The 67,613-nt window shown below is 46.4% G+C and overlaps 4 protein-coding genes and 1 long non-coding RNA gene across 11 annotated transcripts; 2 read left to right on the top strand and 3 right to left on the bottom strand.

Moving 5' to 3' along the window:
- The first annotated feature begins 7,059 nt into the window (after positions 1 to 7,059).
- Positions 7,060 to 12,248, top strand: LOC136504707 (uncharacterized). Of its 3 annotated transcripts, none has more exons than XM_066499679.1 (10): positions 7,060 to 8,384; positions 8,474 to 8,554; positions 8,651 to 8,719; positions 8,838 to 8,915; positions 9,027 to 9,191; positions 9,846 to 9,953; positions 10,043 to 10,111; positions 10,195 to 10,257; positions 10,342 to 10,460; positions 11,477 to 12,248. In XM_066499679.1, the coding sequence occupies exons 1-10, from the start codon at positions 8,307 to 8,309 to the stop codon at positions 11,952 to 11,954; spliced, it is 1,308 nt and encodes a 435-aa protein (XP_066355776.1). In that variant the 5' UTR covers positions 7,060 to 8,306; the 3' UTR covers positions 11,955 to 12,248. The 3 variants fall into 3 exon arrangements, with proteins under 3 accessions (XP_066355776.1, XP_066355774.1, XP_066355775.1); XM_066499677.1 differs by having other exon boundaries at positions 7,071 to 8,384; positions 11,471 to 12,248; XM_066499678.1 differs by having other exon boundaries at positions 7,073 to 8,384; positions 8,474 to 8,558; positions 8,655 to 8,719; positions 11,471 to 12,248.
- A 5,627-nt stretch (positions 12,249 to 17,875) lies between these two features.
- LOC136505331 (uncharacterized) lies at positions 17,876 to 19,723 on the top strand. Its single transcript, XM_066500481.1, has one exon. The coding sequence runs from the start codon at positions 18,419 to 18,421 to the stop codon at positions 19,448 to 19,450; it is 1,032 nt and encodes a 343-aa protein (XP_066356578.1). The 5' UTR covers positions 17,876 to 18,418; the 3' UTR covers positions 19,451 to 19,723.
- Positions 19,724 to 29,542: 9,819 nt separating this feature from the next.
- On the bottom strand, positions 29,543 to 32,781 carry LOC136505851 (uncharacterized). 2 transcript variants are annotated; one of them, XR_010771336.1, is made up of 4 exons: positions 32,232 to 32,781; positions 31,175 to 31,343; positions 30,590 to 30,700; positions 29,543 to 29,852 (listed from the first exon to the last, which is right to left on the bottom strand). It is a non-coding gene; the product is annotated as an uncharacterized lncRNA (long non-coding RNA). The 2 variants fall into 2 exon arrangements; XR_010771335.1 differs by having other exon boundaries at positions 29,543 to 30,700.
- Positions 32,782 to 37,717: 4,936 nt separating this feature from the next.
- LOC136504799 (transcriptional corepressor LEUNIG-like) lies at positions 37,718 to 40,797 on the bottom strand. 4 transcript variants are annotated; one of them, XM_066499804.1, is made up of 5 exons: positions 40,387 to 40,797; positions 39,395 to 39,488; positions 38,929 to 39,045; positions 38,483 to 38,678; positions 37,718 to 38,072 (listed from the first exon to the last, which is right to left on the bottom strand). In XM_066499804.1, exons 1-4 carry the CDS (start codon positions 40,437 to 40,439, stop codon positions 38,613 to 38,615), a joined length of 330 nt encoding a protein of 109 aa, XP_066355901.1. In that variant the 5' UTR covers positions 40,440 to 40,797; the 3' UTR covers positions 37,718 to 38,072; positions 38,483 to 38,612. The 4 variants fall into 4 exon arrangements, 1 of the variants encoding a protein (XP_066355901.1); XR_010770991.1 differs by lacking the exon at positions 39,395 to 39,488; XR_010770992.1 differs by having other exon boundaries at positions 37,748 to 37,849; positions 37,939 to 38,072; positions 38,929 to 40,797.
- A 10,476-nt stretch (positions 40,798 to 51,273) lies between these two features.
- LOC136503716 (uncharacterized) lies at positions 51,274 to 52,789 on the bottom strand. The gene is made up of 3 exons (XM_066498709.1): positions 52,604 to 52,789; positions 52,207 to 52,515; positions 51,274 to 51,801 (listed from the first exon to the last, which is right to left on the bottom strand). The coding sequence occupies exons 1-3, from the start codon at positions 52,787 to 52,789 to the stop codon at positions 51,274 to 51,276; spliced, it is 1,023 nt and encodes a 340-aa protein (XP_066354806.1).
- Positions 52,790 to 67,613: the final 14,824 nt, after the last annotated feature.

The following is a 67,613-nucleotide window of genomic DNA, read 5'->3' as shown; positions in this document are numbered from 1 at the left end:
GAATGAAATGCAAACTGAGACACGATATTTGTTTTACCGAAGTTCGGACTCGTTCGAGTCCTACTCTTCGTTGAGGGGGCTGCGGGCGACCCAGCGAAGGTCAGCCCTAGAGGGTACCACGAAAGTCACTCTAGCTGGAGTCTTTTTCAACTACTTTTTCTCCTTCCACTAGATGATTCCGAGGTGACGGAATTGACCGTTACAAACTTTCCGAGGCACACCACAATCTCTCGAGTGCTCTCCGACGACGCCTAACCGTCTAGGACCGAAGAGTCCAAGAGTAACAAATGCGAATCACGAGATTGACAATATGCATAAGTGCTCAAGTGGTTGGATTGCTCTCTTTTTTAATTTTACTCAACCCACAATTTGATTTGGCAAATTTGATCAATCACTCACTAAGAGAGGGTTGGGAGAGTTGGCAAGGCTCAAAAACATATGTGTATCAGCAGAATCAGCAGCCTCCAAAGGTGGAGGCTTGGGGGTATTTATAGCCTCCTTAGAAAAACTAGCCGTTTTATAGCCTGTTGCCGTATGACTTACGCTGCCTCAACGGTAACTAAGTTACAGTGACAATGTGAGGTGCCGGAACTCTCGATGAGTACCGGAACTCCTGACCGTCGGAACTCCCGACCGTCGGAACTCCCGACCCTCAAGGCTTTTGAAAACTAGCCGTTGGCCTCTGGTCATGCAGGTATGACCAGGACAGTGAACCCTCCAAGACAGTTAAAGTGCGAGACGTCGGAACCCTCGACCCTTGTTGGAACTCCCGACCATCGGAACTCCCGACGAACCAACCCCAGAACAATAATGTTACCACTGCTGGGTAAATACCGGACACGTCCGGTATTGTCAGACCAGCAAAAATAAAGTTAGCTCTTTTGACGCTCAAATACTCAAAACTCACATGGGTTGGCTTGAGCACTTATGAAACATTATCTATCAACATGATGCATCCCTCTTAATAGTACGGCATACCTATTAAACTCAAGATAAAAGGAAAAATAAATTTATACCACTTGAGTTGATCTATTTTGAATTAATGCCGACTCTTTCAATCTTCACCAAATAAGGGTGTCAACATGTTGACATTGATCTTTACACTTGAGCATAGCCATCTTGAGCACGTGACTTGATTCCATTCATCAAATATGAATAACTCCAAAATGTATCAAGTCACTTCCATCAAACACTCCAATAATGATTGGATCCTCCACATAAACGTGGTCATCATAGCTTAATTAGTACCTCAACTAAATGCAAGTACTTCCTTCTTCACCCTAGCTAGGTTCTTCGGCCGCCAAGCCGTCGCTTGCCCTTCACCCTTGCTTAGTACCTCGAAGCCTTTCCTTGCTATTTTCACCATCTCAAGCCATCAAGTCACATCTTGTGTTGAATCATCCATTCATGTATTGTTATATTTTTTATTTCAATTTAGCAAGCTTCAAATATGAAACCAATCCATATGCAATCCCTTATGTCTCATTAATTAGTTCTTACAAGCTTGTTTTCTCATAGAACATGGAAATCCCACAATAAATAATCATTTGCATGAATTCTATTTGTATTGTTATCTTGTGCTTGAACTAGATTGTTTACACAACAACACATCATTTTAGCTTTCATTAAGTACCTGTGAGATAACCTATTACCTGTCCACACTTAGCAAACGGATTAGTCCTTTAATCACGTTGTCATTCAATCATCCAAAACCCACTAAAAGGCTAGATGCACTTTCAAGGAGCCCTCGGGGCGGCGACGGATGTGAGTGGAGGAAGACCTAGCACCGCGCCGCCGCGCCACCTCTGCATGGGGGCCCGTAGGCCATGACGCTGGGGCTGCCGCGCCGCCACGCAGGACCACCGCGCCTGGGTCCTCCTGTGCCGCTAAGAGAAGAGGGAGGGAGGAGAGCGGAGACAAGAGAGAGAGGGAGCCGCCGCCGAGAGAGGAGGGAGAGGGAGAGTGAAAGGTCCTAATATGGCTAGAGGGGGGTGAATAGCCTATTTAAAAATCTACAAATCAACTAGAGCAATTTGATTAGTATGATAAATAGCGTAATGCAAACTTGCTCTAGCTCTACAAGGGTTGCAAGCCACCTATCCAACAATTCTAATTGTAATGATTACTTAGGCACACAAACTTGCTATTCTCAAGAGCTCAACTAGATGAATGTAAACAACAAGGCAAGCTCTCAATTCTAATTACTCTAAAGAACTTGTATCAACTAGTTTGCAAGAATGTAATCAAGTAAGTAGGGTGATTATACCGCCGTGTAGGAGATGAACCAATCACAAGATGAAGATCAAACCAATCACCGGGAGAATGCAAATGACAAGAGACAATCGATTTTCTCCCGAGGTTCACGTGCTTGCCAACACGCTACGTCCCCGTTGTGTCGACCAACACTTGGTGGTTCGGCGGCTAAGAGGTGTTTCACAAACCTCGTTCACACGATAGGACACCACAAGAACCGACCCACAAGTGAGGTAGCTCAATGACACGAGCAATTTACTAGAGTTACCTTTTGGCACTCCGCCGGGGAAGGTACAACTCCCCTCACAATCACCGAAGGCGACCACGAACAATCACCAACTCGTGCCGATCCTTCACCGTTGCTCCAACCGTCTAGGTGGTGGCAACCACCAAGAGAAACAAGCGAAATCCGCAGCGCAACACGAATACCAAGTGCCTCTAGATGCAATCACTCAAGCAATGCACTTGGATTCTCTCCCAATCTCACAATGATGATGGATCAATGATGGAGATGAGTGGGAGGGCTTTGGCTAAGCTCACAAGGTTGCTATGTCAATGAAAATGTGCAAGAGTACTCCCTTGAGCCGGCCATGGGGCTATAAATAGAGCCCCAATCAAATAGAGCCGTTATACCCCTTCACTGGGCAAAACGCGCTCTGACCGGACGCTCTGGTCATACTGACCGGACTCTAGACCCAGCGTTCGGTCAACCGATGTAAGCCACGTGTCATCCTGCGTTCAACAGGAGTCGTCTGATCTTAACGGTCATGACATGACCGGACGCGTCAGTTACAAAGTGACCGGACGCTGGATCTCAGCGTCCGGTCGTTTCCAGTAAGCTCCCCGAGGCGTATTTTTTGGACCGGACATGTCCGGTCCACCTTGACCGGACACAGACCAGCGTCCGGTGCAATACCCTAGTCACTGTGTCGCCATGTCAGTTTGACCGGACGTAGAAACCAGCGTCCGGTGCTTTCAGACTCAGTGTCCGGTCAGTTGACCGACGCCAGCGTCTTCGCGATCAACTCGTTTTCACTTCTAACTTCTTCACCCTTGATCCAATGTGCCAACCACAAGAATTTACATCCGGCGCAATAGAAAATAGGCATTCCATTTTCCTGAAAGCGCCGAGAGGGACCCAAACCCATCTCAACCCTGCAAACACCACCTCCTTTGTAGATGTGCCAACACCACCAAGTGTATCACCTTGTGCACATATGTTAGCATATTTTCACAAACATTTTCAAGGGTGTTAGCACTCCACTAGATCCTAAATGCATATACAATGAGTTAGAGCATCTAGTGGCACTTTAATAACCGCATTCCGATACGAGTTTCACCTCTCTTAATAGTACGGCTATCAATCCTAAATGTGATCACACTCTCTAAGTGTCTTGATCACCAAAATAAAATATCTCCTACATTTTATACCTTTGCCTTGAGCCTTTTGTTTTTCTCTTTCTTCTTTTCCAAGTTTAAGCATTTGACCATCACCATTGTCATGATCTTCGCCATTGCTTCATCACTTGGAGTAGTGCTACCTATCTCATAATCATCTTGATAAACTAGGTTAGCACTTAGGGTTTCATCAATTAACCAAAACCAAACTAGAGCTTTCAGAGAGGCGGATGCGGATGCGCGAGAAGGAGTTAGGGTTTGGATTTTTTTTTCTCATGAAAGAATGTAGCCGCTATATATACAACGGGTATTTCTAGGGGCGGCTTGTGATTTAGCTGCCCCTACAAATGGACACAGCAGGGGCGACTGGTAATACGAGCCGCCCCTACAAATCGACTCGATTTGTAGGGCCGCCCCTACTGTGCCATTTGTAGAGGCGGTTGTTGTGCTGGAGTCCGAGTACGTCACTGTAGGGGCGGCTCCAATGCTAGCCGCCCCTAAAAAGAAAAAGCCCCGTTGCTATAAACTGTTTTTCACGTAGTGACCGCACCATCATACCTGGTCAACTCCAGCACTGTCCGCGATTATAGAGATAAAAAATGTTCAAATAAAAATATCATTAGTGGATGGCTTAAAAACTCTTTAGCGACCATTAATAATTATAATGCGTTATTTTAAATGTTACCTTGTAATGGTACCATTTAGTATCTTCGGAACATACTAAACAACAATAGATCTATAAATTTTTTCCATAGTTATTTCTAGGGTTAGGCTCAACTAACAACTGATTGCGGAAAAATGATATAGTATTGTCCATGAGCTAAAATAATATTTAGTTATTGATATGAAAAAAATAACCAATTATTTATATTTGAGGATATTCGTATCCATATTTATATGTATATTAATTTTAAAACGTGGATAAAAATGCGTGTGCTATCCGATGACACTAAGGACAATCCATCTCGAATCACAGATGGTCCTAGAATTAACTAGGTGCGACATATCTTGGTGATCGACATAGGACGAGGGACGAAAGTTGAGCCAAAAAGAAAAGTTTAAGCACTAAAATACACTTTGATAGTTCATGGATGAAACTGAGCTCAAAATACAAACTTAACTTTACAGACTAAAACAGTCACTTCGATAATTTCAAGATAAAACTAAGCTTAGAAGAAAAAATTGAGAACTAACATAATCATTTTAAAAGTTTAGAACGAAATTGAGTCCCGAACGTACGGTAGTTATTAAGGACGAAAATGGATGATACGCCGTAGAAGCACCTAAAAATTAAGCCTCACTCGATCAAGGCCACTAAACACGAGCACACAACAAACAAGCTGGCCGAAGAAGTCTTCAACCGCACACAACAACAAAATGGATCCAGACTAGGTCTCCCCTATCACGGTGCAAACCATGGTGTCGAACCCTAACCTGGCCGCCAGGGGAGGGGGAGTCGGAGGGGATGAACCACAGCTGGCCGAAGAAGTCTTCAACCGCACCACCCTCCTCAAGCCCCGCGAGATCTGCGCCATTGTTCGTCTTCCCCGCTCCCGCAGATCGCGCCACCTGCCTGGATCCCGTGATGCTGCGTGTCTGCGCTATATCTAATGAAACACTGTCTGGAAGGATGATGATTGGTTAGCCAAGCCAAAGGAATACTTGCATGCTTGCCTTTTCTGATCTGCATCACAAACTGTATTCCATGCCCACTAGTAATTAACTACATGGAATCATCGGCCTTTATTATCATTTGTTTATCTGGATGACCTTTGTTCTCTAGAGACCTGTGAGAAGCTGTGTTGAAAACACATAATGCTGCAGAGGTAATGTAGTTCCAAAGTTTAGCCTGAGTTTTTTTTCTCGAACACAGGAGAACTGCGTATCATTATATTAAGAAGAATAAAAAGGGGGAAAGAAACCCCATACAACACCACACACTCACGCCTTGGACTCTAAGAGAAAACTAATCGCCTTGAGAACAGTTTACAATGACCCCTGACCTACAAAAACAATCATTCGGGCAGCAGGCCAGTCAGGTAAGATATACCCCTGGCACCTGCAGTCCCCCAGAACCTCAACTCATCGGAAGCAAGAGTTAAAACTCTATTTAGATTTGGTGAAACTCCATCGAATGCACAGTGATTTCTATGATTCCAGAGTGTCCAAGCTCCTAAAATGACAATAGAGTTCAAGCCTTCTCTTGCCAGTCCACCACCAGCCCTGCTAGCTCTGTCCCACCAGGCCCCAAAGGATGTTTCACCTGTCTGGGGCGAGATGCTTCGCATGCCAACCTTCTGCAGCTGGCCAAACCAAAAATCTCGTGCAAAAACAGTCTACCAGAAGGTGATTTATAGTCTCAGCATCTTGGTCACAAAGAAGGCAACGAGAGGGATGGTCAAGACCCCGCCTTGCTAGCCTATCTGCTGTCCAGCATCTATTGTGTGCGACAAGCCACATGAAGAAGCGACATTTGGCCAGTGCCCAAGTCTTCCAGATCCCCTCCCAAGAGAATAGTCTCACTGATCCCTAGAATAAACCCCTATATGCCAATTTTGCTGTATACTGTCCACTTGAGCTGAGTTTCCAAATATGAGAATCTTCCACACCAGACTGTAGTTCCACATTAGACAGAGTGTCGCAGAGCTCAAGGAATTCAACATTAGACAAAGTGCACCTTGCAGATCCAAGATCCAAGTCTTGTTTGTGAGGCCTTCCAGGACAGTGCGTTTATTTGCTCATCTCTTAGGAATGAGAGCAAACAAATGTGGGGCAATATCAGCAATACATCGATCATGAAGCCATCTATCCGTCCAAAAAAGTGACTAGCTCCATCACCATCTAGCCTGAGTTTTTAGCAACAGCAAAACCCAAAATCCATATGTACGACATTTAGAAACACGGATGGGGAAATCAACATATATCTCATTAGTCATCTACTTCCATGTGATGTAGAAAGTTTCCTTGCAGTTCCTCTTTCTCTCTCTCAGACCAAGAGTCAAATAAGAGCTTACATTAAATTAATGGCTGCAATGAAGTTTAACAGTTCAGTTATGAAGACCTGAAGGTTACCGATGATTGAAGCACCACTGTTACTTGGCAGCTTCTTCTGTTGCTTGTGTTGGCATCTGTTATTATTTGGCATTCTTTTTTTTCCCCTAAAAAGCGCAGGAGAACTGCGCTTCATTATATTTAGAAGAAATTATTTGGCATTCTTTGACTTGCCTATATATTTCTTTAATTCAAGTAAAAGTAGACTATATAACACTACCCCCCCCCCCCCCCCCCCCCCCTTCTTTTTTCTTCTTGAACAGACAGGAGAGCCGCATATCATTTCATTAAGAAGAAAGGTCTGAAACAGGAAGAAATACCAAACAACACTCACACAGTCAAACACCCGCAACACTCTAGAAAACTAGGGCATACTGAAAGTAAAGACCAAAAGCCAAAAGCAACATGACCAGAACTACCACACTATTGCCTGAGCCCCTCCCAAAGGCCTTCCAAGAAGCTCCAGGAGATCCTTTGCTCCGGCTGAGCACCAAAGGATGCACTCATAAGTGACTGCTTGCAACACCGTTGTAATGCTTGGAGTAGAGCCATTAAAAACACAGTCGCCCTGTACTTCCAGATTTCCCAAGCCACCAATATTGCCAGTGAATTGAACCCCTTTTTTTGTCCATTGTTACCTCTTTAACTGCCAGTGCCTGGTACCACCAGCTTTAGAATCTATGAGTTGATGGTTGGGGTGCAATGGAGGCCAATCCAATTTTCTGCAATCTGCAAAATGATGAACCAGATTTGCCAGGCGAAAACACATGAAACCAATAGGTGTTGTATGGTCTCCTCTTGATTACAGAAGGGGCAAGTAGCCGGGTGGGGAGTCCTCTTTTAGTGAGCCGGTCCGCCATTCAAGAACAGTTCTTTAATGCAAGCCAAATGAAGAACTTGCAGCGAAGAGGAGCCCAATATTTCCAAATTCGTTTCCAAGGAGCAAAGCGGATGGAACCAAGGAAAAAGGCATTGCAGGCCGACTTTGCTAGAGTAAGAACCATTCCTAGTAAGCCTCCAAACAATGCTGATTGGCATCATTCTGCTGCAGCGAGAAACCTTCCATCAAGTCCCATAAGAGATATTCTGTAAGAACCTGGACAGAGAGAGCTTCTCTTATGTCAGCTACCCAACGACGGGGCAACCAGGGTTTTGGCGACCGTACGTCGCTTGATGATCCTCTTAGGAATTTCCTAGTTGATCGTTTTTCAGTTTATTCCCAAATCTAGCTGTGTTCTGTGGCTGTGAAATTATATCTCCCATGCTGATACTTGATTCCCTTCTCTTGGCTTCATTACTACACCACAGTAATTTGGATCTGCCATTATGTTACTCTGCAAATCTTATTTGATATCAATCACAGCTGCCACATACAAAATACAAGTATGTTATCTAGATAAGATCTTGATTCATCAGTCATCACTGATCTGAGTTTTCGCCACTGAGATGCGTGGAAAAGACAGATATCTAATAACATCTTGGTGAAGATGTTCTTAGGTCCTTTGCTTTCTGCTCAAGCCAGCTTCCTTTAATTTCATTCCTCCTGAAACTATCAATCACAGGCTGCAGCACGTGTAATCCGTATCGGTTCAAGAACAGATTTTATGCTTGGCGATATTTTGCATCCTGCGATAAATTGGGCTGATAAAGAGTCTCATGTGGATCCTGATGAAATGGCCAAGGTAATGTAGAAAAAGGGTTTTCCTCGATATAAATATAGTTATCTTCTGTTAGAACTTTTGATCGTGATTTCTGTTCTGTGTACTCTCAGATTAAGTCTGCTTTTGTTGGGAAGCTGCCAGAAGATGTTAACGAGGAGTACTTGAGAAAGCTTTTTGAACAGTTCGGTGAGGTTGGTGCACCAAGATGTCTGTCACATTTTTTGCAATTTCGACTAACCAATATTACATGCAATGTTGAACAACTATGACGGATGTGCAACCAGCAGGTAGTACGGGTTGCTATCTCAAGAAGAGGACAAGGCCCAGTTGGTTTTGTTCACTTCGCCAATCGTTCAGTAAGTGTTTATCATAATTCTGAAGAGTATGTTTTCGGGCACTTAATGTGCTTGGATATTTTTTAAACAGCTGTATTGGATTGATTGCTATAAAAAAACTATATATTATCAATTACAGGAGCTTGAAAATGCTATAGAAGAAATGGATGGTAAAATGGTGAGAGGACCTAATCGAGGACCGTCTTTCAGGATCCAGGCATGAATAACAATGTTATCTGTTTGGGATTATCACTAGCTTCTTGCTGCTTGTTTGATCTTTCTACTTTGGATTTGACAAATTAATCTCATGTTTTTTTTTTCTCAATAGGTGTCAGTTGCTCGACCTGTGGCAGACAATGACAAGAAGCGATCTCGTGAAGAAGTGAGAACTAGAAGATCAAATGTATCAGGAGATAGGCAAGATTATTCTCATGGAAGATATGGACATGATTCACTTGATCGTCAAGTGAAAGCTCCAAGATTATCTAATTATGTATGTATGATAATCAACATGTTGTCTTTTCTTTTTCTTCCTTTTAATGTTAAAAACTAACAACTGAGTTTTGACTTTTGAGTAAAGATAGAACTTCCTATAATTAAATCTGAAATGACCTGAGCTACTAAGTCTTGAAATGTTCATCTTAGCTAGCCAGTGACTCAGTAGAGCTTTGGTTCACTTGTTATTTGTCACCTTCATTTTGTGGATGCTATAGTTGTTTTAGAAGTGAACTGCGCATCAGTCTGCTACCTCTAGGTGGTCTTATGATCTATTTGTCTTCTCTGTACAAATATAATATGAAGACATCAGATTCTGTATGATAGTTTGCTGCTCAACTCTGGCTTTGAAGGCTAGAAGTGCAATTATTTTACTGGAAGCTCTCCTGTTGGGTAGGTTAAATAGGCTAGAAGCACAGCCATTTCCAGTTTTTGTAGCTTGAGTTCTTGCTTATTTATGATATAACAAAACTGAGCATCAGATATCCCAGCATTGACCGTCTGAATTAGCAGTTTTCTAGTATTTGAATACATGTTTTTTTGGTAAGCATGCTTAGTTGAATGGAATAAATTTCATATTGCAGTAAGGAGAAAGGATGGTGTGTTTGTTCATGTTTGTGACAATGTTTTCTGTGTGTCTCTCTCTTATTAGGCGGCTGATGCCTCTGACCCCTATGAATCAGCTGTTAATTCATTACCTTCAGCTGTCAAGGAAGTCTTGCTTCGAATTCTACGTCTAGGAATTGGTACTCGATATGATGTAAGTGATTTGTACAGGGAGGTCTCCATTTTCCCTTTTAATGTATGAACCATGAAGCATGATGTTCTTTTCCATCTTCCTTTCTTCAGATTGACATCCATTGTGTAAAAAGCCTCAATGAGCTTCCTGAGTCATCTGATCTTGCTGTCCTTAATCAGGTATTCAGTTGTTTTACATAAATGATTTTTGAGCCCTTACCTGAACCATGTTATCATTAATCCTCACCAAGAAGCACATGCAGTTTTTGATATCGGGTGGAGATAAACGCAATAAAGGAGATTATTTTGCATCATTGATTGCTAAGGTACTACCTCACTCAATATCATCCACCTTTCCTTTTTGCTCTTTTCTCCTTTTCTTTCCTTGAATGTCTTGTTTTGACTTGCAGCACCAGGCTGAGGCCTTTGGCTTAACACATACATTGCACGGTACTACTTATTTGCCAAGAAATCCAGAAATACATAGCAAGCGATACCCAGATGAAGATTATGATTTTGTGACACCCGGGTAGGTTTGCACTCACTCCTCTCATAGTTTCTAAGGCGGTAAGGCGAGGTGTGGCGCTCCACCCCCTTCCAGACGCCTAGGCGAATTAGGCGCGCGGCGAGGCGACGCTATACACATACTGCTGTTCACAATCAGAGCCTCAGAGGCACATATAACAATGACACAGATCAATAAATTAACCTCTCTTATGCAGCAAAGTTCAGACGTCAGAGAGACAAACAGTCAAGCATATATTAATTATTCACAGCAATTAGGCAACCACATCAGAAGAGCACACCTGTGAGCTATCCATTCCAACTATCAAATTGTAACACATAAATAGGAGAAACGAGCAGAGCAGAGAAAGCAAAGTAGAGCACAGGAAGGAGCAGAGCATGGGAACGAGGCGGAGGAAGAGCAGAGGAAGAAGGGGGAGCAAGAGGAGAGCCGCAGAGCAGCAGAGGAAAGAGGAGGGGAGGACTAACTGCCAATCGCGCGCTCGCAGAGCAGAGTCGCGGTTGGGGACGGGGCCAGAGTCGGTCGCGGGGCTGCTCGCGGGTCGCGGCGGACGGAGCGGGAGTCGGTCGCGGATAGGGCTGGAGTCGCGGACGGGACGGAGTCACGCTCGCGCAGGCGGGTCGCGGACGGGCCGGACTCGCGCAGGGGCAGTCGCCTGCGCTACGCCGGCGCCGCCGCCCTCCTCTCTCTTCCTCTCTCTCCCTCTCTCAACTGACACGATGGGGATTGGGTTGGCGGGAGGTGTAGGCACGCAGCTGCTGCTTTTCCCACGCGAGCGCGCGGCGCTGCTCTTTCCTGCGTGCTTTTCCGTCCAGCGGCGTCCGCCTCAGCGAAATTGACGCCTAGGCAACGCCTTCAGCCGCGAGGGCGCGGCGACCGCGACACCCCGTTTGGAATCCCGCTCGGACGACTAGGCGACGCCTTAAAAACTATGCTCCTCTGCTCTGGCTGGCTTACTGTAAATGGTGCTTGTGGTATTCAAGCTCGGATGGTAATCTCCATTTTCCTTGCAGGAGCAGTAGATACAATTCCTCAGGCCATCATCCTTCAACATATTACGTAGACGATCCACCAGTGTCTCAGTCAAGGATTAGAAGATATGCTGAAGAAAGATCCACCATTGTAAGAAACCCAGAACCACGTCTGCGACATGACGAAATTGACATCAGAATGAACCCAGAACCAAGATTAGCGTTTGAATCAAGACACAACACTGGAAAGCATCTTGATCGAAGATACATACAAGAGCATAGTTCAAATATTGAAAGATCAGCCGAAGAAGCTGTTCTTTCTAGGGAAAGGAGATTCCTGCCTGCTGCAGGGTACAACACGGACTTAGGCTCAGATTTCCGCTCCAGGTCACCCGCTGAATATTCGGCAGAACGCCAACAAGTAAGGTTTGATCCCTTCACAGGTGAACCTTATAAGTTTGATCCCTTCACAGGGGAGCCCATCAGGCCAGATCCAAACCAGCGCCGCTCAGGAAGCTTGTACTGATCAGATTTGTTGAAGCACTATGCCAGATAAGATCATGCTCCTGAAACAAAGCTAGATCTGGATAACACTCTTCTTATCTGCCAAGTGCCTGTGTGTGATGTTGCTTCTGGCCTACAGATCATGTATCCCGAGCACCATGCATGATCCAATAATAGCATGCTTTATTTATATTTGATGAATCATCTTGGCACTGAATTGTCATAAGAACTTTTGTGCCCATGACGCTAGTTATTGTTTGGTAAAACATTCAAGAATACCTTTTTTATAGATCAATTAAAAATTCAACAACGTGAACCGGGGAAAGCCATTTTTTGGTATTTTCTTAAGGTATCAATAAAGTAGGTGTGGCAATGCAGAATTTCAACTGCTACGTATATTGCAAGCGCTATTTTACCGATTTGTCTTTACGTATTGCCAAATGTTTCATTGACTTTATAGAAGTTATTTGTTCACTTTGGATGCTGATCAAGGGACCATATGCCTTTCTCATATATACTCATCTGGAGAATGTCAACCAATATGCTGATTTGGACACATGCCCTAATGATACTACCTTCTCTTCCACTGCTTGAACGTTCACATGCCCTTGCATGATAATGCCACTTCTGCTATGCGTACCAACGAAATTTCGAGAGGAAAGTCTCAGCATCCGCAACCTTTGCGTGCTAAAATTACATACTCTGTTCATCTTAAATTATATGTCATTTTAGTATTGTCCCAAGTCAAACTTCTCAAATTCTGATCAAGTTTAAATGCATCAACTTCTATAATATCAATTTTGTTTAATTAATTTCTCATGTAATATGACTAGATGGTCCATTTGAAGTTGTAGATGTTTGATATACTATTTTTTCTCTAAAAGCTCCGTCAAGGGTAGAGGGATTTGACTTGTATAGAGCTAAAATGAACTATAATTTCAAACAGAGTAAGGGGGTGTTTAAATTCAGGGGCTAAAGTTTAGGGATGTCACATCAGGTGTCACATGTGGATGTCATGTTGAGTATTCGGATAGTAATAAAAAAACAAATTACATAAGTTCTCAGTAATCCATGAGACGAATTTATTAAGTCTAATTAATCTATCATTAGCACATGTTTACTGTAGCACCACATTGTCAAATCATGGACTAATTAGGCTTAAAAAATTCGTTTCGCAAATTAGTCTCAATCTGTGCATTTAGTTTCATAATTAGTCTATATTTAATACTCCATGCATGTGTCCAAATATTCGATGTGACAGGGAACTTTTGCCGGAGGGAAACAAACAGGGCCTAACAAATATATATATTATCCATAATGCTACTTACCAGACGTCCGGGGTGTCGGACGCAGCTCTTCCACTCATCCGCTCTCTATTAAAAAAATCCCCACTGCGCTTATCCTCCACTCATCCATTGGCTCGCTCGCCTCTCACCACCTCCATCGCATGTGTCGCCCGCTCCATCCATGGCCTGCAGCGGCGCCCTCACCCAACCCAGCGCGCGCCTTTCCCTACCCCGACGCGTGGCCATGGCTGCCTCCCTGGCCGGCGGCGGCGTCCTCACCCACCCCGGCAGCTCCTTCCCCCACCCCGGCGGTGCCCCTCGCCCCACCCTGGCGTCCTCCCCACCGGGAGCCCTCAACGCCCGCAGATTCGGCGGCTCTCTCCCCCCGCACGGGCGAGATTCATGGAGCACGAGTGAGATTCTTTAGAGGTGACACGGCGGTGTTGTAGGGAGTCGGCGGCTCTCCCCCACCCGGGCGCTATGCCCTCCCCACCCCCGGCGGCGCCCTCTCTCACCCCAGCGACCGTGCTTCCCCCACCCCGGCGGCCATGGTGCTCACCGCGCCAGGCTCTCTCTCGCCCCCTATGTTGCATATATATGTTTCAAGTGTTTCAGGCGTTTCAGATGTATGTTGCATTTGTTTCATATTGATATTGCAAAAGTAAACCGGGCAATATTGCACATGTTGCATATGTTGCAATTGTTTTCAGAGGCATGTTGCAAGAGTATGTTTCGAGTGTTTCAGATGTTTCAGAGGTATGTTCCGGATGCATGTTGCAATGGTTTTTCAAGTGTTTTCAGGTGTTTCTCTCAAGTGTTTTAGAAGCATGTTTCAAGTGTTTTAAATGTCTTTAGACGTATGTTGCAACTATTTGTATTTGGATGTTTCAAAAGTAGATCGGGTGTTGCATCTCTCCTCCCCCCCTTCTGCTACATTGTCTCTTCCGGCGTTGGCAAGGCATCCATACGAGGCCGCGGTCAGGTTCTTCTGAATCGGAGACGTCGTGCGCCCTTCCCCTTTTTGTCGCTTGGGCAGACACGGGCCCCATGTGGAGCGCGAAACGGAGTGCAACGTGCGGGCGTCCGGACGTGGGCGTCTATCCGGACGTCCGAGCGCTAGCACTTTCGATATATTATTGGTGTTGTGGATGGAATTTTTGATGATTGATGACTTGAATCAAATAAAAAAATCTTTTCAATGAAAAAACACAAGAACGACACATTTTTTTAATTGCATCCATTAAGCAGTAGGAAGTTGATGAATTGCAAGAAATATTGTTGCAAGTCAGATCAGATGCTCCATCATTTGCATTGGATTAAGATTAATGGATACACGCTGGCTTTGCATTATGGTAGGGTAACCCTCTATCATTAACCCACCGCCCAACTTGACAGTATCCTCATCACATACGGACGGACTTCTCAGACCCATTTGTGAAATTGTGAATCATGGCGATTCTCTCTACAGTAACATTCCACAAATTGCTAATCCCATCTCTATCCATATGGCACTAGCTGTTCACGTGCTATTATTCCACATAATTTCATAGCACTGTTCCCTTTGAGATAATCTCATACTCCTAATACTACATAACAGTACAAAGGATGGGCAACCAAAAAAAAGAATTCAGCCTTTATTCATATCAAAATCAACCATCTACCAGGGGAAATTATCCATAACAAAAAAAAAAAGGAAGGCATTTTGTCATGGCATAATTTAGCATGATCCAAACACTAGCCAATGCAAGTTGCCGCAGCACTCATGTACAAAGAAAACAATATAAATTTAAATTCAGCACATCCAGTCGATGCCACCAAGGAGAACATGCCCAAGGAACTTAGCCATGATGATGAGAGGTCACTGCTGCTGATTGAGTCATTGAATGGCCAAAAAAAAAAAAGTGCAAAGAGCTGGAAGAAAGCATCAGCACACTCACCCCCTAATCATCAGGGGAATACTGTACATTACAAGAAAGGCAAGCAGCTGTGGCTGTGCCCAGCAACTACTTACTCCACGCATGGATATATGTTCTGGGGCCCAGAACCCTAATAAAAACGGTTGTTATATATCATATATGCCTTTTTTTTTCTGGGAGAGGAAATGTGTTGGTTATGCTGTCATCAGCAGGGATATTGGACATGTGTGTGTGGGTTGATGCCAACGACCTGATGATCCGTGAGAAGTATGGATCACCAGCAGATGACCGACATTCGAGAGCAATATATACATGTAATGAACTAGCTACAAGATGAAAGAACTTTTTTCCCCCGAAGCATGGGCAATAGGGCTTTGTTAACATATATACTATAATACAGTTACATGATACAGACAGCTAGGTATATGCTAGACAGGACAGAAATTTCACTGCGATATGCATGATGTGCTCATCATATATGTGGTCCTGCTGGCATGCTGTGTGAGATATATGTTGTGGTTGCGTGCATTCCGGGCTCAAAAATTTCCTGAGTTGTTATAGGATAGAGGGGGGCCCCCCTATAGCTCGTGCATTGTCCCCTAATCTCCAATTAAAAGGTCTGCATATAATTGCATGTATACATACATGTCTGTTTGTGGGTGTAGTTTTGGGCATGTGATGAGCCATGCACTGAGATCCGGCCTTATGGTTGGCCTGGGTAGACTAGACCGGTAGTGTGTGCTGTGCTGGTGATGAATTGAAGCACTTGGTCATGGCGGTTGAGATCAATTGGGTTTGGACTTTAGACACAGTCTCTGCTTGCCAGCATTTCTTCTCATCTGTTTTCGCTGTCGGATTGCTTCGACATATTGTAGCAACAATCTGCTAGGTAGGTGCGTGCAATGGAGATCGATCAAACGAACACTGATGGATCAGTAACGATTGAGACAGATCGATCATGTGGTGCACCAAGTGGAGAATCCGCAACAGTATAATATACAGTGCGAGGCTTTGATCGCCGGCCAGAACAAAGAAATGGTTATTCCACAATTTTTAGAAGAGGAGGAAGCAGCTGATTAACAAGTAATAAGCCAGAAAGAAAAAGTTTAGAGGAGACGTTTTTCATTTAATAATAAGCCAAAAAGAAAAAGAAAGGGAAAGTGAGATGAGGACAGCAATGCAAGCATTGGTAGTTTGGAGGGCTTCGTGTTAAGCTTTGCCACCGCCGGATTTTACTGTGCGTGGATGAAAAATACTGTTCACTCTCTCGCAAATTCATCCAGATTCCTCCAAATTCCTTGCAGCGAACGGGCCCCCGTTCGGTGGGAGGAATTTGGAGGAATCTGGATGAATTTGTGGGAGAGTAGACAATGTTTTTCATCCGCGCATAGTAAAATCCGGCTGGTTTTGTGAGCAGCCGAACGAGCCATCAGGAGTAATCCATCCACTGAATGCATGTGTCCAACCACTCTTTTCCTGACCCAACTAATCTGCAATCACCTTCCTACCCAACAAACCAACGCCTTCCTCATTGATAGTACTCCGTACAACTGTAGACGACCTCGCCATCCAGGTCAACGCAACAGTGCAAGTGTACATTGCATTTCATTCCATCTCTTTGAGTCCCAGCTCAACAATCCCTCTGGTCAGACATCTAGTCTATTTCATATTTTCACATAGAGTGAGAGTGAGAGCAGTCAGAGTGACGAAGTGACGCCACCAATGCAAGTCCAAATGCATGCACTGTGCATTTCTTGAACAGCAGTTCTGTCCGTCAGTTAACTGTACAAGCACTTTCGCTTTGAGTGCAGAGGCGGCTGCACAAAACCAAAGTCAAAACCACTGTTTGCCCTTTATTTTAGTTACCAAAAAAAAATTATGAGAGGAATGACGAATGGATTTAGGAGCGTTTGGTGGCTGCTGTGTCCTTTTGCGCTGCGGTTCGTACAATCGTACACGAACAGCTTAGCTAATAGCTGCCCCTAATTGCTGGTGGATCGGGATCGCCCGCGGCCCGCCCTCTTTGGATGATGAACAAGAAACAATCGTTTGGCAACAGACAAGCTAGGAGGCCCCTTAATGGCGACAACTCTCTCGCCGAGCAAAGCTATGGACCTGCCAGTAGTGCAGTCACCCGTGAATTTCTGTCAGATAATGCCAGTGGTGAAATGGACATCGCAGAAATCCTGCGAAGTGCTTGGAGCAATTCTCCTTTACTTAAAAAAAAAAAAGATAAGCCAATCACATATACAGTGCCTGATGACTCTGTCTGAAGCAACTTCCATTCAAAGTGAAGCACACGAGAGACGCAGTGAAAGCAACCCACCTCGCACCCATCCAATTCTGACCCGACCTTCCCGCTGAAGAATGGTCAGACAGAACTAACTGTCAGTCAGCTCTTCAGTGAATTCGGTATGGTACCTGCTCTGCTGCTCTGCTTCCCTTCCACCATTTCCTGCCCGATTCCGTCGCTGTCTGCAACCAGCAGGCGTATATCCTCTCTTCGATCTCTGCATCCTCTGTTGTGTATACATACATACATATATGCAAATATGTATATATATATATATATATATATATATATATATATATATATATATATATATATATATATATATATATATATATATATATATATATATATGATCTGCCTTTGAGTGGGATATGATCCAAGCAACACCTTCGTCGCACCAGCCTCCAGCTCTCTAGCCTGCGCCCAGAACGCCTTGTACCCGACGACACCTACAATGTTTGCAACGTCTCATCGTCGTCTCTTCTGGCCTGCTCACTCGTACACCAATCCATATAATGGTGTTTGGTGCTAGTCTAGTAGATGTTACCGAGACGAGATGAATTTCAGGCAGATTTTTCTATTCATTTCTGCTCCATCCAATCGCTTGCTTCGTCTCCAGTTCTCCTGCTACCTGCCGTGCCACGCCACCTCGGACCTCACTCCTCTCCTCTGCAGCTCTGCTCCTCCATATTAATAAGAGGCCCGCCCTCCAGCCCGGCCACCTCTCGCCGTGCTCGTCTTTACCGGGTCAGTGCCGCCGTCAGTAGCAGAGCAGTAGGTGGTCAGTCAATCATCTGCTCGTCCATTCGATCGAGCTTTCCTGCTCTCGACCGGCCAACCATCCACCGGCGGGCGCACAGCCAAGCAATCCCGCCGCCATAAAGGCGAGCGCGAGTACACACTGTTGCATTGCTGATTGCTCTGTCTCCTCCGCCTCGTCTCGCTTGCTGAGCAAGAAGAAGAAGAAGAAGCAGAGAGGTTGTGTTGCGCCATGAGGAGAGCAGGGCTAGCGCGTGCCGCCGGTCACGGCGCGGCGACGGCGGCGGGGCGGGCGACAAGGGTGATGCGGGCCGCGGTGTCCACGTTCTTCGCGGGGTACCACTGCTTCACCTCCGTGGCGGCGCTGCTGGCGCTGCCGTTCTCGGCGGCGGTGCTGGCGTCCGAGGCGATGATGGTGCCGTCGTCGGGGATCCTGCGCGCGGTGGCGGCGCGGCTCCGCGCCGTGTTCGCCGCCGCGGGGTTCCCGCCTTCCCCCTTCTTCGCGCTGCTCGAGGCCAAGCTGTCGCAGACCGTCTTCACGTTCGCCGCCACGCTCCCGTTCGCGCTCACCTTCCTGCTCCTCGCCAAGGCCTGCGTCGCAGCAATGCTCCGGGACGACGGCGGCGGCGGCGCGTCGCCGTCTCGGCGGCGGCACCAGCACCTGCGGATCTTCGCGCTCCCGCCGTGCGGGGCCGTCGCGCGCGCGTACCCGGCGGTGGTGGCCACGCGCCTGCTCAACGCGTTCCTCATGCTCTCCGCCAACGCCGCGGTGTTCTCGCTGCTGCTGCTGGCGTTCGGCGCCGCCGACCTGCTGGGCCTCACCTCCCACGTCTGGACGCTGGCGCTGTCCGCCGCGGGCGCCATCGTCTACTCGCTGGCCGTCGGCGTGGCCACCGTGGTCTGCAACCTCGCCGTGGTCGTGGCCGCCACGGAGCCCGGGTGCGCGGGCCACGCCGCGGTGCTCAGGGCCTGCGTGGCGATCAGGGGGCGGGTGTCCACGGCGCTGGCGCTGGCGCTGCCCACCAACCTCGGCATGGCGGCGGCCGAGGCGCTGTTCGGGCTCCGCGTCGTCGCGCAGCGGCGGAGGGACGGGAGGCTCGCGCCGGGCGTCGCCGGCGAGGCCTTCTCGATCGCCTATATCCACGCCATCTGCGTCGTGCTGGAGATCATCGTCAGCTGCATGTTGTACAGGAGCTGCAAGAGGAGTGAAGCCGACGAGCTCAGAGAGCTCGAACCAGAGGAGAAGGGCGACCTCCAGGCTTGATCACCTCTCAGCTCTCAACTTCAGCTTCAGTCTGGTGCATGCACAAATGTCTTTCTGTGAAGCAAATCAAGCAATAGGATCAGATCATAGGGTACAGAACTGATCCAGAGAAATATAGTAGTAAGCCGAGATAGATTTCTGCAAAAATGTTTCTTTTTTTATGCAAAGAAAATGGTAAAAATCGAGTTCAAATAAACGGTTATCTTGTACAGAAGGATCTTCAACTGAAATAAGAAAGCAGGGGATTGGAGATTGTTTGGGGTTGTTACAACTTACAGGAAAAATAGGAGAATTATAGACTTAGCAAATTTCATATATTCTGTTCTCTGGGTGACATTGGTAGCTTCAGAAACTTGTGGGCAATGTGAGTGCCACCAGCATCTCAAAGAAGCAATTTCAGTCCATAGCATCTAGACCCAAGCAGCCCCTCAGATCTATTTATTCCATTTCTGATTTTGAACAAAAAAGCATGCTGTCAGGTTGAGATGGCACAGGGTCATAAGATTTTTTTTTATTTTTTATTTTTAAAAATAGTGGTTTCCCCTGCTTTTGTATTTCAAAAACCATAACAGAGTCTTAGGTTCCACGTTTTGGCGCGTCCGCCTTACAAGTTCAGCCTCAAGGCAACCTAACAGGAACGCTCAACAGGTTACTTTCTACAGAAAACTCTTGCTCATGCCGAGCTGAAATCACAGCGCTGGAAGCCATAGCCATATGCTGAGCATCCAATGGAGCCGACCCTGATGACGATCCCTGGTAGATCCACGTTAGTTGAGGTGGCAATGACGCTCTTGCTTCCAGTTGTCTGACCACCTCCTCGACGCGCTCTCCCATCTCTTGTTGCAGCATAGGCAGCCACCTTCTTAACATCCTTGTGATCTTGAGTAGCGCACCTTTCAGACCCCTCCATATAAATCCCTGAAAACAAAGATCAAAAGGTAACCAATGGTTGGACAAACCCTTAGTGTGTAATAAGCCTTTGTAACCTTCAAACCTCTTGCAGCCTAGGCTGGGGGGGGGGGGGGGGGGGGGGGGGGGTAGAACGCTTCTCACGCTTGTAATATTTGTTTGCTAACTCTTCCCTTATCATAAATCAAAGATGGGGGTAACCAGATTTTTCAAAAAAAATGACAGCTGATGAAGCCACCGATTTAGGAGTAGAGTATGAGAGTGAAACAAGTGATGAGGTTACATCCTAGGTCTAGTTAGGGTTGAACGCATACTAGTCGCGCAATTGCGCAGACACCCAACAAACTATATATTAATATAGAAGAATGATTAAACCAAGGTATATGTGCATGACATGTATATACCACCAAATGGTAAGTCTTGGTTTTACTCGATTTCTAAGCTGCTTTGGTAGTTTCAGAGGAGGGACATACACAACAATTTGATTTATAATTTACCAAGAATTCACGACGGGCCTCCAGCCTAAGCTCCTCGGAGGCACTCCAAGTTCAAATCCCCACGTGGACGAATTTCTGTGCTGGGTTAAAAAAAAAAACCCCCTCATTGGTATTGCCAGGTTTGAGGGGGGGGGGGGGGGGGGGGGGGGGGGGGTTGTTAAAAAAAATTGCAACCACAAGAAGTTACACTGTCGTCCACCGCCCAAACTAGCTAGTCGCCCAAAATTGATGTATAAGGGGAGAGAATTCCTTATTTGACACCGGGAAAATGAGTCGTTTCTTTCTTGGCCCTGAAATTTTCTTCGTTCCCTATTGGACACTCACTTCAACTTTCATTCCTAATTTGACACTACCGTCAAATCTGTTAGCTAACGGTGTTAACTGGCTGTTAAAAAGACGTTTTTGCCCCTAGAAAAAAAAACGGCGAAGCAAATTTGAGAGGAAAAAAAAACCTGCGCCTTTTTTTCAGCTGGGCGCATGCATCAGAGGCAGGCGCAGGTTTTTTTTTCCTCTCAAATTTGCTTCGCCGCTTTTTTTTCTAGGGGCAAAAACGTCTTTTTAACAGCCAGTTAACACCGTTAGCTAACGGATTTGACGGTAGTGTCAAATTAGGGATGAAAGTTGAAGTGAGTGTCAAATAGGGAACGAAGAAAATTTCAGGACCAAGAAAGGAACGACTCATTTTCCCAGTGTCAAATAAGGAATTCTCTCTTATAAGGGTGAGCCTAGGAATATCATAGCACAACTTGAACTCTATCCTATAACACAAGTCCAGTTATAACCAATTCGTACATATATTCAACAGAAAACGAATACACATGATAAAATATACACTGTCACTCATCCATTGGTTGGTCAGGAAACTATGTTGTAAGTGAAGGATGATTATCTATCAATAAACCCTTTGTTTTATTAGACAAAGATTTTTTTTCCAGAGTAATATCAGTTCTCAAATAACAGAACTCAGTATTCTCCAATACTTGAAATTGGCAGGTCTTCCAAAATCTTTAGACTTGAGGACAAAGAAGCATGCCAGTGCAGAGAAGGCACGTGGGCCAGAGAAGCTAACTGAGGTTAACTGAATATGGGCCTAACACGCATGCTCCCTCGGCCCAACTTCTCCGGTCCATTAATTAATCTAGAGAATATATAACAGAACTCAGTAATCTCAATTCTCAAATACTTGAAATTGGAATCTTTAAGAGTTGAGGACAAAGAAGAGCATGGCAATGCAGAGAGAAGACTCGTGGGCCAGAGAAGCTAACTGTGTGCTTAACTTAATATGGGCCTAACATGCTCCCTCGGCCCAACTTCTCCGGTCCATCAATAAATCTAGAGAATATATAGCCCGGATGCAAGTTTTTGAATAGTAAAGAGAAAAAGGAAAGGAAACTCTGAGACAGAGAGGAAACGATGCGTTGGATATACCTTCATCTTCATGTGCTTGTATCTCAAGAAATCTTCGGAGAGAGAGGAAACGATGCGTTGGACCTATGGCCCCGTTCGGCTAGTAGAATTTTGACTGAAACTGGCTGAAAAACACTGTTCTGGCTGAATTGATGTGAGAGAAAAACGTTGTCCTGACTGAAAAAAGTAGTCGAACAAGCCGAATATGGGGTAAGCCGAATATGGAGTAAGCCGATATCGTGTTATGGAGGGGTGATGAAATGAGTTGAATTGGCCGGATAGAAAGAGTAGCTCATTATCTTTGGGCCTAAATTGGAAGGACGACAGAACCTTGCTGCGTAATTGAAATTATAGATCGCGAGGAGGGCAGCGATATTATGATTTTGTTTCTCTATTGGACATTTGGAATGTACATATTATAATACTCCTAGAAAAAAAAAGAAATACGTTGTTCTTGGTCACGCCATTGCGACTTTCTGACCATGTTTCAGAGATGCACATATAACACATGTGGTACAATGTACAAATGAACAAGAGGGAACAACTATATACTTCACTGACGCCTGCTAACGGGGCAAAAACCGCCCCAAACCCACCCCGCTCCACAGCATATGAGGCAGCTCTCCAAACCCAACCCGACCCGAAAAATATTAATTAACCTGCCCCAAAATTCTCAGACGACGGCAACAAGTGGCGGAATCAACAACTTTAATTAAGGGGGCCGAACAAACATAATGACACCTCGTATGTGAAAATTATATACATAAGTGTACATCTCAACAAATTTTTCTACGCTTCTACATATGTACTTAGCGTTCATAACAAAAAATCATAATATTTTGATAAAAGTATGAGTCAAAATAGGCAAAATATGCTTTGTATTATAATATTTATAAGACTATAAAAATATGAGTTAAAATAGGCAAAATTTGTATTGTAATATTTCTATGCTTCTATAGTGTATGGAGCCGGAGGTCGGGCGCAGCGCGATGACTGCTGACCCTGCAGGCGCCGGATCCAGTCCACCTCAATCAACGAGGTCAAAGAGAAGGAGCCATGGGACGAGTTGTGCCTTGGTGGCGAGGCTACGGAGGGAGGCGGATGCGGCCTCCAGTAGCCGTGTGAGGGTGTCCGACAGGAGGGGGCAGCACATGGTGGTGGGCTGGCGGCAGATCAGGAGGAGGGGAGCGCCTTGTCGGGGTTGCTAGAGGGCAGATGATCTATGCGAGGTGGCGCCGGCGTGGAGCTAGAGCATGCGGCAAGGTGCAAAAGCATGGTGGCCGCGGGAGGAACAAGATTCGGGACATCCTGCGGCTACAACATCTGCTCAAGAAGTCGAAGAACCTGGCCATGGTGACGTTGCAGGCGCTCGGCAACAAGGGCGTCCAGCGACGGCAGGGAACAGCGTGCCAAGGGGCTTCTTCGCGATGTACGTCGGCACGCAGAGTATAACCCATTCCAACCCGCCCAACCCGTATTTCATGTTAACCCGGCCCGCCCCGCCCCAACCCATGTGATACTAAAACCCTACTCCACCCATCCAAATGAACTCCACAGCAACACCCGACCCATAAAACCCATTCTCGCCCACCCCATGTTAACGCATGTTAACCTTAGTGACTAACGCATCGATACGGGGACAAATACAACAATTACACGAGAGATGCAACATCACACCAGAGTTGTTAAGATAAGGCAAATCCACATAACAGCAACCTTACCTACATACCACATGTTCCCAGTTCCCACTAAGGTTACTGTTTGTTTGGACGGCCCCATCCAATATCTGCGGCCCATTGGAAGTTGGTTGGGCTGCATATTTGAACTAAATAACAAGAGACTCTAGAGGGGATGATCGGAAGACACCGTGTCTGCTCATTTTCATCCTTTGACGTTGCTAAAAAAAAAGCATCCTTTGACTGTCGTCCGAGGCTCAATTTTATTCCTGAAATTTCAAAACAAACATTCAAATCCTCAAAGTCTATTTTTGGTCCCAGTTTCATCCCAGGACCATCAAATTAAAGTGACCATTTCAGTCATTAATCTTTACATTTTAAGCTTACTTTTATTCATGAACTATCAAAGTGTGTTTCAGTATCCTTTTCTTTTCGGCTCAACATTCAACTCTCACCCTACATGGAACACCGCACCATCATACCTGGTCAACTCCAGCACTGTCCGCGATTATAGAGATAAAAAATGTTCAAATAAAAATATCATTAGTGGATGGCTTAAAAACTCTTTAGCGACCATTAATAATTCTAATGCGTTATTTTAAATGTTACCTTGTAATGGTACCATTTAGTATCTTCGGAACATACTAAACAACAATAGATCTATAAATTTTTTCCATAGTTATTTCTAGGGTTAGGCTCAACTAACAACTGATTGCGGAAAAATGATATAGTATTGTCCATGAGCTAAAAATAATATTTAGTTATTGAAATGAAAAAAATAACCAATTATTTATATTTGAGGATATTTGTATCCATATTTATATGTATATTAATTTTAAACATGGATAAAATGTGTGTGCTATCCGATGACACTAAGGACAATAATACCTAATGATGACCATCCATCTCGAATCACAGATGGTCCTAGAATTAACTAGGTGCGACATATCATGGTGATCGACATAGGACGAGGGACGACCGTTGAGCCAAAAAGAAAAGTTTAAGCACTAAAATACACTTTGATAGTTCATGGATGAAACTGAGCTCAAAATACAAACTTAACTTTACAGACTAAAACAGTCACTTCGATAATTTCAAGATAAAACTAAGATTAGAAGAAAAAATTGAGAACTAACATAATCATTTTAAAAGTTTAGAACAAAATTGAGTCCCGAACGTACGATAGTTATTAAGGACGAAAATGAATGCTACGCCGTAGAAGCACCTAAAAATTAAGCCTCACTCGATCAAGGCCACTAAACACGAGCACACAACAAACAAGCATAAGTACTATTTCAGAAACGCAAGGCCACCGAGGGCAAACACCAGGACGAGCGGCAAGAGGGAGACCCACAGCACCGTGTTGCCGGCGGTGTGCCAGCCTCCGTCTCCGTCCACGTCGTCGCGCGGCACCACCCAGAAACCCAACGACGCCTCCGCCAGACCAAAGATCACTACGGCGCTGAGGATGCCGTAGTACAAGCACCCCGGCGCACTGCCGTGCAGGCGGAGGAAGATGCCTGCCGGAGCCTTGAAAATGATGAGCGCGAGCGCGGCGGCGCTCAGGACGACGCCGAAGGAGATCAGCGCCACCGGCAGCCTCGCCGGATTGAGCCTGGCCTCGGCGACCAGCTCCAGCAATGCACCCGGGAACGCCATTTCATTCGCTATTGTTGCGTGGATTATATGTTCCGTGTGTGTGGGTGTGGATGGGGGGGGGGGGGGGGGGGGGGGGGGAGAGAGAGAGAGAGAGAGAGAGAGAGAGTGAGAGATCAGGAGCTAGCCTGGTAGTGGTAGAGCTACGGCTAATGCCTGTATATATAGCAGCGACTGGCCAGTGGGGAAGAACGAGAGGAAAGAAACATTCCGTGTGTCACTCCTGTCATTTCCATGCGTATATAATAAAATATGCAGGCAGGTATGTTCTCTGTCTTTTCATTTTATTTGAGGCATGTAGAGCCATGTGTCACTCCACCTACGATGTCTCAACATAGCAGGTCCCAAGCCCTCATAAAGAAGGAGGATTGTGATAGGCGTGGCGAACCAATGTTAAATCTAGCCATTCTAATAGAGATGAAACCCAAAAGAAAACCGTTAGGGCGTAACCCTCTTAGCGACGTGCCATATCGGAACCCGGGTACGGTGTTAAATGGGCAAGGGCCGGGTCGGCACCCCCTTGGTGATGTGACGTGTCGCGATCTGAGAATGGTGTTAAGTGAGCAAGGATCGGGTCGTCGCTTCCTTAGTGGCGCGCTACATCGGCGCCCGGGTGTAGTGAAAAATGAGCAAAGGTCTTCACATCTAAATCGACGGGTGCGAAGGGTAAGTAAGCTAGTCGAACCAACTATGATCTGTTTAGGTAGTTGGAATGTAGGGTCGCTTACAGGTAAGCTAAGAGAATTAGTTGATACCGTCACTAGAAGGCATGTAAATATATTATACGTTCAAAAGACTAAATGGAAGGGTCAGAAGGCAAAGGAGGTGGACAATACAGGTTTCAAGCTTTGGTACATAGGGACAGTCACGAATAGAAATAGAGTAGGAGTTTTGATTGATAAGAACCTCAAGAATGGTGTGGTGGGAGTGAGAAGGCAATGAGATATGATTATCTTAGTCAAGCTTGTCGTTGGTGTAATGGTCTTGAACGTAATTAGTGCGTATGCCCCCAAGTAGGCCTCGACGAGAGTGCTAAGAGACAGTTCTGGAAAGACTTAGATGGCCTGATTAGAGTTGTACCCAGTAGTGAGAAGCTTTTTATAGGAGGAGATCTTAATGGGCATGTAGGTACTATAAGCGTAGGTTTCGAGACAACTCATGGAGGTTTTGGGTACGGTAGTAGGAATCAGGAGGGGGAGGAAGTTCTGGACTTCGCGGTAGCTTTTGACATGATGATAGCCAACACTTTCTTTAGAAAGAGAGAATCTCATCTAGTGACCTTCAGTAGCGGACAACACTCTAGCCAAATTGACTTTGTCCTCGCAAGAAGAAAGGACAATCAAGCATGCTCGGGTTGCAAGGTGATACCAGGGAAGTGTGTTGTTTCTCAACATAAGCTTTTGGTGATAGACTTTCGTTTTCAGGTGCGTGCCCGTAGGGATAAACAAGCTAAGATTGAAAGAACAAAGCGGTGGAAACTGAAAGGGGAGACGTCAGAGGTATTTAGGGAAAAGGTTATCAAAGAGGGCTCTTGGAAGAAAGAAGAGGACATAAACAACATGTGGGAGAAGATATCAACCAATATTCGGAAGGTGGCCTCAGAGGTGTGTGGAGTAACCAAAGGAAGTAGAGGTGAGGCTAAAGATACTTGGTGGTGGAACGAGAAAGTCCAAAGGGCTATTAAGTAGAAGAAAAAATGCTATAGACTCTTATACCATGACAGGAGTGTGGACAACATAGAGAAGTACAAGGTGGCAAAGAAGACTGCAAAGCGAGCTGTAAGTGTGGCAAAGGGTAGAGCGTATGGGGATCTTTACCAACATTTGAGTACGAAGGAAGGAGAGAAGGACATTTATAGGATGGCTAGGGTTCGTGAGAGAAAGACAAGGGACTTCAACCAAGTTAAGTGTATTAAGAATGAAAGGGAGCATCTCTTGGTGAAGAAGGATAAGATCCGACATCGATGGCAAGAGTATTTTAACAAATTGTTTAATGATGAGAATACAGACACAACCTTTCAGTTGGATGACTCTTTTGGTGACACCAATAGGCGTTTTGTGTGGAGAATCCAACAATCTAAGGTCAGAGAGGCATTGAAAATGATGAAAGGAGGTAAGGCGATGGGACCGGATGGTATCCCAATCGAGGTGTGGAGATGCCTCGGGGACATAGCTATAGTATGGCTAACCAAGCTGTTCAACCATATTTTTCGATCGAACAAGATGCCTGACGAGTGGAGGAGAAGTATATTGGTACCGATTTATAAGAATAAAGGAGATATTCAAAGTTGTACTAATTACCGGGGAATTAAGTTGATGAGCCATACTATAAAGCTATGTGAGAGAGAGTTATCGAGCATCACTTGAGAGCAATAATGCGGGTCTCTATGAACCAATTTGGTTTCATGCCCAGAAGGTCAACCATGGAAGCTATTTTCTTAATAAGACAAGTTATGGAGCGGTATAGGGAGAAGAAGAATGACCTACATATGATTTTTATTGACTTAGAAAAGGCTTATGATAAAATAACAAGGAATGTTATGTGGTGAGCTTTGGACAAACATAAAGTCCCAACGAAGTACGTTGAGCTCATTAAGGATATGTACAACAATGTTGTGACTAGTGTTCGAACAAGTGATAGAGACACGGATGACTTCTAGATTAGGATAGGACTACATCATGGGTCAGCTTTGAGCCCTTATCTGTTTGTCTTAGTGATGGATGAGGTCACAAGGGACATACAAGGGGACATCCCTTGGTGTATGCTTTTCACGGACGATGTAGTGCTAGTTGATGAAAGCCAGACAAGAGTGAATCAGAAACTGGAGTTATGGCAGGAGACTTTGGAGTCCAAAGGTTTAGACTCAGTAGAACTAAAACTGAGTATATGAGATGTGACTTCGACACTACTACTCGAGAGGAGAAAAATAATAGTTTAGAAGGTCAAATAGTGCCTAGGAAGGATACCTTTCGATATTTAGGATCAATGCTATAGAGAGACGTGGATATTGATGAAGATGTTAGCCATAGAATCAAAGCAGGGTGGATGAAATGGCGCCAAGCATCTGGTGTCCTATGTGACAAAAGAGTACCACAGAAGCTAAAAGGCAAGTTTTATAGGATGGCGATTAGACCTGCTATGTTGTATGGTGTAGAATGTTGGCCTACGAAAAGACAATATGTTCAACAGATAAGTGTCACAGAAATACGTATGTTGCGTTGGATTTACGGTCATACAAGAAGGGATCGAGTTCGGAACGATGATATACGTGATATATTAGGGGTAGCACCAATTGAAGAAAAGCTTATCAACATCGATTGAGATGGTTTGGACATGTCCAACGGAGACCTCCAGAGGCACCGGTGCGTAGTGGAATCCTAAGCCAGGATAGTAACGTGAAGAGAGGCAGATGAAGACCGAAGTTGACTTGGGTAGAGGCAATAAAATGAGACTTGAAAGGTGAAATATACCCAAAGACTTAGCCTTAGATAGGAGTGATTGAAAAACAGCTATTCACGTGCCTAAACCTTGATGGCTCCTGCTGGGTTTCAACTCTACCCTACTCCAACTTGTTTGGGACTTAAAGGCTTTATTGTTGTTGTATATTTCTGGACATGATGAATACATGTTTTTAATAAATTGATCTATACTAACAGAGATAATCATGGTCGTTGCATAAAGAGTTAGCTTTGTGGAAGCTTTATGAGTATAATATATGGGCTAGTGCTAGGGTAGTACACTCCGAATCGTTGTGCACTGCCCTTGGAACTCTCCAACCAGCTTCGCATACATCATTAACTAATTAGGATCGAGTAGGACCTAGCCGCCACACAACAGCAAAATTGATCTTCAGTTTTTCACAACTTTCGTCTCTAAAGGCAGATTTACTTCATTCCATTGTCAGTTTAGTACCAAGTAATATCTTGTAATTTAACAGTAAAATTTATTCATGGTTTGGGGAAAATATTATACACGCTATACCACAGCCCATCTTTATCGTCATGGGAAAATTTATGCATGGTGGCACGTGGCCTCTCAAACCTGGTTGGACATTGCGCCACAGCACGTAGAAGAAACAATTTTGCTTCTAGTCATATTTTGCTTCAGTCTTGCAAAGAAATACTAGCATAAACTAAAATTGCTTCAATCATATTCACTTGGCATCTGTATGCTGTACACTGAAGACCTTTCACCAATAATAGTTCCTTCTGAAGCCCAGATCTTCTCCATTGCCTCTTTTGAAGATTTATTAAGAGCCTGACAAGATGATATGTGCGAAATATTTAAGAACCCAGATACTTAACATTTAAGCTATTCATTATAATTTGTTTGGAGGGCAACTCAAAAGCGTAGAGATGCAGACATGATTAAATAAAAGGCATAATTAAAAGCAGATAAGTGTACTACTATTTTCTCAAATATTTGAAGCCTGGATATTTCATCTTATAGAGATGCAGTGCATGTTCCATAACTACAGAAATAACCACTGTTTACTGCATGTTCTAGTGCAAATATGTACCAAGTAATGAGCCAATGAACAACTGGTGCAGGATTTCATTTTTCCACCACGAGCAATTGTCAAGTAGACTAACTATTAACTGAAATACCTTTTCTACTTACCAATTAGGTAAAGGGCGTACCCAGTGCAGAGAGCTCCCGCTCTGTGCGGGGTCTGAGGAAGGATGTCAGTGGCAAGCCTTACCCTCACCTGTGCAATGCGAGGAGACCGCGACTCGAACCCGGGACCTTCCGGTCACAGGCGGTAAAACTCTACCGCTTGCACCAGGCCCGCCCTTCAGGCTTCCCTATGTGTGTGAGGCCATTCCAATTGAGAAGCACAAAACTACTTGGAATAATTGATGCCAGGAATCATAGAATGTTAACCATAATGGCAGCAACTACAACTATAAGCATGGCAGGGCCAGGTTATAAACGCATTGTCAGATTTTATTCAGACAGATAAAGGTTCTGATTTTCAGACATGTAGTGTGTACCTAACCAAGATTGAATTAAACTTGAGGGACGGCTTGCTATTTCAGATGCAGGGTGAACTCAAAGAGACAATAAACCTTGAAACTGAACAAATCAATAGTAGGGCAAAGCTCCTGCAAAAATATATCAATCCCCAATCAGAGCAAATAAAATAGAATGAAACTGAACAAATCGGTGGTGAGCACACAGAAGATTCTAAATAGTATAGCTCCTAAATAGTACAGGCCCCATGGATTATTAAAATAAATTTGAGATGAGATGCAAAAGTGACACAAGATAAAGTAGATGCATGTAACATGCTCAGTTGTAGTGCTGTTCTTGTTTTTTAAAAAAAATCTTACATCGCTGCAGTCCATAGGTCAGGCTCCATGTATATTTATCGTTATAAATTCTACTCCAACACAATTTTAGAAACAAAACTAATCTCTGAGGGGGAATATGGTCTAGGATCTCATGCTCTGAGTACAGCAATAAACCAAAATGACATACCTTAAACTAATAGTCACATCCCAGCACCCACCAGACTGATGTGATTCTTTACTATGCTGTACAGAAAAAGAATAAATAACTACCAATAGATTATTTACCTGTTTTATGAATAGATCTTTGTAGTGGTGAGATCACTATGAATCTCAGGCTCAATATCAACACTGGGTTTTATTACACCATGTTTCGTTTTCTTTTCCTGTGTATGGAGCTTTGGAAGAGGAAGGATCACATCATCAGCATTGGCTCAGTCAAGAGCAGTGACCGTTTCTACAAGAGAAAAAAAATCAAGATTCAGCCCAAGAGTATAGCTCCCACATTTCGTTTGAGACTTATTAATAAAAGTCAAAAGGTATGCATCCATGCTTCGCCCATTTAAGAATTGCACAAATTTAGAGCACAAGCGAGTAGCTGACTTAGCCACTAAAAAAATTAAAGGTGTTATCATCAAAGAGAAGGTGAAGTGAAGAAGCAAGATAAAATTTTCAATATAACTAATGAGCATTCTCACTATACATTGCTATTTCACAGATCGATCATTCTTTGTCATGGCGGTTTGAATATTTGGCAAGAGAACTCCATCTTGAGAAATGCCGAAATTAATATCTTAACCATACCAAACCAAAAGTTAATCAAAAGATGTTTTCACTACAGACCCATAAGCCAGTAGGACATGGGCAGAATTAGGTCCATTCACTCCTTGAAGTTTTGAGACAACTATCGAGAATGCCTTATGAGATTTTTTAAAAATATTTTCGTTGCTGGAAGAAGCAAAGGTCCTCAACTGGCCAGCTGCTGTTGCTAACATATTCCCATGGACGATCTCCACCCGCCGGATCCCGGCACAAATGGCGCTGGCACGGTCGCCGCGCTGCCATTGCTTATTTTTTCTCACAGAAGCATTCAGCAAGCAGAGAAAAATTCATATCTTTTAACACAGCCATCCGACAAACAACAGCTATCACAACACAAGTGATTACAACGAAAGGAATGTACTTCTGAACATCCATCATATTCAGGGCAACTGTATATATTTCAATTCAAACAAGAAAAATACATTGTACAGGTTATTGGACCTGAGTATACTTGTAATTTGAACACTACAATCAATACAAAGGGAATACAAAGAGGGTCTTAATGGTTTAGTGAAAAACTTACATTCAGTACTGTGACAGGCATTCCGTCGAGAATCTGGTGGAAGCACCGGCAGAGGCACGCGTTCCGGCCAGTAGTGGAAGCCGAAGGCTGCGGTGGCGGGGCGAAGTGGCGGAGCACGCCGGCGGCCGGCCGTGTGCAAAACGGCCACATCTTTAGGGGCGCTGCGAGGAGAGTGAGTCAAGCAGGTAGAGGAGCGGCCATAGCGGACGCCGGGCCGGCACGGGCGGATAGTTAGGATGTAGGTCGGTGAAGGCGAGCGCGTCGTCGGGGCGGCCCGAGGCGGCGCTTGGACTCCGCGAGTGCCGAGTGCGTGCTCATCGGGGAGGAACGTGGGCGGCAAGGCGGCCGGAGTGGAGGGTGATGGTGGACGAGATCCTGTCATCCTGGGTGCCGGCTAGGTCACTGGCGCTCCGCCGTGGTTGCGTGCCGGGGGCGGGGGCGGGGCGGGGAGTGGCGAATTCTGGATGGATGGACAGCGCGCTGGCGAGATCCGACTCGGCGGCGGCCCACGTGTCCTCTCGCGCGGACAGGCAGAGGCGGAGAGGCAGGCGACGAGAAATGCACACACAACCAGGCCAAGAGGCGATATGCTACGTATTAAATTCTAAAATAAATCCAGAAAAAGAAAAATATGAGCATCCGTATTAAATCGATAACTTAAACTCAGGTGGACGGTATAATCACATGACCTATGCATAGTTATTTTGGGGACAAAAATACAACAATTATTACTCGATGTAGGGAGTACTCCACCACCACCGAGCAACAACAACGTCGGACGTTACGTTGTGTGAAGCCTAATCAGCGAGACCTACCTTTCACTCAATCAAGCCCACGGCCTCGTTTGGATGGCTGGGTAGCCCATCGAACTTGCGGCCCATGGACGTGACTGGGCTGCAAATTTGAACCAAATACACCTAAGCCTCACGGAATGAAGCCCACGAAGGAACACAACAAACGAACTATTACTTGAGGAACGCAAGGCCGCCAAGAGCAAACACTAGGACCTTGCGAGCCACCGCGCGACATCTCGTCGAGACGCCGGACCTCGCGACTCGCGAGCCGGAACTCGTCCGTGTCCACCCGTGCCAGCGTGGAGGTCGCACGTCTCCACCCTCGCCTCCCGTCTCCGCCCGCGGGGAGGTCTCGTCTTCCTCCCCAGCCTCGTAAATTGGTTGGATTTTTCTCTAGATCAATGATAGAAAAACCGCTGTTTTCTTGTAACTCGGCATGATGTTTTATTGTGGTAAATGTCGTTGTAAAATAAGAGTGCCATTCTCGTAAATTGATGATGGTATTGTGGTAACCTTTCCTATTTAGTATTATCGTAACTTTTTCTCGACATTATACTAATTGATTCCTAAAGGCATAGCTTGATGTCTAATTGTGGTTAACTCCTGTCCTGTTACCGTTTCGTGATGTTTGAATTATGCTCGTACTATATCCTAACCAAAATTTATTCTGTTTTATAGTAACAAAATCATCAACATAGCTTGCCTTAATTTTGTAACACAATATGCATTCTCGTAACCTAGAGTACGTCCGAGCTTGCATGCAGACAAGGACATATCGTGAACATCATTTGCCGAAATCACCGTGAAGTAAATACGATTTATTTTCCATAAATGATTGCGCGGGGCAGCCAGCAGCTCCGCCAATCAGGATGTAGTAAGCACGTCATGGGTCCACTGGAACCTGGTTTCGTTGGGAATATATTTTTTTTTCTACTAAAATCTAGTAAAGATTACTGTAAAAATCTAGTAAAAGTAACTAGTAAGCATAGAAAGGCATAGATTCTAGTAAAAAATTAGATTATCGTAAAAGAGGCATCATATATTCTACTAAACGTAATTCACAGATCTAAAATAGGCCAATTACTATAATCACGGAACATGCATGCGTTGACTCTGGCCGGATAATGATTATAGTAATTAGCGATAGTAAATGATCGTTATTACTTATGTGCATGCATGCATGCAGCTCCATCCGCCAGCTTGAAAACCAGACGCTCGGGTGGGTGCATGGACCGACCTGGCTATAGAATAAGCTATTCTCAGAGTATACTCTCTCTCTCTATATATATATATACTAGAAAAACGTCCCATGTGTTGCTGCGGGAATAGCTGGTGAAATTATACTACTTATATTTACTAATATGATTGAATAAATTTGTAGCACCCGGTTTTAAGAACAAACCAGATACGCACCATATGTAAGCCCAAAAAGTCAAATCTCACATATAGCTACAAATAAGGGTAATATCGAAAACAATGCTCAATATATAACGTACTTAGTATAAAGGATATAACCTTAGACAGCAAACAGCAGAAAGACACTCCAATCTTCGGGTAAAGACTCCAATCCACATGGACAACTGACTGGTTGATCACAAGTCTAATTCCTCCAAACTCTAGCAATCTGGTACCCATGGGGGGGGGGGGTTTAAAAAAAATTGCAACCACAAGAAGTTACACTGTCGTCCACCGCCCTCACTAGCTAGTCGCCCCAAATTGATGTATGGTTATAAGGGTGAGCCTAGGAATATCATAGCACAACTTGACCTCTATCCTATAACACAAGTCCAGTTATAACCAATTCGTACATATATTCAACATAAAACGAATACACGTGATAAAACATACACTGTCACTCATCATTAGTTGGTCAGGAAACTACGTTGTAAGTGAATGATGATTATCTATCAATAAACCCTTTGTTTTATTAGAAAAAGAATTTTTTTCCAGAGTAATATCAGTTCTCAAATAATAGAACTCAGTATTCTCCAATACTTGAAATTGGCAGGTCTTCCAAAATCTTTAGACTTGAGGACAAAGAAGCATGCCAATGCAGAGAAGGCACGTGCGCCAGAGAAGCTAACTGAGGTTAACTGAATATGGGCCTAACACGCATGCTCCCTCGGCCCAACTTCTCCGGTCCATTAATTAATCTAGAGAATATATAACAGAACTCAGTAATCTCAATTCTCAAATACTTGGAATTGGAATCTTTAAGAGTTGAGGACAAAGAAGAGCATGGCAATGCAGAGAGAAGACTCGTGGGCCAGAGAAGCTAACTGTGTGGTTAACTGAATATGGGCCTAACATGCTCCCTCGGCCCAACTTCTCCGGTCCATCAATAAATCTAGAGAATATATAGCCCGGATGCAAGTTTTTGAATAGTAAAGAGAAAAAGGAAAGGAAACTCTGAGAGAGAGAGAGAGAGAGGAAACGATGCGTTGGATATACCTTCATCTTCATGTGCTTGTATCTCAAGATATCTTCTGAGTGTATGATTATGTGGGAAGGATAATAGTAGGTTATATCGTGTTTTGGAGGGGTGATGAAATGAGTTGAATTGGCCGGATAGAAAGCGGCGGAGTAGCTCATTATCTTTGGGCCTAAATTGGAAGGACGAACTGCGTAATTGAAATTATAGATCGCGAGGAGGGCAGCGATATTATGATTTTGTTTCTCTACTATTGGAGATTTGGAATGTACATATTATAATACTCCTAGAAAAAAAAGAAATACGTTGTTCTTGGTCACGCCATTGCGACTTTCTGATCATGTTTCAGAGATGCACATACAACACATGTGGTACAATGTACAAATGAACAAGAGGGAACAACTATATACTTCACTGACGCCTGCTAACAGGGCAAAACCCGCCCCAAACCCACCCCGCTCCACAGCATATGAGTCAGCTCTCCAAACCCAACCCGACCCGAAAAATATTAATTAACCTGCCCCAAAATTCTCAGACGACGGCAGCAAGTGGCGGAACCAACAACTTTAATTAAGGGGGCCGAACAAACATAATGACACCTTGTATGTGAAAATTATATACATAAGTGTGCATCTCAGCAAATTTTTCTACGCTTCTACATATGTACTTAGCGTTCATAACAAAAAATCATAATATTTTGATAAAAATATGAGTCAAAATAGGCAAAATATGCTTTGTATTATAATATTTATAAGACTATAAAAATATGAGTCAAAATAGGCAAAATTTGTATTGTAATATTTCTATGCTTCTATAGTGTCCGGAGCCGGAGGTCGGGGCGTAGCGCGATGACCGCTGACCCCTGCAGGCGCCGGATCCGGTCCACCTCAATCAACGAGGTCAAAGAGAAGGAGCCATGTGACGAGTTGTGCCTTGGTGGTGAGGCTGCGGAGGGAGGCGGATGTGGCGGCGGCGGCCTCCAGTAGCCGTGTGAGGGTGTCCGACAGGAGGAGGCAGCGCATGGTGGTGGGCTGGCGGCATATCAGGAGGAGGGGAGCGCCTTGTCGGGGTTGCTGGAGGGCAGATGATGCGAGGTGGCGCCGGCACGGAGCTAGAGCAAGCGGCAAGGTGCAAAAGCATGGTGGCCGCGAGAGCAACAAGATTCGGGACATCCTGCGGCTACAACATCTGCTCAAGAAGTCGAAGAACCTGGCCATGGTGACGTTGCAGGCGTCCGGCAACAAGGGCGTCCGGCGACGGCAGGAACAGCGTGCCGAGGGGCTTCTTCGCGTTGTACGTCGGCACGCAGAGTATAACCCATTCCAACCCGCCCCAACCCTTATTTCATGTTAACCCGCCCCGCCCCGCCCCAACCCATGTGATACTAAAACCCAACTCCACCCATCCAAATGAACTCCACAGCAACACCCGACCCATAAAACCCATTCTCGCCCACCCCATGTTAACGCATGTTAACCTTAGTGACTAACGCATCGATACGGGGACAAATACAACAATTACACACGAGAGATGCAACATCACACCAGAGTTGTTAAGATAAGGCAAATCCACATAACAGCAACCTTACCTACATACCACATGTTCCCAGTTCCCACTAAGGTTACTGTTTGTTTGGACGGCCCCATCCAATATCTGCGGCCCATTAGAAGTTGGTTGGGCTGCATATTTGAACTAAATTACAAGAGACTCTAGAGGGGATGATCGGAAGAGACCGTGTATACTCATTTTCATCCTTTGACGTTGCTAAAAAAAGTCATCCTTTGACTGTCGTCCGAGTCTCAATTTTATTCCTGATCCTGAAATTTCAAAACAAACATTCAAATCCTCAAAGTCTATTTTTTGTCCCAGTTTCATCCCAGGACTATCAAATTGAAGTGACCATTTCAGTTATTAATCTTTACATTTTAAGCTTACTTTTATTCATGAACTATCAAAGTGTGTTTCAGTATCCTTTTCTTTTCGGCACAACATTCAACTCTCACCCTACATGGAACACCCACTACTACAAAAAAGCATTTGTAGGGACAGCTGGCGATGGTTTGTAGAGGCGGCTCGGCCAGCCGCCCCTACCATACCGTCTCTACAAATCATGCATTTGTAGGGGCGGTTTCCAGACCGCCCCTACAAATTGATTTGTATGGGTGGCTGGTGTTATCAGCCGCCCCTACAAATCGATTTGTAGGGGCGACAACAGTACCAACCGCCCCTAGAGTACATTTTTCCACAAAAAAAAAATCAAATTTACAATTCAAATTCGATCAGAACATATATTTTGTCTGATGGCAAATTTACAATTCAAATTCAAATTTACAAATAAATTCGACCAGAAGTAGATCTGGTAGCAGTTTGTCTGATGTGGGTTCAGTAAATCCCTGGAGTAGAAAATAATAAGAGTAATTACAAACACTTGCTAGATTATACATGTACAAAGGGGATAAAAACCTTATAGTCTATTACCAACCCTGATATAGTCTTCAATTGTGCTCCTAATATCCAAGTACAGCTCTATAGCTGAAACATGAACTGCAGCCCAAGATTGTACACCACTTAGTAAGGATAATAAGGTACGAAAGACATGTCCCACAGCTCTAGAGACTGCATTCAGCACGGGACCACAGGTAAGATATCTCAGAGATGAATGAAGGGTGCAGAAAAATAGCAGTTGCAGTGGTCATGGAATTGTGCTAAACTATTATTCACTCATATATATCAGAGATACTTCATGGCAGCAAATGTTCAGAGTTGTCCTACAACACCCGCGACATACAACAGATTGATATTTTTGTGACACTACATACAGTATCACTTCTTTTAGAAGACCGACATTTCTCTATCCTTACTAAAAGAGGAACTAGTAGCAGTTGAAATCTAGATATTGGATAGTTGAAGGTCAGTGTATGAAGTTGAAAACCACCATTCGAAGACAGGCACCATAGGTCCATGCAATATAGTTTTGGAATGAACAGTCAGCAGTGAGTAAAGACATGCAAGGGAAAGTAACTTGCCTGGTAACAGCCAATGATAAGCAAGGATGGATAAGTAGGATGGAAAGTACATGAAGTGAACTTTCTCCCACTGCAGTTAAGCTCATTCACAAAGCTCTCATCGTTCAAAGACCACACCTTCACACTGTCTTCACTGACAGACCACATATTCGCCAGTGGGATCCCAGCACACGGAATCAACACCCTTAGTGTGGCTCTGCAATTTCCAAGAAATCAGATTATCAGGGTTGCTTCAAGTGACCTCTTCTCAATAACAGGGGAACTATAGTGATTAATATATAAATGAATGCTGACTACAGTTAGCAAGATTATTTTTAGAAAGGATTGTTCCAATAATAAGGTTCCAGCCTCTGCATCAGTAGGGGCGCACAGCTAGCAAGGTGTGACTTGCAAACATATTCAAGTTAAGCAAACTGCCCTAGAGTGCACCTCAGTCACTTACGAACCTCAAATCTCCTCACGCAAGTTTGTGTCTCCACATCCAGGATAGAGACTACATTATCTGAAGCTGTTGCAAGATATCCTCCATAACGTGGTTGGAATCTCAGCTGGGTCGAACCTCCCTACAAAAGGTATAGCATACAGAAAAATCCTCTTACTACAATACACATAGTTTCAGTGGAAAAGGGCAATGTAAGGCATCCTTAGATTTCAAAATAAAAATGAGCAATGCAACATATCATTGAATGTTACTGGCAGGTGTATTAATATACCATAACTGCATTTCTTGCAAAAAAAAACATAACTGCATATTACATGACAGAATGTGATCATCAAGAGAAAATTATCACATATGTGAAGCATGAACTGCAGAGTGAAAGAACCTAGAGCAAGAAAGAAAATAAATGCAATGACATATATTAGTATGTGTTAATTGACAGTTGTGCAATGCAATGGTGAAACACACGTCACCTGACATAAGGACATGATCATGTGGGGGAAAAAGGCAGGAAAACCTGGACTGATAATATATGAAGACAGACCCAGAGTTAATCGGCGTATAATGCTTCAGAAAAGACAGAGGACATATGTTAGTAATTACATAAAACGATCATTTCTGCACAAGCATTTTTTGCCCTTGGGTAAGGCTGTAAGCCATCCTACTAACAGCTAGCTCTAGCTGTAGTGATTTACATACTTCAGAAGGACAGCCCTTTACTTTGTCATGTATTACACAATTTGCACATTTCAACTCACGGCGTGAGCTCGATAGATGTATGATGATGACTACTGTAATAAACTCCCAAGCCCCAGCTATAACCTGCATAATATTCCATATAACATCTTTCTGAAGCCTGAACTGAATAAATTCTCCCGAAAACAAAAGAACAACTAACCAATCCTGGCACATACAAATGATGAGCAAGTCACCTTTAGCTGTTCTGTCATTGCAAAAACACACTAACAAATCAAGCAAGCATATGCTGTTTCGTGGCACAAAAAAATAAACAAAAAGATTGTAGTCTTGGCTCAACTTAATGAATTCGACTATAGGACTGAAATCATCACATTATTAGAAAAAAATCAAATCTAACATGCTCAAAATGAATGCCATTGCTGCTGCTACTTGGCAGCAGATCTGATCCAAATCAAACACAGATATTGATTAGCTACTTGGAACAAAGGGAAGGAGACAGACAAGCTGTAAATTCACTGCTTCCTTCCATTCCGATCTGGACTGTCTGGATACATGCCTATCTGATGGCCCTGCAGCCAGCGTTCGTCCCCAACCTAACTAGCCAATAATTTGCACCATTTCAATTTTCAGTTGAACCAACGCTTTATATCATGTGAGAAACCTAACTAGGCAATAATTTGCATATCATCCAGAATTAGCAAATCTGATTTGAGGTTGGGAGAGCAGATCTGAAAGGGAGGTTGGGGGAGGGAGAGAGAGAGGGCACCTCGTCATACGGGCGGGTTGGTGCGGCTTGGCCCCGTGCGGTGGTGGCGGCATGGGTGCCGGTGCCGGAGAGGACACTGGGGCGCGAGCCTCTGGGGGGCGCTGGGGGGCAGCGGCGACGCAGGTGTCCTGATGGCCTTGGGGGCGGTGGCTCGGACGTCGAGGAGGTTATTGGTGGCGGCGGCGCGGGCTTCGGGAAGGGCTCCGGAGCGGCGGCGCAGGTGTCGTGGAGGTCTTCGGGGGCGGCGGCGCGGGCGTCCAGGAGGTCCCCGGGGCCGGCGGCTTTGGCTTCGAGGACGGCCCGGGGAAGGCAGTGCAGCCGTCGGGGAGGGCATCGGGGGTGGCGGCGTGGGTGCGAACTTGGAGGAGCCCTCGGGGCGGCAGCATGCGTGCGAGCTCGGAGGAGTGAAAGGACAGATGCCGCTAGGGCGGTGAATGGGCGTTTTTAAAAATTAACACCTCGAGATACGAAAACAATTAGTAAAGAGAGTTTCTAAAATGAAAACTTCAAATAAGAGTAATACCACCCCTCACAAGTTAGCCACAGAGTATGTAAAAGATACTAAATAAATCTAGGAGCCACAATCCTACATCACAAGGATTAGCGCAATGATAAAATAAATTCAGTACTGAGTTCTAATACCGGACGTGTCTGGTATACACGATTTCTGCCGAGCAGCCCCAAACTTGCTCCTTTCGATTTCTATTTTCAAACCAAACTGCAGGTACCTACTTGAGATGACAGTAAACACAGAGAACATGCACAAAAGCTAGAGCAACACAAATATCGAATGAAATGCAAATTGAGACACGATATTTGTTTTACCGAAGTTCGGACTCGTTCGAGTCCTACTCTTCGTTGAGGGGGCTGCGGGCGACCCAGCGAAGGTCAGCCCTAGAGGGTACCACGAAGGTCACTCTAGCTGGAGTCTTTTCCAACTCCTTTTTCTCCTTCCACTAGATAATTCCGAGGTGACGGAATTGACCGTTACAAACTTTCCGAGGCACACCACAATCTCTCGAGTGCTCTCCGACGACGCCTAACCGTCTAGGACCGAAGAGTCCAAGAGTAACAAATGCGAATCACGAGATTGATAATATGCACAAGTGCTCAAGTGGTTGGATTGCTCTCTTTTTGAATTTTTGATTTGGCAAATTTGATCAATCACTCACTAAGAGAGGGTTGGGAGAGTTGGCAAGGCTCAAAAACGTATGTGTATCAGCAGAATCAGCAGCCTTCAAAGGTGGAGGCTTGGGGGTATTTATAGCCTCCTTGGAAAAACTAGCCGTTTTATAGCCGTTGTCGTATGACTTACACTGCCCCAACGGTAACTAAGTTACAGTGATAATGTGAGGTGCCGGAACTCCCGATGAGTACCGGAACTCCCGACCGTCGGAACTCCCAACTCATGTCGGAACTCCCGACCCTCAAGGCTTTTGAAAACTAGCCGTTGGCCTCTGGTCATGCAGGTATGACCAGGACAGTGAACCCTCCAAGATAGTTAAAGTGCGAGACGTCGGAACCCTCGACCCTTGTCGGAACTCCCGACCATCGGAACTCCCGACTTACGTAGGAACTTCCGACGAACCAACCCCAGAACAATAATGTTACCACTACTGGGTAAATACCGGACACGTCCGGTATTGTTAGACCAGCAAAAATAAAGTTAGCTTTTTTGACGCTCAAATACTCAAAACTCACATGGGTTGGCTTGAGCACTTATGAAACATTATCTATCAACATGATGCATCCCTCTTAATAGTACGACATACCTATTAAACTCAAGATAAAAGGAAAAATGAATTTATACCACTTGAGTTGATCTATTTTGAATTAATGCCAACTCTTTCAATCTTCACCAAATAAGGGTGTCAACATGTTGATATTGATCTTTACACTTGAGCATAGCCATCTTGAGCACGTGACTTGATTCCATTCATCAAATATGAATAACTCCAAAATGTATCAAGTCACTTCCATCAAACACTCCAATAGTGATTTGATCCTCCACATAAACGTGGTCATCATAGCTTAATTAGTACCTCAACTAAATGCAAGTACTTCCTTCTTCACCCTAGCTAGGTTCTTCGGCCGCCAAGCCGTCGCTTGCCCTTCACCCTTGCTTAGTACCTCGAAGCCTTTCCTTGCTATTTTCACCATCTCAAGCCATCAAGTCACATCTTGTGTTGAATCATCCATTCATGTATTGTTATATTTTTCATTTCAATTTAGCAAGCTTCAAATATGAGACCAATCCATATGCAATCCCTTATGTCTCATTAATTAGTTCTTACAAGCTTATTTTCTCATAGAACATGGAAATCCCACAATAAATAAGTATTTGCATGAATTCTATTTGTATTGTTATCTTGTGCTTGAACTAGATTGTTTACACAACAACACATCATTTTGGCTTTCATTAAGTACCTGTGAGATAACCTATTACCTATCCACACTTAGCAAACGGGTTAGTCCTTTAATCACGTTGTCATTCAATCATCCAAAACCCACTAAAAGGCTATATGCACTTTCAAGGAGCCCTCGGGGCGGCGACGGATGTGAGTGGAGGAAGACCTAGCACTGCGCCGCCGCGCCACCTCTGCATGGGGGCCCGTAGGCCATGATGCTAGGGCTGCCGTGCCGCCACGCAGGACCACCGCGCCTAGGCCCTCCTGTGCCGCTAAGAGAAGAGGGAGGGAGGAGAGCGGAGACAAGAGAGAGGAGGGAGAGGGAGAGTGAAAGGTCCTAATATGGCTAGAGGGGGGGTGAATAGCCTATTTAAAAATCTACAAATCAACTAGAGCAATTTGATTAGTATGACAAATAGCGTAATGCAAACTTGCTCTAGCTCTACAAGGGTTGCAAGCCACCTATCCAACAATTCTAATTGTAATGATTACTTAGGCACACAAACTTGCTATTCTCAAGAGCTCAACTAGATGAATGTAAACAACAAGGCAAGCTCTCAATTCTAATTACTCTAAAGAACTTGTATCAACTAGTTTGCAAGAATGTAATCAAGTAAGTAGGGTAATTATACCGCCGTGTAGGGGATGAACCAATCACAAGATGAAGATCAAACCAATCACCAGGAGAATGCAAATGACAAGAGACAATCGATTTTCTCCCAAGGTTCACGTGCTTGCCAACACGCTACGTCCCCGTTGTGTCGACCAACACTTGGTGGTTCGGCGGCTAAGAGGTGTTTCACAAACCTCGTCCACACGATAGGACACCGCAAGAACCGATCCACAAGTGAGGTAGCTCAATGAAACGAGCAATTTACTAGAGTTACCTTTTGGCACTCCACCGGAGAAGGTACAACTCCCCTCACAATCACCGAAGGCGGCCACGAACAATCACCAACTTGTGCCGATCCTTCACCGCTGCTCCAACCGTCTAGGTGGTGGCAACCACCAAGAGAAACAAGCGAAATCCGCAGCGCAACACGAATACCAAGTGCCTCTAGATGCAATCACTCAAGCAATGCACTTGGATTCTCTCCCAATCTCACAATGATGATGGATCAATGATGGAGATGAGTGGGAGGGCTTTGGCTAAGCTCACAAGGTTGCTATGTCAATGAAAATGTGCAAGAGTACTCCCTTGAGCCGGCCATGGGGCTATAAATAGAGCTCCAATCAAATAGAGCCGTTATACCCCTTCACTGGGTAAAACGCGCTCTGACCGGACGCTCCGGTCATACTGACCGGACTCTAGACCCAGCGTTCGGTCAACCGATGTAAGCCACATGTCATCCTGCGTTCAACAGGAGTCGTCTGATCTTAACGGTCATGACATGACCGGACGCGTCAGTTATAAAGTGACCGGACGCTGGATCTCAGCGTCCGGTCGTTTCCAGTAAGCTCCCCGAGGCGTATTTTTCGGACCGGACGTGTCCGGTCCACCTTGACCGGACACAGACCAGCGTCCGGTGCAATACCCTAGTCACTGTGTCGCCATGTCAGTTTGACCGGACTCAGAAACCAGCGTCCGGTGCTTTCAGACTCAGTGTCCGGTCAGTTGACCGACGCCAGCGTCTTCGCGATCAACTCGTTTTCACTTCTAACTTCTTCACCCTTGATCTAATGTGCCAACCACAAGAATTTACATCCGGCGCAATAGAAAATAGGCATTCCATTTTCCCGAAAGCGCCGAGAGGGACCCAAACCCATCTCAACCCTGCAAACACCACCTCCTTTGTAGATGTGCCAACACCACCAAGTGTATCACCTTGTGCACATATGTTAGCATATTTTCACAAACATTTTCAAGGGTGTTAGCACTCCACTAGATCCTAAATGCATATGCAATGAGTTAGAGCATCTAGTGACACTTTGATAACCGCATTCTGATACGAGTTTCACCTCTCTTAATAGTACGGCTATCAATCCTAAATGTGATCACACTCTCTAAGTGTCTTGATCACCAAAACAAAATAGCTCCTACATTTTATACCTTTGCCTTGAGCCTTTTGTTTTTCTCTTTCTTCTTTTCCAAGTTTAAGCATTTGACCATCACCATTGTCATGATCTTCGCCATTGTTTCATCACTTGGAGTAGTGCTACCTATCTCATAATCATCTTGATAAACTAGGTTAGCACTTAGGGTTTCATCAATTAACCAAAACCAAACTAGAGCTTTCAGAGAGGCGGATGCGGATGCGCGAGAAGGAGTTAGGGTTTGGATTTTTTTTTCTCGTGAAAGAATGTAGCCGCTATATATACAACGGGTATTTCTAGGGGCGGCTTGTGATTTAGCTGCCCCTACAAATGGACACAGCAGGGGCGACTGGTAATACGAGCCGCCCCTATAAATCGACTCGATTTGTAGGGCCGCCCCTACTATGCCATTTGTAGAGGCGGTTGTTGTGCTGGAGTCCGAGTACGTCACTGTAGGGGCGGCTCCAATGCTAGCCGCCCCTAAAAAGAAAAAACCCCGTTGCTATAAACTATTTTTCACGTAGTGACCGCACCATCATACCTGGTCAACTCCAGCACTGTCCGCGATTATAGAGATAAAAAATGTTCAAATAAAAATATCATTAGTGGATGGCTTAAAAACTCTTTAGCGACCATTAATAATTCTAATGCGTTGTTTTAAATGTTACCTTGTAATGGTACCATTTAGTATCTTCGGAACATACTAAACAACAATAGATCTATAAATTTTTTCCATAGTTATTTCTAGGGTTAGGCTCAACTAACAACTGATTGCGGAAAAATGATATAGTATTGTCCATGAGCTAAAATAATATTTAGTTATTGATATGAAAAAAATAACCAATTATTTATATTTGAGGATATTCGTATCCATATTTATATGTATATTAATTTTAAAACGTGGATAAAAATGCGTGTGCTATCCGATGACACTAAGGACAATCCATCTCGAATCACAGATGGTCCTAGAATTAACTAGGTGCGACATATCTTGGTGATCGACATAGGACGAGGGACGAAAGTTGAGCAAAAAGAAAAGTTTAAGCACTAAAATACACTTTGATAGTTCATGGATGAAACTGAGTTCAAAATACAAACTTAACTTTACAGACTAAAACAGTCACTTCGATAATTTCAAGATAAAACTAAGCTTAGAAGAAAAAATTGAGAACTAACATAATCATTTTAAAAGTTTAGAACGAAATTGAGTCCCGAACGTACGGTAGTTATTAAGGACGAAAATGGATGATACGCCGTAGAAGCACCTAAAAATTAAGCCTCACTCGATCAAGGCCACTAAACACGAGCACACAACAAACAAGCATAAGTACTATTTCAGAAACGCAAGGCCACCGAGGGCAAACACCAGGACGAGCGGCAAGAGGGAGACCCACAGCACCGTCTTGCCGGCGGTGTGCCAGCCACCGTCCCCGTCGTCCACGTCGTCGCGCGGCACCAGCCAGAAACCCAACGACGCCTCCGCCAGACCAAAGATCACTACGGCGCTGAGGATGCCGTAGTACAAGCACCCCGGCGCACTGCCGTGCAGGCGGAGGAAGATGCCTGCCGGGGCCTTGAAAATGATGAGCGCGAGCGCGGCGGCGCTCAGGACGACGCCGAAGGAGATCAGCGCCACCGGCAGCCTCGCCGGATTGAGCCTGGCCTCGGCGACCAGCTCCAGCAATGCACCCGGGAACGCCATTTCATTCGCTATTGTTGCGTGGATTATATGTTCCGTGGGGTGTGTGTGAGAGAGAGAGATCAGGAGCTAGCCTGGTAGTGGTAGAGCTACGGCTAATGCCTGTATATATAGCAGCGACTGGCCAGGGGAAGAACGAGAGGAACGAAACATTCCGTGTGTCACTCCTGTCATTTCCATGCGTATACATGTTCTCATCTTTTCATTTATTCTAATGACAAGAATCACATATTCTCATGATATAGATTCTTTCATGAGAATATATGACATATATTCTCATGATAAATTCTATCATGAAAATATATTGTTATGAGAATATGTGATTCTTGTCATGAGAATAAATGAAAAGATGAGAACATGTATACGCATGGAAATGACAGGCCCGGGCGGCTGCTACTTCACGCAAGCTAGGTATAGCAATCAGTAGTAAAGTATCTTCTAGCAGTACTGGCAACTGTACATGTGTTGACTGAACAGCCAAAAGTTTTCTCGTCCTGTCAAGATCATCCATGTATACATTTTCTTTTTATATTATCGGGTACCATAAAAAGGGGTCCCCTAAGCAAGAGTCGAAAAGATCGCTTAGACCTTTAAAAATCGAAACTAAGAAACAACCACTGGCAAACCCCCACCTTATCCGAGGCTCGGCTAAACCGCCCGGCCCACCTCGATCAATATCCGGGCTCACCCGAAGCGGGCTCGGCCCAGAGCGAAACCACGAAGCCTCGGACAAGGAACCGATTCTCCGCCTCGCTCGAGGCCCCGCCCATCAGGCCTCGGACGAGGAACCGATTCTCCGCCTCGCTCGTGGCCCCGAACCGTAAGGCCTCGGACGAGGTACCGATTCTCCGACTCGCCCGAGGCCCTGCCCGTCAGGCCTCGGACGAGGTACCGATTCTCCGCCTCGCCCGAGGCCCCGCCCGTCAGGCCTCGGATGAGGTACCGATTCTCCGCCTCGCCCGAGGCCCCGCCCGTCAGGCCTCGGACGAGGTACCGATTCTCTGACCCGCCCGAGGCCCCGCCCGTAAGGCCTCGGACGAGGTACCGATTCTCCGACTCGCCCGAGGCCCCGCCCGTAAGGCCTCGGACGAGGTACCGATTCTCCGCCTCGCCCGAGGCCCCGTGCCACGAGGCCTCGGACGAGGACGTCACATCCAACCAACGCGTCCAACCACTCCCGCGACGTCAGCCGAACGACGGCTCGATACAGCGGAGTGGCCGACGAGATGGGAGTCACATCGACGCCACGACGTCCGGGACAAGACGGGGCGAGGGTTACCGGTCGCTGTGCTCGGCGCTGTGCCCACGACCGACACCCGTGCTGCACTATGCTGCCTAACCCCACCTGCTCCAAGGACAGCGCGGCGTGGAGAGTCAAGTCCGGGTCTCTGTAGTCTCGGAATCAGCGTACAAGACCAACTGCTCCCTCCGAGCCTCGGTTATCCGCTTCTGGGCCCCTGTAGCCTCGGGACTCGTGCCCACCGAGCCCCCCACGATGGTTCAGCCTCTGCACCAACTAGGCCTCGGCTCTCTGCGTCAATCAAACATACAGCGACCAGCACGTCTCCAATAGAAGAAGGCGTGCATGTCATCACAGGAGCTCCCACGTCGCACTGGATCAGGCGTGACCGGCGCGTCGCTCCAGTGCACCGAGGACAAGGCCGCTCCACCGACCATGCCGCCACAGTGACAAGCTACAGGGCTCAGACATGCCGCCTCTGCTTACAAAACGCCACGTAGCAAATCCATGTACCGCCCCTGTGCCTCCCTTCGACTATAAAAGGGAGTGACCGGAGCCGCTTCTAGGGAATCGGAGATAGACAGACACCACGCATGCAAGCAACGCACAACGCTCTGTAACACACACTCTTCCTCACTGCACGAGATCAACATCTCAAGCAACCCACGCCGCTCCACGCAGAGACCTGGGACAAGTTCCCTCTCTCGCCCAGCTTGTAAGCCCCTACTACGAGCACCTCGGTGCAAGGAATACAAGATCGCTCCCTCAGACTGGACGTAGGGCACCTATTGCCTGAACCAGTATAAACCTTATGTCTCTTTGCATCACCATCCGGGATTAGGGGCATGCAGTACACTTTCACTAGTCAGTTGAGGGCCTGCCGGTCCAAAACACCGACATTCCACGAAAATTCAACGAGGCCGCGGACGAACTGGCCAAGATGGCGTCGGCACGGGCCCCGGCCCCTCCGAACATCTTTGCTAGAGACCTCCACAAGCCTTCCATCGACTACGCCTCGGTGGTGGAAGCGGGCCCACCGGTCGAGCCCACCGTAGGGCTCGAGGCCCCCTCTGTCACCGAGACCCCTGCGGCCGAGCTTAAGGCCGTGGAAATCAACACGGAGCCTCCCGAGGCCGACCAGGGCATGGACTGGCGAGTCCCGTTCCTTGATTGCCTCGTTCGGGGAGAGCTTCCTGCAGAAAGGACTGAAGCCCGACGGCTTGCGCGACGAGCCAAAACTTACGTTCTCAGCAACGGCGAGTTGTGCAGGCGAAGCCCATCTGGCGTCCTCCAACGGTGCATCACCACCTAGGCAGGCCAAGCCCTACTTTGGGACTTGCATGCGGGGGCCTGCGGGCACCATGCAGCGCCTCGGATGCTCATCGGAAACACCTTCCACCAAGGGTTCTACTGGCCAACGGCGGTTGCTGACGCCACCAAGCTGGTACGCTCCTGCGAGGGATGCCAGTACTATGCGCGACAGACGCACCTCCCGGCCCAAGCCCTTCAAACCATCCCCATTACATGGCCATTCGCCGTGTGGGGGCTGGACATGGTTGGGCCTCTGCAGAAGGCCCCTAGGGGCTATACCCATTTACTGGTAGCGATCGACAAGTTCTCCAAGTGGATCGAGGCTCGTCCGATCACTCGAATCAAATCCGAGCAAGCGGTGCTGTTCTTCACTGATATCATCCACAGTTTCGAGGTTCCAAACACCATCATCACTGACAATGGGACATAATTCATCGGCCACAAGTTCTAGACGTTCTGTGATGACCACCACATCCGTGTGGACTGGTTGGCCGTAGGACACCCTAGGACAAATGGCCAAGTAGAACGTGCCAACGGCATGATCCTACAGGGCCTCAAGCCAAGAATATACAACCGGTTGAAGAAATTTGGCAAGAAATGGCTTGTTGAACTCCCGTTGGTCATCTGGAGCCTGAGGAACACTCCGAGCTGAGCCATGGGGTTCACACCGTTCTTCCTGGTCTGTGGAGCCGAGGCCATCCTCCCCACTGACTTGGAGTACGGTTCCCCAAGGCTACAGGCTACAACGAGCAAAGCAACCGCACTGCCCGCGAAGACGCCCTCGACCAACTGGAGGAAGCCCAAGACATTGCGCTGCTACATTCGGCCAAGTACCAGCAAGCCCTACGACGCTATCAAGCCCGGTGCATTCGAAGCCGAGACCTGAAAGTGGGCGACCTGGTGCTGAGACTGAGGCAGAGCAACAAGGGCCGCCACATGCTGACCCCGCCATGGGAAGGGCCGTACATCGTCGCCCAAGTGCTAAAGCCCGGGACCTACAAGCTAGCCAACGAAAAGGGCGAAATCCTCACCAACGCTTGGAACATAGAACGACTACGTCGCTTCTACCCTTAAATTTCCAAGCATTGTACACATTGTTTCTCGAAATACATTAAAGAAGCATTCTTTAGTTGTTCTAATTTTTTGAGAAACCTTGCCCCCCATCGGTGGGGGAGCGACGTTATGATGATAACGCTATAAGGGAGACTCGGCTCTACCTCTGCAGAGGTGCCCACCGCGGGGCTCGAACAAGACCCGGCTCTGCCTCTATAGAACCGAGCCTCCCTCGGAGGCTAGAAGGGGGGACCCCCCTAAGTCCCAGACACCGTTTTTAGTCATTTTTCGAAATCATTTTTCAAAAAAATCCTACGCCAAACTCTCTCACGTGCTCTGACAAATCGATTGTAAAAAACCTAAGGACCGAAAGTCTGTCTCAGGGCCAAAAGGCTAGCCGAGTCACGAGACGGCCTACGCCTCTGGGCTACGGCAACTCCCTCACCACCTTTTGCTCGAAGGGCAGCTTAGGCTCCGAGGAAGTTTTTTGCAAGAGATATGTTCAAAGATGAGACAGAGGGCAAAGGCTCGGAAATACAATAAAAACGATTAAAATGCGTATACACATAAGTACTTTAAAAAGGCCTCGACGGCCACAAGCGTCATGATACAATGATGTAAAGTCCTAATCTATTTATATGGCCCCTTTGGCCTAGGTCAAAACTCTAGGTCGCCAGCATCGGCGGTCGGTGTAGGAGGAACCACCTCCTCTTCGAACAAACTGGCCAGCGCTGTGCCAGGGGCCTCAGTCGCCTCCACCAGCTTCATGAACTCCTCTTTAGCCTTCTCATCATCCTCGGCCATGACGTAATCGTCGCTGACGGCCTCGAGGTCGATGCCGGCATAGTGCGAGGAGACGACGGCTAGGGCGCGCTTGACGCCCGTGTGCAGTGCCCCCCCCCAACCGTGTCCTCGAGGGCGAATAGAGGCTCCCCCTCAGGGTCATCCTAGCTTCGCCACAAGACACGTGGGCTATCCCACCCATGGGGCTCAGGTTGTACTCGGACGAGGGCCGAGCTCCCCTTGCCCGAGGTCGGAGCTGGCTACTCTGCGGTGCTGGCCGCCTCGGCCTCCGCCACCTCCTTCCCTCGGGAAGTATTGTCGGAGGAGATTGAATGAACCTCCACCTCCTAGGCGCTCTCCTATGACGGCGGCGGGTCTTGGACCGGGGGAGGTACTAAAGCTTGCCCCGCCTCCGTCTCCGCATCCTGGGCCGCCAGCTCTGCCGTGCCCAAGCTGGCCTCTACCGCCTCGGCCTCGGTGGTCCCAAGGGCTCCGGCCTCCACCACCTCGGCCTCGGTAGTCCGAGGAACCTCGATGTCCGCCACCTCAGCTTCGGAAGCCCTAGAAGCCCTGGCCTCTACCACCTCGGCCTCGGAGGTCCTTGGGGCCTCAGCCTCGCCCTCGGTGGCCTCAGCGATTGAAGGCGCCTTGGCTTCACTTAACTCGAGGACCCCAGCCTCGCGGGGCATAGGCGCCTCCTCCCCCGCTTGCTTCATGGCTGCCTCGATAGCCTCTTCTTGGGCGATCGGCTCCTTCGAGTCGGCCCTCGCCAACGCCGTGCCACGCTGTATGGTGGCCTGTGCCTCCACCACCCATTGAGCGGTGGAGTTGGTGCTCACCTTGAGCGCCTTATGTGGCGCCAGGGCGGGCGCTTCCGCCTGACGCTTCTGGCTAAAGGCAAAGCACTCACAAGGTCAGCATACGACCAAGGAACGAGTGGGAGATGCTGCAAACTCCACTGACAAAACACTTACCTCGAACGGGGACACAATAGCTTCCGCACTGCGTCCCTCGTCCTATGCAACGGCGGTGGCGGTGGTGGTGGCACAGCCCCCGTGTCCGCCGGTGTCAACCGGCCCTCGCTGAACTCCGACACCCCCTCGACCCTCTACGGAGGCTGTTGGGTTGCCCCCGCCATCGCCCGTTCCACCTCCACCGTTAAGCCCATCTGGTTGACAGCACGCTTCCCCAACGCCCGTGTCTCGGGCATGTCGGCCTCGACCCCGAGGGGGGGTGATCGCCAGCCCTAAGGCATCCTCTCCTCCTCCTCCTAGAGACACTAGGCCACTCACCGATGCCCCGGGCGCCGTCCCCCTGACGTCAGGGAGATGGTCCAGAGGACCCCGCCCCGCCTCGCTCTCGTCGTCATCGCTCGAAGAATCCGTCGACGACGGTGACGAAGACAGCTCCACCCGGAGACCATCGCGCCTCTGCTGTCGGTGACATTTCTCTAGCTTGTCGTGCTCGAGGCCCTTCCTCTTGCGCCTTGCCTCCTCGGCATCCTTCCACTCCTTGTATGCCTTGGCATGCGCCCTGTTCATCACCCGCCGCTCTGCGTCCTTGGGAACGGGCGGCGGGGAGGCTCGCACATCCCTCATCCCCTACAGGAACGACAAATGCAAATAAGGGAACAGATCGAAAATGTAAGGAGCAAGGAGGCCTCAGGGGCCGCAGCGGCGCGTGACTCACCAGAGAGAGGTACCCCCACAATGGGTGCATCAAGAACAGGGTCAGACCACTGCTCCTCAGCCGCCCCTCCACTGTCTCTCTCCCCCGATGTAGAATCTTCTCATCGGAGAGGGCGACGGTGGACAACCGGACACTGTCGATCAGCTCATCCGATGTCATCTCGAACAGGCGCTGCCGCCAAGCCATCAGCGGCAGCACCCTCCGGCGGTGGAAGGCCGCCACGACCACAGCCGCCGTAAGGCCATGGCTGCGTAGCCTCTCTAGGTCCCTCAGGAGCGGCTATAGCTTGGGCTGATCAGCCAACGGGACGCCGTACCTCCACCTCTCCTGCTGGCTCTCCATGACCCACCTGGTATAGGGGGAAAGCCCGCCGTCATCATTGCAGAGGTAGAACCAGCTGTTGTACCAGCGATGGTTGGATGACGCGAGCTAGGCTAGGATGTAGAGGGGCTGTCGGTCTTGGTGCACTTGGAGAGTGCAGCCACCGGCCCTCAACGCCTTCCGCGTGCCCATCGTGCCCGTCGGCTTGGTGGTGAGCCCCGCCCAAAAGAGGTGGAGTCATAGCTCCCATTAGGGGGCAATGCCCAGGTACCCCTCGCAGATGGCGACGAAGATGGCCGCCTGCACGATGGAGTTGGGGTTGAAGTTGTGGAGCTCCACACCGTTGTAATGTGGGAGCGCCCTCATGAACTGGTCCGCTAGCAGGCCGACACCGTGCTCATGGAAGGCCACGAAGCTCATGATGTAGCCATCGTGTGGCCTTGGCTCCAGCTCGCCCCCCGGAGCAATCCACTCCGATCTGGTGGGGTCGGTAACCGGGCGGAGGAGACCATCATCGACGAGCGACTGCAACATCGCCGTGGACACGTCAGATGGACCCCAAGGATCTGCCTGGATGACAACAGTGCCACCGACCATGGGTGCGGTGGAGAATGTGGCCACGGCGGTAAGGTGTGCTCTCGCTCTCCCTCTCTCTCTCTCGCCTTTTCTCCCCCTTCTCCCTTCTTCTCCCCGGCGCTCTCTTCCTCTGTTCTTAGCAACCGCTCGAGGGCAGAAAGGGCAAACGTAGGTAGGCAAGGTAAGGAGGGGCGAGGCGAGGCTCGTCACATATTTATGAGGGAGGGATGGGGGTGAAATGGACGGGCGACGAAACCGGGGAAGCTTCCCTCAGATCTAGCGCAGTTAATCCGAATCCAACCAAACCACCCACGCGTCCACCTTTTCCTTATTAATCGCGTGCACACAGTAACATCCTATCCACAGACATTGCATCGCATCCGACCACAGCAACGGCAGGCGCCATTCTGTCTCCCCGAGGAACCGCCTCAAAAGGCGCACCCGCCGTAGTCAGCCGATGGGAAGGGAATATCCCCCACCTGATTCCTTTTAGACTAAGGAACTGGGCACCGAGCCCGTTACGGTCCAGGGGTTCGAAGGCTAGGCCCCCGAGGGTCTCGACAGCCGCCCCAGGACAAACAGAGTTAGGGATGACTATGGGCGAGTGAAAGCTCTAGTTTGGTTTTGGTTAATTGATGAAACCCTAAGTGCTAACCTAGTTTATCAAGAAGATTATGAGATAGGTAGCACTACTCCAAGTGATGAAGCAATGGTGAAGATCATGACAATGGTAATGGTCAAATGCTTAAACTTGGAAAAGAAGAAAGAGAAAGACAAAAGGCTCAAGGCAAAGGTATAAAATGTAGGAGCCATTTAGTTTTAGTGATCAAGACACTTAGTGAGTGTGATCACATTTAGAATAGATAGCTGTACTATTAAGAGGAGTGAAACTCGTATCAAAATGCGGTTATCAAAGTGCCACTAGATGCTCTAATTCATTGCATATGCATTTAGGATCTAGTGAAGTACTAACACCCTTGAAAATATTTGTTAAAATATGCTAACACATGTGCACAAGGTGATACACTTGGTGGTTAGCATATTTGAGCAAGGGTGAAGAAGACAGAGGTGATGCCAGCGTCGATCAAGTAACCGGACGCTGGATCCGAATGCACCGGACGCTGAATGCCTGCGTCCAGTCGCGCTGACATGGCAGTACAGTAGCTAGGGTATACCACCGGACGCTGGGCTGTGTCCGGTCGAGGTGGACCGGACATGTCTAGTCAAGGAAAAACGGATTTGGACCCTCACTGTACTCGACCGGACACTGCGGCTCCAGTGTCCGGTTAGTTTTGCCAGAGTGTCTGGTCAACACTTAACCGTTGAGATATGACAGTTTAGTTTTAACTCAGAATGACACGTGGCATAAATCAGTGGACCGGACCCTGAGTCCAGGGTCCGATCAGTCTGACCGGAGCGTCCAGTCAGAGCGTGTTTTGCCCAGTGAAGGGGTATAACGGCTCTATTTCGTGGGGGCTTCTATTTAAGTCCCATGGCCATTTGTAGCTCCAACCCTTGCACATTTTTATTGGCATAGCAACCATGTGAGGTTAGCCAAAGTCCTCCCACTCATCTCCATCATTGATTCATCATCTTTGTGAGATTGGGAGAGAATCCAAGTGCATTGCTTGAGTGATTGCATCTAGAGGCACTTGGTATTCGTGTTACGCTGCAGATTTCGCTTGTTTCTCTTGGTGGTTGCCACCACCTAGACGGTTGGAGCAGTGGTGGAGGATCGGCACGAGTTGGTGATTGTTCATGGCCGCCTTCGGTGATTGTGAGGGGAGTTGTACCTTCCCCGGCGGAGTGCCAAAAGGTAACTCTAGTAAATTGCTCGTGTCATTGAGTTACCTCACTTGTGGGTCGGTTCTTGCGGTGTCCAATCGTGTGGACAAGGTTTGTGAAACACCTCTTAGCCGCCAAACCACCAAGTGTTGGTCGACACAACGGGGACGTAGCATGTTGGCAAGCATGTGAACCTCAGGAGAAAATCAATTGTCTCTTGTCTTTGGCATTCTCCCGGTGATTGGCTATATATTCATCTTGTGATTGGTTCATCCCCTACACGGCGGTATAATCACCCTACTCACTTATTTACATTCTTGCAAACTAGTTGATACAAGCTCTTTAGTGTAATTAGAATTGAGAGCTTGCTTTATTATTATTTACATTCATCTAGTTGAGCTCTTTAGAGTAGCAAGTTTGTGTGCCTAAGTAATCATTGCAACTAGAATTGTTGGATAGGTGGCTTGCAACCCTTGTAGAGCTAGAGCAAGTTTGCATTACGCTATTTGTCATACTAATCAAATTGCTCTAGTTGATTTGTAGAATTTTAAATAGGCTATTCACCCCCCTCTATCCATACTAGGACCTTTCAAGTGGTATCAGAGCCATGGTCACTGTTTAATTGAAGGCTTAACAACCTCGGTGTTAAATTGTGGCTCAAGTTGTGTTCAACCATGTGGGGGGCAAACCACCGTTCTTTCATGGCACAAGCTATGACTATTGGAAAAGAAAGATGAAAATGTATCTTGGTTCAATCAATGATCAAGTATGGGAAGTGACCAAAAATGATTATGCCATCATTGATCCCGACAATCCCACCAACCAAGATAGAACCAACAAGCAATGCAATATAATGGCTCTCAACACCATATATAATACCATTGATTCCAAGGTGTTTGAGCAAATCAAGGATTGTGAAAGAGCTAATGAGGTGTGGACAAGATTGGAGGAAACTTATGAGGGCACACCGGAGGTGAAGAGTGCCAAGTTGTATATTCTCAAGGACAAGTTGACAAGCTTCAAGATGAAAGATGATGAGAGCATTCTGGAGATGTTCCATCGATTACAAGTAATTGTCAATGACTTGAAGGCTTTGGGAGAAAAGATCAAGAATGATGATGTCTCTCACCGGTTCTTGATGTGCCTACCTCCAAGGTTTGAAATGTTGAGATTGCTCATCATTAGAGGAGGATTGAAGGAGATCACCCCTAACTAAGTACTAGGTGATGTCATGACACAAGAGACATACCATGTGGAAAGGGAGGGGGATGACAAGGAATACAAGAAGGAAGAAGAAGACAAGAAGAAGAAAAGCATAGCATTCAAGGCTAGCTCCTCATCATACAAGAACAGGGGCAAGTCCATGAAAGATTCAAGTAATGATGAGGATCTTAGTGATATTGATGATGAAGCTATGGCTCTCTTTGTTTGCAAGATGGGCAAGTTCATGAAGAAGAAGGGCTATGGTGCAAGAAAGAGAAGAGATCACACTAAGAGCAAATAATATGTGAGAAGATGCTATAATTTCAAGAGCCCTGATCATGTTGTAGCAAATTGTCCTTACAATAGTGACAATGATGAGGATGAGAAGAAGAAGCACAACAAGGATAAGAAAGAAAAGAAGGAGAAGGAAAAGAAGATGACCTTCCAAAAGAAGAAGAAAGGTGGAGGCTATGTGGTCACATGGGATAGTGATGGCTCTTCGGATGATGATAGCTCTAGTGATGATGACAAGAAACATCTCAAGAGAGCATTAGCAAGCATCGCCATCAACAAGAAGCTATCCATCTTCAACACTCCATCGACATGCCTCATGGCAAAGCCTACCAAGGTAAAATATGATGAGAGTGATGATGAATGTGAAAGTGATTCTTGTAGGGATGATGATGACGATGATGAGGAGTACACCAAGGAGGAGCTCTTGGACATGTGTGAGCAAGTGCATGCTTGCAATGAAATGAAGAGAAAGGAGTGCAAAGAATTGCGCAAGAAACTAAAATCTCTTGAGCAATCCTTTGATGAGCTAAATGCTACTCATGTGAGGCTAATGGAAGCCCATGAGAAGCTTGGCAAAACTCACTCTAAGCTTGAAAAGGCTCACTCCTCTCTCATTGAGCAAGTCAAAGTGGAGGAAGCCAAGAAGGAGCAAGTGATCATAACATGTGATGTGGGACTAACATGTGATCTTATTGATGAATCTTTTCATGAACCCATTATTGTTGCTCCTACTAACACTTCTTGTAGCATTACTACTTCCACTTCACCCTTGAGTGATGGTCTCACTTGTGATGCCTTGCTTATGGTGGAAAATGAAACCCTCAAGAAGGAGGTGAATGAGCTCACTCGTGCCTTAGGCAATGCCTATGGTGGAGAAGCCCACTTGCTAAAGTGCTTGGGTAGCCAAAGATTTTCTCTCAACAAAGAGGGATTATGCTATACCCCCAAGAAAGGCAAGGTGGCCTTTGTCACTTCCAAAGCTAGCTTTGTGAAGGGCAATGGTCGGTTTTGCAATAGATGCAAGCAAGTTGGGCATATAGAGCAAAATTGCCAGACTAACAAGAACAAGCTACCTAATGTATCCTCAATCAAATTTGATTCTTGTTACATGCTTTATAAGGGTGCCAATGGTGTGAAGGCTAAGTTCATTGGTGCACCAATTGGGGCCCAAAGAAGAAGGCCATTTGGGTACCAAAGACCTTGGTGACTAACCTACAAGGACCCAAGCAAGTTTGGGTACCTAAAAAGAATTGATCTTTTTTTATAAGTAAATTATAAAGCCGGAGGAAGGCATTGAGTGCTTGATAGTGGGTGCACACAACACATGACCGGTGATCCAAGAATGTTCAATTCAATCAATGAAAGCAAGAGCAATGGGATTGATAGTATCATATTTGGTGACAATGGCAAAGACAAGGTCAAAGGGCTAGGTAAGATTACAATATCCAATGATTTGAGCATTTCCAATGTGCTACTAGTAGAGAGCTTGAACTTCAACCTATTGTCGGTAGCTCAATTATGTGATCTTGGTTTCAAGTGCATATTTGGTGTAGATGATGTAGAGATCATAAGTGTAGATGGCTCTAACTTGATATTCAAAGGATTTAGATATGAGAATCTATACTTAGTTGATTTCAATGCTAGAGAAGCTCAATTGTCAACATGTTTGATTACTAAGTCTAGCATGGGTTGGTTATGGCATAGAAGACTTGGTCATGTTGGAATAAAACAATTGAACAAATTGATTAAGCATGACTTAGTTAGAGGCTTGAAAGATGTCACATTTGAGAAGGATAAGCTATGTAGTGCATGTCAAGCCGGAAAGCAAGTTGATAATACACATCCTAAGAAGAGTATGATGAGCACATCTAAGGCATTTGAGTTAATGCACATGGACTTGTTTGGACCAACCACATACACTAGCATTGGAGGAAATAAATATGGATTTGTGATTATGGATGATTTCACTAGATACACATGGGTATTCTTTCTTGGTGACAAAAGTGACGTGTTTGCAATATTCAAATTATTTGTCAAGGGCATTCACAATGAGTTTGAAACAACCATCAATAAAGTTAGAAGTGACAATGGTAGTGAATTCAAGAACACTAGAATTGATGAGTTGTGTGATGAATTTGGAATTAGACATCAATTCTCATCCAAGTACACTCCTCAATCAAATGGCTTAGTTGAAAGGAAGAATAGAACCTTGATTGATATGGCAAGATCGATGTTGAGTGAGTACAATGTGAGTCATTCATTTTGGGCCAAAGCAATCAACATAGCTTGCTACTATAGCAACCGATTCTATTGTCACCCCATGATGGAAAAGACACCTTATGAGCTATTGAATAGAAGAAAGCCCAACATAGCATACTTCTGGGTTTTTGGTTGTAAATGCTATATATTGAAGAAAGGCACTAGATTAAGCAAGTTTGAAAAGAAATATGATGAAGGTTTCTTGCTTGGTTACTCCACTACTAGCAAGGCTTATAGAGTTTGGAATTTGGCTAGTGGCACTCTTGAGGAGGTTCATGATGTGGAATTTGATGAAACAAATGGTTCCCAAGAGGAAGAAGAGAATCTAGATGATGTAAGAGGCACTCAATTGGTCAATGCAATGAAGAACATGGACATTGGTGAGTTAAGGCCTAGAGAGGTGATTGATGTTGAAGATGACAAGAATCAAGTGCTCTCTAACTCAAACATGCAAGCTAGTGGTTCTCATGATCAAATACAAGCAAGCACTAGTAATGGCAATGTGCAAAATCAACAAATGGCTAGTTCATCATCTCAACCAAGTGATCAATCAAATGCAAGCAATCAAGTGCAAGTGCTTCAACCAACCAATGTTGCAAGAGATCATCCATTGGACACTATCGTTGGTGATATTTCAAGAGGTGTGCAAACAAGATCAAGATTGGCTTCATTTTGTGAGCATTTCTCATTTGCGTCATCCATTGAACCTAAGAAGATAGATGAAGCCTTGAGGGATGTTGATTGGATCAATGCTATGCATGAAGAGCTAAACAACTTCACAAGAAATCATGTATGGGATTTAGTTGAGAGGTCTAAGGATCATAATGTGATTGGAACTAAGTGGGTCTTTCGGAACAAGCAAGATCAAGATGTAGGAGCCATTTTGTTTTAGTGATCAAGACACTTAGTGAGTGTGATCACATTTAGAATAGATAGCTATACTATTAAGAGGAGTGAAACTCGTATCGAAATGCGGTTATCAAAGTGCCACTAGATGCTCTAATTCATTGCATATGCATTTAGGATCTAGTGAAGTACTAACACCCTTGAAAATGTTTGTTAAAATATGCTAACACATGTGCACAAGGTGATACACTTGGTGGTTAGCACATTTGAGCAAGGGTGAAGAAGACAGAGGTGATGCCAGCGTCGATCAAGTGACCAAACGCTGGATCCGAATGCACCGGACGCTGACTGCCTGTGTCCGGTCGCGCTGACCTGGCGGTATAGTAGCTAGGGTATACCACCGGACGCTGGGCTGTGTCCGGTCGAGGTGGACCGGACGCGTCCAGTCGAGGAAAAATGGATTTGGACCCTCACTGTACTCGACCGGACGCTGCGGCTCTAGCGTTCGGTCAGTTTTGCCGGGGCGTCCGGTCAGCACTTAGCCGTTGAGATCTGACGGTTCAGTTTTAACTCAGAATGACACATGGCATAAATCAGTGGATCGGACGCTGAGTCCAGGGTCCGATCAGTCTGACCGGAGCGTCCGGTCAGAGCGCGTTTTGCCTAGTGAAGGGGTATAACGACTCTATTTCGTGGGGGCTTCTATTTAAGCCCCATGGCCAGTTGTAGCTCCAACCCTTGCACATTTTTATTGACATAGCAACCTTGTGAGGTTAGCCAAAGTCCTCCCACTCATCTCCATCATTGATTCATCATCTTTGTGAGATTGGGAGAGAATCCAAGTGCATTGCTTGAGTGATTGCATCTAGAAGCACTTGGTATTCGTGTTGCGTTGCGGATTTCACTTGTTTCTCTTGGTTGCCACCACCTAGATGGTTGGAGCAGCGGTGGAGGATCGGCACGAGTTGGTGATTGTTCGTGGCCACCTTCGGTGATTGTGAGGGGAGTTGTACCTTCCCCGGCGGAGTGCCGAAAGGTAACTCTAGTAAATTGCTCATGTCATTGAGTTACCTCACTTGTGGGTCGGTTCTTGCGGTGTCCAATCGTGTGGACGAGGTTTGTGAAACATCTCTTAGCCGCCAAACCACCAAGTGTTGGTCAACACAACGGGGACGTAGCGTGTTGGCAAGCACATGAACCTCAGGAGAAAATCAATTGTCTCTTGTCTTTGGCATTCTCCCGGTGATTGGATATATATTCATCTTGTGATTGGTTCATCCCCTACACGGCGGTATAATCACCCTACTCACTTATTTACATTCTTGCAAACTAGTTGATACAAGCTCTTTAGTGTAATTAGAATTGAGAGCTTGCTTTATTATTATTTACATTCATCTAGTTGAGCTCTTTAGAGTAGCAAGTTTGTGTGCCTAAGTAATCATTGCAACTAGAATTGTTGGATAGGTGGCTTGCAACCCTTGTAGAGCTAGAGCAAGTTTGCATTATGCTATTTGTCATACTAATAAAATTGCTCTAGTTGATTTGTAGAATTTTAAATAGGCTATTCACCCCCCTCTAGCCATACTAGAACCTTTCAGTGAGCCCGTACATGGCCGAGCCCTAAGCAACCAATTGCTTGGGATGCCCTAAGTCATGTCTGAGATCGGCAGGGAGGTCTCTGAATGGGATCCCACCGTAGGGTGGCACCGAGCCCCCAGGGCCAATCGAATGGCCTTGGGACCCACTAGATAAGCCCTCTGGTACTTTTGGAGTGCGTCTCTGGACCGCTAGCTGACCCCTATCGAATGGGGCATGGGCCTCCACTCAGACTTACCTGGTAACAGCTCACCGGAGGTGTCACTGCTCGCGCCCACCGAGGGTAGCCTGGCATACTCCACCCCTCCTTCTGAACGAAAAGGATGCACGAGGGCCGCACAAAAAAGACGGGAAAACTCCTGATCGCCCTCTTGCTCCAAGCAGAAGCTCAGGGGCTCTTCCTGCAACCAACCTGATTCCTTTCAGACTAAGGAACTAGGCACCGAGCCTGTTATGGTCCAAGGGTTCGAAGGCTGGGCCCTCGAGGGTCTCGACAGCCGCCCTAGGACAAACAGAGTCAGGGATGACTATGGGCAAGCCCGTACATGGCCGAGACCCAAGCAAGCAATTGCTTGGGATGCCCTAAGTCATGTCCGAGACCGGCAGGGAGGTCTCTAAATGGGATCCCACCGTAGGGAGGCACCGAGCCCCTGGGGCCAATCGAACGGCCCTAGGACCCACTAGAGAAGCCCTCTAGTACTTTTGGAGTGTGTCTCTAGACTGCTAGCAGACCCCTATCGAATGGGGCACGGGCCTCCACTCAGACTTACCCGGTAACAGCTCATCGGAGGTGTCACTGCTTGTGCCCACCTAGGGTAGCCTGGCATACTCCACCCCTTCTTTCGAACAAAAAGAATGCGTGAGGGCCACACAAAAAAGATGGGGAAACTCCTGATCGCCCTCTTGCTCTGAGTAGAGGCTCGGGGGCTCTTCCCGCAACCAACCTGATTCGTTTCAGACTAAGGAACTGGGCACCGAGCCTATTACGGTCTAGGGGTTCGAAGGCTGGGCCTCTGAGGGTCTCGACAGCCGCCCTAGGACAAACAGAGTCAGGGATGACTATGGGTGAGCCTGTACATGGCTGAGGCCCAAGCAAGTAATTGCTTGGGATGCTCTAAGTCGTGTCCAAGACCGGCAGGGAGGTCTCTGAATGGGATCCCACCATAGGGAGGCACCGAGCCCCCGGGGCCAATCGAACGGCCCTGGGACCCACTAGAGAAGCCCTCTGGTACTTTTGGAGTGCGTCTCTAGACCGCTAGCCGACCCCTATCGAATGGGGCATGGGCCTCCACTCAGACTTACCCGATAACAGCTCACCGGAGGTGTCACTGCTCGCGCCCACCGAGGGTAGCCTGGCATACTCCACCCCTCCTTCCGAACGAAAAGGATGCACGAGGGCCACACAAAAAAGACAGGGAAACTCCTGATCGCCCTCTTGCTCCGAGCAGAGACTTGGGGGCTCTTCCTACAACCAAGCCGAGACCCAGCGACCCAAACTTGCACTCGAGGGCTCGGCAAACGCGGTAAACACCCTTCCTTCCGAACGAAAAGGATGCGCGAGGGCCGCGCAAAAAAGACAGGGAAACTCCTGATCGCCCTCTTGCACCGAGCAGAGGCTCGGGGGCTCTTCCTGCAACCAAGCCGAGGCCCAATGACCCGAGCTCGCACTTGTGGGCTCGGCAAATGCGATAAAACCCCTCGCTCAACATGAAAAAAGCCCTTGGAGGAATAAATCCACTCCTCCAGGGCCTCGGGGGCTACACCCGGCAGGTGCGCTCGCGCTCACCCACCAAGGCCTCGAGTATGAAATACCATCCCGCCAGAAGCTGCTACGAGCCAAGTCTCGTCAAAACCTCAGGAAGAGCGCTCACACTCTCCCCAAGGCTCGGGGGCTACTGCCGGGTACCATAAAAAGGGGTCCCCTAAGCAAGAGTCGAAAAGATCGCTTAGACCTTGTAAAAATCGAAACTAAGAAACAACCACCGGCAAACCCCCACCTTATCCGAGGCTCGGCTGGACCGCCTGGCTCACCTCGATCAATATCCGGGCTCAACCAAAGCGGGCTCGGCCCAGAGCAAAACCACGAGGCCTCGGACACGGAACCGATTCTCCACCTCTCTCGAGGCCCCGCCCGTCAGGCCTCGGACGAGGAACTGATTCTCCGCCTCGCTTGAGGCCCCAAACCGCAAGGCCTCGGACGAGGTACCGATTCTCCGCCTCACCCGAGGCCCCGCCCGTCAGGCCTCGGATGAGGTACCAATTCTCCACCTCGCTGGAGGCCCTGCCCGTCAGGCCTCGGACGAGGTACCGATTCTTCGACTCGCCCGAGGCCCCGCCTGTAAGGCCTCGGACGAGGTACCGATTCTCTGACTCGCCCGAGGCCCCGCCCGTAAGGCCTCGGACGAGGTATCGATTCTCCGCCTCGCCCGAGGCCCCACGCCATGAGGCCTCGGACGAGGACGTCACATCCAACCAACGCGTCCAACCACTCCTGCGACGTCAGCCGAACGACTGCTCGATACAGCGGAGTGGCCGACGAGATGGGAGTCACATCGACGCCACGCCGTCCGGGACAAGACGGGGCGGGAGTTACCGATCGCTGTGCTCAGTGCTGTGCCCACGACCGACACCCATGCTGTACTGTGCTGCCTAACCCCACCTGCTCTAAGGACAGCGCGGCATGGAGAGTCAAGTCCGGGTCTCTGTAGTCTCAGAATCAGCGTACAAGACCAACTACTCCCTCCGAGCCTCGGCTATCCGCTTCTGGGCCCCTACAGCCTCGGGACTCGTGCCACCGAGCCCCCCATGATGGTTCAGCCTCTGCATCGATTGGGCCTCGGCTCCCCGCGCCGGTCAAACATACAGCGACCAGCACGTCTCCAATAGAAGAAGGCGCGCATGTCATCATAGGAGCTCCCATGTCGCACTGAATCAGGCGTGACCGGCGCGTCGCTCCAGTGCACCAAGGACAAGGCCGCTCCACCGACCATGCCGCCATAGTGACAAGCTATAGGGCTCGGACATGCCGCCTCTGCTCACAAAACGTCACGTAGCAAATCCATGTATCGCCCCCGTGCCTCCCTTCGACTATAAAAGGGAGTGACCGGGGCCGCTTCTAGGGAATCGGAGACAAACAGACACCATGCATGCAAGCAACGCACAACGCTCTGTAACACACACTCTTCCTCACTGCATGAGATCAACATCTCAAGCAACCCACGCCGCTCCACGCAGAGACCTGAGACAAGCTCCATTTCTCGCCCAGCTTGTAAGCCCCTACTACGAGCACCTCGGTGCAAGGAATACAAGATCTCTCCCTCAGACTGGACGTAGGGCACATATTGCCTGAACCAGTATAAACCTTATGTCTCTTTACATCACCATCCGGGATTAGGGGCACGCAGTATACTTTCACTAGTCGGTTGAGGGCCTGCTGGTCCAAAACACCGACAAGTATATTAGTGATTCACAATGATTTGAGACTGAAACTTGTTTATGTGTCAATTGCATAATCTCCTTGCTCAAAAACAACAAATTTTACGATTTACATTCTGATTCCTTAAACTCAGTTTACTGTACATATCTGGTTCAAACCAGCTGTTTGACCCTGAACGCCACCGTAGCTCGGTGGGAGTTTTGGCGATGATTTCCGTCATGTGAGTCACACATGAACCCATGGTACGTAATTGACAAATATATGCCAAGAACCCATGTTCTTTCCAGTCCTCATTTGATACAGTCATAACAAACTAACTTTTTTTTGCCGATGAGATCAACTCCTAATATATCATGTTGAAACTAAAATATTTAGAAATAAGTTAGAATAACAAATATATCATGCAGAAACTAAATCAAAATATTATTTGAATTAAATTAATCATGTATTAGTAGCCATTTTAAAATTAATATCATCATTAGACATAGAGATTACTTTTAAATAATTTCGTAGGGTAAATATTAGAATTCATATCATCAGTCTTGGTTATAGTAGGGACAACTTTTAGTCGTAGATACCAGGTACTTTATTTTCTTCAATGATGTGAATAAATAATGTCACATATTCCATATTTTTTCAGCTGCATATCTAGATCCGGTTACAGAAAATAATAAAGAACAGATTTTCGATATATCTATTTTAGTATCTATATTAGAATAGGTAGCGTGCCCGTGCGTTGCTACGGGACAACTAAACTTTTATACTTAAAATACACGGATCGCACGATAAGATAATAATATTGTGAAAATAAATACCGACATTAAAGTGATATTTAATCAAAAAAAGCAAAGTTCGTGCCCGTGCATTGCTACAGGAACGCAACAAATAAGACCACGGCAATCAAAGTCTAAATGTGTGTTATACATTTACCAAAAAACGATGTTCGGAGTGTGTTAGCAAAGAAAACAAAGGCAATAAGAGGGAAAACATATGATAAATGAACATGGCAAAACTTAACAAATAGATTTATTAGTTCTATATATAGGTTCATACCTGTGTGTTGCTACGGGAACAAAAAAAACAAATACAATCATAACAATTGAAGTCTAATAATGTTATACCTTTACCAAAGAAAAAGGGATGCTTTTAGTGTGATTTTCATGATGTGCGGTAGAGAAAACAAAGACAATAAGAGGAGCATGGAAAATATATGAGGAATGAAAATAGCAAAACTTAATTAGCTACGTTGCAAGCGCAATCTTATAGAAATGAGTGGACACAACGACTAATCCCTTCTTGAAAAAAATATGCACTAAACAGAGAAGTTCCGAACCAAAACATCCATAGGCTACATGTGCTCTTTGGCTGCTTGTTAAAGAGTCTGTGGCATGACATGTGAAAGTGTCCTCGAAGAATCCACCCTGCTAGGAAGCTCTTGTTGCAGACTATGCCAATGCTTATGAAGCCTACGTGAATCCTGATGCCATATCTGAATCAATGAAGACGGCAGTAAGTCACACTTGATAACAATAAGAAGAAACAATACAAAAGTGTGATGACGACCACAAATTGTAGGAAGAACACTTTTACTTTTATACAGGGATGCTTATATGCATGCAATGCATAGGTTTAACATCACAGTTATGGTAAGAAGACAAAAAGAATAGGTAACCTGAATTTCCTTTGGGAAAGTCACACAAAAATAGTATGGTCTATAGCCTAAAACCAGGTGGAGCCATGTCGATTTGCTCAACAATTCTCATGACTTGGGTTGGAAACCCATATCAAGCCATCTATCTTCCGTGCTTATAGGTCAAGATATCTAATTGATTGCAAAGATGCTCTTGCCTTTTCGACAAATCGACTAATCGACCAGGGGTGGCCACAGGCCATAAGAAAGTAAACAACGCTGTAGAAATCTCTTAACTGCACAAAGAGAAAACAAACTTAAGAAAATAATTTATGGCAAACACATTGACCATTCCAGACCAAATGTGTGGTGAAACATCTTAAATTTAAAATGGTAAATCTAGGTACTATATGCTGTGATTCATAACATGAAACTTCTTGAGGGTGCAATAATGCATCTGAGCTAAATACACCTTCATTAATGTCCATGTTCAAGGATTGAACATAAGGTTATCTAGGTTAAAAATTGTATAAGCTGTTACTGTTAGCACATATGACAAACTCAATAGGCCTGAATGATGGTGTTTGGACCATGCTCCATTTTAGTTGTTAAAATAAGCACATGACTAATGCAGCAAGTAATAGAACTAATCACACCAATATGAAACACGGCACAGGAGCTACACCAAACATGGATATGAAGAAACAAAAAATAAATAAAAAACCTGATTGAGCACCTAAACGTGCCCATTCCCAGGATTTTTTTAGCATTTTAAGGTCTAGAGTACAAATAAGTTGACAGTCAATATGCAAAAGAAGCTAGCTCTAGTGCTTAAAGCTTAGCTTGATAAATGCTAAAATCTCCCGCATGTGCACACATGATCAACAAAGCAGTAAAGCACCTTAGTCCAATAGGAGTTGTCCTAAAGCCTTTCATCTGCAATTTTGACACTATCCAGCTTCACCGGTTGAAAAGAAGTCAGAGCTGCAGTAGATGAACAAAAAGGAAATTTATCACAATTCTAACATTGGTCAGACTAATGATGCCTACTTTAACTTGCTCTG

This window comes from Miscanthus floridulus, chromosome 14 (genome assembly GCF_019320115.1).
Source record: "Miscanthus floridulus cultivar M001 chromosome 14, ASM1932011v1, whole genome shotgun sequence".
NCBI lineage: Eukaryota > Viridiplantae > Streptophyta > Magnoliopsida > Poales > Poaceae > Miscanthus > Miscanthus floridulus.
Note: the sequence above shows the minus strand (reverse complement) of the source record. Positions and strands in the feature narration are given on the sequence as shown.

What these genes read in the sequence shown, in the direction of transcription:
- LOC136504707 (XM_066499677.1), top strand. Translation starts at nt 8,307, where the DNA reads ATGCTTGGCGATATTTTGCATCCTGCGATAAATTGGGCTGATAAAGAG. An exon ending in TTCACTTCGCCAATCGTTCA is followed by an intron (nt 8,720 to 8,837) that starts GTAAGTGTTTAT and finishes TATCAATTACAG; the next exon opens with GAGCTTGAAAATGCTATAGA. An exon ending in CTCCAAGATTATCTAATTAT is followed by an intron (nt 9,192 to 9,845) that starts GTATGTATGATA and finishes CTCTCTTATTAG; the next exon opens with GCGGCTGATGCCTCTGACCC.
- LOC136505331 (XM_066500481.1), top strand. Translation starts at nt 18,419, where the DNA reads ATGAGGAGAGCAGGGCTAGCGCGTGCCGCCGGTCACGGCGCGGCGACG.
- LOC136504799 (XM_066499804.1), bottom strand. Translation starts at nt 40,439, where the DNA reads ATGCCGCCACCACCGCACGGGGCCAAGCCGCACCAACCCGCCCGTATG. An exon ending in CAACCCGCCCGTATGACGAG is followed by an intron (nt 39,489 to 40,386) that starts GTGCCCTCTCTC and finishes TCTTTTCTGAAG; the next exon opens with CATTATACGCCGATTAACTC. An exon ending in TGATCATGTCCTTATGTCAG is followed by an intron (nt 39,046 to 39,394) that starts GTGACGTGTGTT and finishes TACCTTTTGTAG; the next exon opens with GGAGGTTCGACCCAGCTGAG.
- LOC136503716 (XM_066498709.1), bottom strand. Translation starts at nt 52,789, where the DNA reads ATGGCTTGGCGGCAGCGCCTGTTCGAGATGACATCGGATGAGCTGATC. An exon ending in TGTGGGGGTACCTCTCTCTG is followed by an intron (nt 52,516 to 52,603) that starts GTGAGTCACGCG and finishes TCGTTCCTGTAG; the next exon opens with GGGATGAGGGATGTGCGAGC. An exon ending in GGACGGCGCCCGGGGCATCG is followed by an intron (nt 51,802 to 52,206) that starts GTGAGTGGCCTA and finishes GCCTTTAGCCAG; the next exon opens with AAGCGTCAGGCGGAAGCGCC.